Source organism: Phragmites australis, chromosome 1 (genome assembly GCF_958298935.1).
Source record: "Phragmites australis chromosome 1, lpPhrAust1.1, whole genome shotgun sequence".
In the NCBI taxonomy this organism is placed as follows: domain Eukaryota; kingdom Viridiplantae; phylum Streptophyta; class Magnoliopsida; order Poales; family Poaceae; genus Phragmites; species Phragmites australis.
Window position 1 is genome coordinate 48,390,835 of NC_084921.1, and position 72,089 is coordinate 48,462,923.

The 72,089-nt window shown below is 41.5% G+C and overlaps 3 protein-coding genes and 2 pseudogenes across 3 annotated transcripts; 4 read left to right on the plus strand and 1 right to left on the minus strand.

Moving 5' to 3' along the window:
- Positions 1-6,632: 6,632 nt before the first annotated feature.
- Positions 6,633-9,093, plus strand: LOC133924112 (small ribosomal subunit protein uS8z/uS8w). Its single transcript, XM_062369502.1, has 4 exons — positions 6,633-6,778; positions 8,296-8,439; positions 8,514-8,674; positions 8,791-9,093. Exons 2-4 carry the CDS (start codon positions 8,307-8,309, stop codon positions 8,887-8,889), a joined length of 393 nt encoding a protein of 130 aa, XP_062225486.1. The 5' UTR covers positions 6,633-6,778; positions 8,296-8,306; the 3' UTR covers positions 8,890-9,093.
- Positions 9,094-14,119: 5,026 nt separating this feature from the next.
- On the plus strand, positions 14,120-21,006 carry LOC133885628 (ras-related protein RABE1c-like; annotated as a pseudogene).
- Positions 21,007-22,989: 1,983 nt separating this feature from the next.
- On the minus strand, positions 22,990-23,988 carry LOC133890370 (zinc finger protein ZAT12-like). The gene has a single exon (XM_062330765.1). It carries the CDS (start codon positions 23,986-23,988, stop codon positions 23,290-23,292), a length of 699 nt encoding a protein of 232 aa, XP_062186749.1. The 3' UTR covers positions 22,990-23,289.
- Positions 23,989-58,404: 34,416 nt separating this feature from the next.
- LOC133885649 (uncharacterized) lies at positions 58,405-62,464 on the plus strand. Its single transcript, XM_062325386.1, has 3 exons — positions 58,405-58,416; positions 61,977-62,126; positions 62,210-62,464. Exons 1-3 carry the CDS (start codon positions 58,405-58,407, stop codon positions 62,462-62,464), a joined length of 417 nt encoding a protein of 138 aa, XP_062181370.1.
- A 4,238-nt stretch (positions 62,465-66,702) lies between these two features.
- On the plus strand, positions 66,703-70,296 carry LOC133924129 (large ribosomal subunit protein eL36y-like; annotated as a pseudogene).
- Positions 70,297-72,089: the final 1,793 nt, after the last annotated feature.

Below are 72,089 nucleotides of genomic sequence, written 5' to 3' on the forward strand. Positions count from 1 at the left end.
CTAGCAAATCAGCAGTTGGTTGATGCAATGTGTACATATTCCAAAAAACATTTTCCCATATTTTCACTCCATATACTCTCTTATCACAATGGAATCTTTTTCATATTGTTTGCTAGGTGATACAACCTGATGCGAGCTGGATGGATGCTCATGCAGCAGAGAGAGAAAGAAATGAAAGTGGGCAGTGTTTATAACTGTTAAAGAAAGCACCCGTGCATGTTAGTAGATTCCAAAATCCTTGCCCTCGTGTCCAGCCTCACATGGGCTGCTCACATGGCTCGATCGGCCGGGCCATGACAAGCCCACGCTTGTACAAATTATCGGTGCCCGTCCGCTCGTGTGCATCTCCATGGTATTGCCGCCAAGTCGGAAAACGAACGGAATTAGCATTTGAAATGACAAATACAGTAGTTCATACCAGCGTGTCTTTGATCTAGAGAGAGAATGCAATGTTCATCTCGAAGGTCATGTCCCAGAGAATAAGATAGCTCAATATCTGCTCCAGAGAAAGATATAACATTTGAAATGGCAACCGGATCTTCCCTCTTAATGAAATAACACGCCCAGGCGTGTTCTCGAAAAAAGAAATGGCAACTGGACCAGAACAGCTTATATTAGCTCGTCTTCGTCTTGGGATCGCGTTTTCGTGAAGCCGAGGGGCTGTTTGGTTGTTGACACGAGCATTTAAAATTTGGCTTAGAAAGTAAGCTAAACTAAGCTAATGTCACAGTGGTATTAAAAATGTGAGTATGACATGTGAGGTTCATATACCATTACTTATTTATTGCTAAAATATGATCAACACTGGTTTTAAATTGTAGATTTAATTATAAAGAATAAGATAGCGCAAACTGATTACAAATTAGACTCGTGGTTTAGAAAAATAGTCATTTGAAGGTTGATTATCAAAGGAACAAAGCAATTAATGCACCTAATCTCATGTTGCCACTTAAGCAGAGCATGGGCAATAGGCCAAGCCAAAACCTGGATGGCTGATTTGCCCGTGTTATGAATAGATATTTTTAGGTATAATTATATGATTAATTACTAAGAGTTATATCTATTGAGAAGAGATATCTTTCTAATAGATATGTTTTCTCATCATGTCTTTTCATTATGTATAAATATGTAAATATCATGATCAATGAATATAAGAGTTAATTTTCTACTCTATTGTCTATCTACAATTCATTTATAATACGTCATCAGCACTTCGCTCTACCGAGTACATCACAGAGAAGAAGCAGAGAGGCACGATAGCCTCAATCTTCCAGGCGCGAAGGAAAGAACAAAGACCAATCGGCAGACACGCGAAGGCGGCGCTTCATATCCAACACAGAAGTGATACTACAGTCTTGTGTTTCTCCGGCGACCGCACGAAGGCGGTGCCCATCAATGCACAAACGAGACAATGGAATAGAAGCATCGGCGTTCGTCTCTATCACTGTAGTCCTCGTTCTCCACTTCGTTGTACACAAGAACGGTAAGCACTTAACATTCCACTGTGACGTCCTCGACGCTGGCATCTTGAATCGATGCCAACGCACGGCACAATCTCCAGCGATGGCGCTCAACGTGGTGCAACGACGCGCCCGCTTCGGCGCTTCACACCCATGGACGCGACACGACCCAATGGCGCCTTCCCCCTCCCGCCTAGTGGCTTACTGGCCGGCTGAGCCAACGGCCTGCGTCCACCCTCTAGCGGGGCAAATCTACCTTCTGGCAGCAATCAACATGCCGCTCACCAGTGGCTGCATCTTCCAGGGCGGTGGCCTGCCCAGATCGGCGGTTTGGCACGTCGACAGCCTCATGCGGGGCCGACTGCGGCCTGCTCGCTCCCGAACGAGCCACATCCCACATCGGCGCCTCCCCATCCGGCGGTGGTAGCACCCAAAACGGTGCGGCTCAGCAAGCTCCCACCCTCAGCGACCTCCCAGCACCTCTGACCTCCGGAGGCTTTCTTGCGATCCGCACTCCAGCGCAACTCCATCCAGGCCGGATCAGCTCCGGCCCCTCTCCGATGGATTGGCCTCCACCTCGGTCGACTCGGCTCTGAGCCATCACCGGCGGCGCGCCTCCTTGCCCGGACCGGCTAGCCAGCTTCTCCGGCGGTGCGCCCTCCTTGCCCGGCTTGGCTCCGGCATCTCTAGCAGCATGCCCTCCTTCCCGACTCAGCTCTGGCTTTTCTCCGGCGACGCAACCTCCTCTCATCGGCAGCAGCAGCCCAGGCAGCGGCGGCGGCTGGCTCAAGGGCGGTTAGGGTTTAACCCTAATCGCCTGCCAATTTCATCCATTTTATATGGATTGGGGAAGTGGGAACCCGCATGGGTCTTGGGCCGAAAGGCCAAACAGGCCGAAGCACAGGTTATCTCGGTCCATAGGCTGAGATCCTCAGCACACTGGCTATTTTTCAAACCCCCCCGGGTTTTTCATAATTATAGCCACATCCAATATTCACTATTTTACAGTACTATCAATTTATATTTTAGCCCTTGGCTTTTACTATAATTGTGTTCAGTACTGTTTCATGTTGTAAATTGATGTTCCAGACCCTGTTTTCTCTGGAAATTTGTAGTGCCCCATGTGTTTGCCCTTGTGCATTCCCTATGGCATACAATTATGTTTACAAATTTGTTTTTGCAATTGAAATTCTATTTCTTGCAAAAATACTTATTAATGCGAATTAAGTGATTATCTCTTCCACTTGATATAACACAATATTTTAAACCTTTGTATATTGGCCATACACAAGGTAGTACCCTAGTACTACTACGGGATCTATACTATATCTAACACATAATGACTATCCTTAAAGTACGTACCCAATATCAAATTTGGAACAAAGATCTACACCATTTTGGTGATTACCTTCAAAGTGTTAACACAAAATTTGCATAACACAATGTAGTGAGATTCATGGCATCTACTGTATAGTTACAGATTATGCCCCCACTACTGAGAGATCTACACTATTTAGGTGATTACCTTCAATGTGTTGGCAGCATAATTTGAGGTCTACGCTATATAATTCAAGTCTCAACTTGACTTTACAAATTTTGCATAATTACAATATTACCATGATTATTAAATTTACACACAGTGTAAATTCATTCAATCATCGGTCAATTTGTAGGACAAAATGTCCAACATCGACTTCGACAGACTCGAGTTAGATGACAAAAATTATCTAACTTAGGCAATGGATATGAAGATAAGTCTATCGTCCGGCAGACCCATTACGGCGATTAATCCTCCTTAAGAGGAAGATCTGCAACTTCAAGATTATATCAAGTATGGGGTTTTATACTTTATAAGGCATCATCTACATTCAGATTTAAAAATCTGAATACTGGATGGATGAAAATCCACATAATCTATGGAACTCGCTCAAAGACCGATATGAACAGCAAAAGACAGTCATACTGTCTAAAGCACAATGCGAGTGGTCCAACACTCGCCTCCAGGACTTTAAGTTCATTGGAGAATATAACCATGATGTTCACAAAATCTGCTCTAGGTTGCTATTTTGTGACAAAGCTCCCACAGATGAGGAGAAAATTGAAAAAAAAAACTTTATCTACAATGCTTCCTGCCCATAGGGTATTGCAATAACAATACTGTGCTAGAAATTACCAGCACTATTCTGAATTAATTCACACTTTACTTCAGGCTGAAAAGTACGATGAACTTCTTTTGAAGAATCATCACCAATGCCCTACAGGCACTGCCCTTTACCTGAAATTAACTCTAATATTCAGAATACCAATAAGTTCGATGTTAATAACCACCGTCCAAAGAACAAGAAGCAAAAATTCCATAAACACAACAAGGGGAAATGCATTTTCAATAATAACAAAGACAAATCTGACATTTGTCATAAATGTGGTTGTTACAGCCACACAATTAAGAAATACCGCACCCCAAAATACTTGGATGATCTTTACCTTAAGTCCGTCAGACAAAGTCGACTAACTCAAGACGAAAGATATGAAGCTCATTTCAATCTTCAACCTGACACCACTAAGATGGCAAGTTGTTCCCAAAGCGTTCATTCAGAACCGAATAACGACATCACTCTGCAGCAGCAAGAGGACCTTGAGATCATGGACAACATGCTCGTGGCATTTGCTTCCAAAGACTTATTTGAAGACCTCAACTAGGCTCCCAATTAATTAGATATTGTTATATCTATGTCCTACATGGTATTGTAATAGTTTGTTGTCATCTCATACTATATTGTATATTACAACAATGTATCAGAATATTTATACTTAATAAAGTTTATATATATATTCTATATATCTCATAAAGAATTTCATATTAGATTCTTCAATTCTATATATAGATTTCTACAGAAATCAATCCGACGGTGGAAGATATATGCCTTGCGGACATATGCACCACAAATTCTATACTTAGTGAAATCAAAATATTTCCAAAGTCTTACTAAGAGACAATGAAATATTTTGACAATCGTTGAATGCGATGTAGTGATTTTTGGCTCTGATTGTGCCATAATTACTATCCCTATGGGTACTCAAGTCAAAATCGATGATGCTCAATATTATCTCGATTCAGGCCGTACCTTATAAGTTATAGAGATATCCGTCATAATGGTTTCCATATCAAAATCCATCATGACAACAAAGGAGGAATTTCTCCTCTTAATCAACGGATATGGCAAGCTTCCCTATATACCACATGGATTATACTATACATACATCAAATCTCGTACCATAAGCGTACAAAATAATTTTTCTATCTTGATCAAATCAAGACTTGGCATGATTGCCTTGGTCACTCTACATTAGAGAAGATGAGAAAAACTATTAGCAATTCTATTGTTCACAGTATTCCCAAATTCTTCAGATTTATGTGCACCGTATGTGTCACAGAAATTTAATTTTAAGACTCTCTTACCTTAAAATTCACAATACGCTACCCAATTTCTTGAACGCATTCAAGAACATATATGTGACTCTATTTCAGCAATTTTATGGATCATCTAGGTAATATACAATACTGATTGATGCATTTACAAAATAGTCCTATATGTGTCATTTATACATAAGGCACCACACTTATGCTAAACTAATTGCTCAAATTATAAAAATTAGAGCAAATAATCTTGGACACAGGATCAAATCCATTTACATGGATAATGCCGTTCCTTAACGTGTATTCAATTATTATTTGATTTTTGAGAACTGTTGTATTAAGTACCATGTGTGCACATTCATATGAGCTTACAATGAGGCAATAACCAATATATGTCATGTCATTTTCTCCTTATATTTTTCTATTAGATTTTAAAGGAGTTTTAATGGTATATTGATATATTATTTTCTCCTCATATTTTTTCAACAAATTTTTTGGAGGAGTTCTAACAAGAAGTTTAAATTCAAGATAATTGATCAATGGGGAGTGTTATGAATAGATACTTGTAGATATAACCATGTAATCAATTACCAAGAGTTATATCTATTGAGAAGAGATATCTTTTCAATAAACATGTCCTCTCACTTTTTACTATATATAAATATGTAAACACCATGATTAATAAATATAAGAGTTCATTTACTACTCTATTATCTATCTACAGTTCATTTATAATAGCCCGCATGTATGCAACCTAGCAATTGAACTAGCATACATTGGCCGGCTAATTGTTTTTATAAGTGCCAAAATTTAGGCTCAAACCAAATGACACCCAAAAATTACTGGGCATAGCCAAATTTTGGCTTGGCATTTGATGGCCTGAAATAAAACAGCCCTTGAATCTCAAATTCCCAATACATCAAATCACCGTCCCGAGAATGGAGCCAGCCATACTACAGGCAAGGGTTCATTGGACTTGTAAATGATCTATTTGGTTTATAGCTAATTTCACGCGCATTTTCGTAGCAACAGTGCGTCGTGACACACTTCTTATGTAATTTTCGAACGACTGCGGCAAGACATTTAGGAGAATAATAAGATTATGAGCTTTGATGAGGCGTTGAGCTCCTTGGCATGAATATTCTTTGTACCGACTGCCAAGTGCTCCATATTGAATTCCACCCTTATCGTCACTAGCCACCTTAAAAAAGTTGGACACCGGCAAACATTGCATCTCCAGATTCTCCAATTTCGACGGCGTACAGAACATATGTCATTTGATTGCCGACTTGCAGCAGCGCACCACGATCCCGAAAGGCCCTGATGCGTGCTTGGCCGCCAACTCGCCCATGGCAAGTCCTAGTCTGAGCACAGTGAATGTGTGCATGGAGGCTCCGGAGTAGGGAGAGTAGGAAGGTAAGTTTGTATTTTTTTTAAATTATTGAATTAAATCAAAACTAAAAAAATTAACTAATGATTCATTCCCATTTAATTAATTTTTTTAAAATAAACTAAGTAATAACTCAAAACTACTTAAGATGACGAAGAGCATGCGAGGGCAAGAGGATGGCGCAAATTTGAGCCGAGGTGGCCAGAAAGCCCAACAAGGCGGCACGGTAGAGAGCCCAGTTAAATGAAAGGCAAAATGGGCCTTGAAGTTTCGTGGTAAAAAACGTTCCTCCCCCTGATAGCCCACATACCGGCACCAGTGATCCCCATCAACGCAGAGCCAAATCCTCACCGTTGGATCAATATCCAACCGCGCTTCCGCAGTACACCTACCCGCTTATAAGAGCTCAAGGCCCTCGTGGAACCCTACTGCGCCGCCTCTTCCTCCTCGCGACCTCGCCTCTCGCTTCGCCGCTGCCGCCACGGCCAGAGCCCGAGTCGCTCCCAAGAGGTATGCGTCCTTCCTGTTGGATGCACACCGCGGTCTCTCATGCTGTTGTTGTGGTTGTTGTTTGCGTAGATCCATAAAACAGCTATCTTAGATCCCCGCGCTCCGCTTGCTCCACCATTGCTTCATCTAGCTGTCGGTGTATTTATCTCCGCTGCTGGAGGCGGGGGCAGCGGTATATGCGCTTGAGAAGAGGTAGCGCGGTGCAGGATGATGAGCAGATTTTGCGGAGGATCTCGCCCGCGATGGCGCTCTTACGGGCGAATGGATCGTTTGGGGTCTCGTACGGGCGGCGTTGGGGTTTGGGGGTTAACGGGAGGGGGCGCGGTGGATCGTTTCATGTGGGAGCCAGGAGAATGGGGATGAAGGACGGGTTAGTCGAGGGGAAGGGGAAATCAGACCTTTTGTTCTGTGATACCATAGTTGCCAGAATGACTGATTTGAGGAGAGAAATTATTTTAAAGTGGAAATGCCAGTCCCTGTATGAATATATGTGATGCTGGTCTGGCGAAAAAGCACTGTTGGATCACTACTCAATGCATGTTTGTCTAATATCTGTAGGTTCACAGTTCAGTTAAGACTGCAGAATACTCTGTGTCTTCAGACTGATGGTAACGTTGTTGGCTTGAAAGCTGATGTACTGTAGATTTCATATAGGTGGTCAGTGGTCTATGGTTTACCTGCTCTGTGTATTTTGCTTCTGAGATGTGATAGAATCCTTTTTTCCTATTGTACCATTATGCATCCAGAAAAATTGGTCTGTAGTTATTATGATTTGCCAAAGCTGCCCTTTTTACTGAATGTTGTTTTCTGCTTGCTTCTGAATGTCATTCATGAGCTTACTGTTTCAATGCTTCTGCTTCATTATGAAGTGAATATTTACACAGGAAACTTACTGTTTTAAAACGATGGAATACATTTTGCTGGTCACTTGTATCAACTGTGTACTCATCCATGGACGATCCTTTTGCTGCTATGCTGCTGTCTGTAGCGAATTAATCTTTTGTCTGTGTACTGTGATCAGAGAACCTACCCCAACTTGCTTGGGACAAAGGCTTTGTTGTTGTTGTTGTTCTGTGATCAGAGAATAATGGATTTGGGTACTTATACATTTACCGTGCTTCCGTTCTGTTCTTGGAGGATCCTTTATGCTTACCTCAATAATTATGAATACATACTCGCCTTGGCTGCTGTGACACTTGGGGTTCCATTCGTTTTCAAGATGTTGTTTTGGCACCTCTGTATTAGCAAAAGGTAGACAAGTCTTAGCACTTCCATGTAGTTGTTGTGTCACAGCTTCTCTGTTACTTATTTTGCCCAACATAAATGGGTTTGACCATCTCATGTCATCTTTCTTCAGTATCAGTTGTAGCTTATTATAGCATTCAGTTATAGAATAATTTTCGTTGGAACTTGAATTGTAGGTTATCTATTTTGACACTTTGGTTGGTTATGATTATTGTAAATGGTTTCAATCCGAGGCTGACTTTACAAGCTTTGTAATGTGTTGTTTTCTGCAGGTAAGAACATTATGGTGAGGGTCAGTGTGCTTAATGATGCTCTGAAGAGCATGTATAATGCTGAGAAGAGAGGGAAGCGTCAGGTCATGATCAGGCCGTCCTCGAAGGTCATTATCAAGTTTCTTCTGGTCATGCAGAAGCATGGTTAGTTATCAATTGCATATCCTATTTTTTGTGCTTGTGAAGGATGTGTTCGTAATTGTTTTTCTGTTATGTAGGCTACATCGGTGAGTTTGAGTATGTGGATGATCACAGGGCAGGAAAAATTGTGGTTGAACTGAATGGCAGGTTAAACAAGTGTGGTGTCATCAGTCCTCGCTTCGATGTCGGAGTGAAGGAAATTGAGGGATGGACGGCTAGGCTGCTTCCATCTCGGCAGGTCAGTTGCTTGACAATGTTACTGAATGCATTTACATGTCATGAACTGTATGGGTTCTGTACACTTTTGACCTTTTGAGTGATAAATTGATTAACTTTCTCCCACATAACTTGCAGTTTGGTTATATCGTCCTGACAACATCTGCTGGCATCATGGACCATGAGGAAGCCAGGCGGAAGAACGTCGGTGGCAAAGTTCTTGGCTTCTTCTACTAAGATGGAGTTTTTGCGAGGAGCATCAGTTTTTTTGTCTGAGTAGGTGGAGACGGGAACTTCTGAAGAATCAGCATGTTTGTTATTTCGTTTTGGATTTATGATGTGAGGCTCGGTTGACAGTTCACTTGTTAGCTTAACTGTGACAAAGTGACTGCACAACTTGCGTGGTTGGCAGCTGGATTTTTATGGAATTAAGCTTTGATACTTCTGCCGACCACAAAGTATGCTCCTTTTACTCTAGTTAATTCCTGTGTGTATGTTACCCAGGTACCAGGGACGTCCGAAGCCAGTGTTGCAGTGCTATGAAAAATCCTGGATAATCTAATACTCTATTCGTGGCCAACTTCTCGCGCGGACAGGCCGTCCACGACAGCCAATTTTCCTTTGCCGTCCGATCACTGCATCGTCCGGCTCTCGTTCGCTCTCCCGCGCGGTTAGGTGGCAGCTCCCGATTTTTACCACGGTCGGTCGGTGCAGGACGCGCGTCGGTCCTCTGTTCGTGTCTTTGTAGTGGGGACATGTGTTCCATCCCGATTCGAGGGCGAGCGAAATATCGGCCGCACAGCCGACGCGCTTCCTCCATCCCCGCTCGGTTTCCTCGCTTCCCCCTCCTTTCCTCAATGGCGTTAGTCTTGGTTATCAACTTAATCAGAATGGAGTTCCTCTAGTATATAGTTGCCATAATGGAGTTCCTCCAGTAGATAGTTGTCTTGGTTATCAACTTAATCATCTAAGACTTCTGTTTGCTATATTAATACTCGTTTCTGAAATCTCTGTGATATATGTTTGAAGATCGATCGACCATATACTATGACATGCCTTAATTTTAAACATTGGCCCTAATTTTTTTTTATGCTGTACTACTTATGAGGATGGAATGCTAATTTGGATGCGAACTTCACTTTTTGTTTCATGGACGTTGTATTTAGCAGTATCGTTTCTTAATGTATGGATTCTCAGCTTATTTAATGTGAAACAAAATCAAGTTTCTTTTATGAATGTTATTGATCCGACTGTAGGAATATGCTACTTAAGATTGACTGATTCTCTCATACCATATAAATTTGATTTATGATCATGTCATACATGCAAAACTATGTGGTAGTGTAGGAGGTAAACTCACATATTCATCATTTAGGGTCAACATACCACAAATTGGAACCAAACCAAACATCAGCCAAAAAAGTTACCAAAGGTTGGAAGGTGAATTGCGACTAAACCAAGGAGGCCAAACTATTTTGCCAAAGTTTCCGGAACTATGGTGGCTGCAATCCAAACACATCTCCTGTCAAAATTTAAGTCATGCCTCTAATTCGGTGACACCAAAATTTTGGTGGGGCTAGTTGGGGGCTCAAACCAAGCAACCCCTTATGCTTTCTGGTAGAAGGGCGTGGGGACATTATATGCACGGGTCCCATTCCGCGCTATCCGGTGCGCCTCGGGATAGCATCGCGAGGTCCGACGCGTTCCGTCTGCCGCGCTATTTTGCCAAAACTATTTTGCCAAAGTTTCCGGAACTATGGTGGCTGCAATCCAAACACATCTCCTGTCAAAATTTAAGTCATGCCTCTAATTCGGTGACACCAAAATTTTGGTGGGGCTAGTTGGGGGCTCAAACCAAGCAACCCCTTATGCTACTAGAGTTTGGTAAAGTATATACAGCAGATATACCAATTAAGAGGAACCTCACAAAGGCAACAAAAGGTCTACGGTAAATAGATCACTAAAAGTAACATATACAGTAGCTTCCACACCTAGAGAACTAATATTGATTATTGCTGTGGTAAAGATAACCGATACATGATCAATTTCTATAATGAGAGCCCCGGGGATACACGATCCATTACCATCTTCCCATGGAGGAGGAAGACCTGCCAAAGTTGTATAGTTGCCCTACATGGCCGAACACCAGCTGCCTGTCTCCACGGCACCACCGTCATCGTCGCATTTGTCGCCGCCGTAGGTGAAACAGAGGAGGAACGCTACATGGACTACATGGCAGCAGCATCAGGCCAATGTTAGGGGTAGAGACTAGAGAGGATCCTGGTGAAGGCTCCTCCATGGAAGCTGTCGGATCAGGAATCATTTATAGAGAGGGTGAGGCTTCTTTCAGTGAGTGGAAGCTTAGGTGGTGAGCTACCTACCTTTTAGCAGAACTGAATGTGGTATCTTCCTTAGCATATTCTTGAGCACACGGAAACTTCTCCATTTCCTGTTCCAAGCTTTGTTTCGTTTGGAGTATTCAAAGTATATTCCATGCCTTTTGTGTGCCTTTCTGTGGATGTAGAATTAAAGTGGCCTTGAGGAAGCATGGGCTGGAAAGCTGGTTTCCTGTGATCATGTAGAACAATCCTACCCTTACTAACTTATCTCTCATCAAGCAGTATAGGATGGTCTTCCAATGTCCCTGTTCTTACACTCGATGAACTCGCTCAGTTGTTCGTTTCCTTTTTTTTCCAGGAGAACAAATATCGCATGAACAAGAAGAATTAATCATATTTTCCTTCAAAATGGCTCATATCAGACTCTAAGAGGAAAATATAACCCTACATATTGCTGTCGTGTCGTGCTGATTGACAATGTGAGTTGGCTTGATGTCGACATGCACTATGTACGGTACTGCACCACTGCGCCTAAGGCTAGCTCGAGCAAAACTGCAAGTTGCAGATCGATCGAGATCTAAGTAGTACGGAGTATACGCAAGGTAAATATTGTAATAGATTTAGAAAGTAGACCATGAAAATCTTGTATTTATTGATAAGAAAATTTATATTATATAGGTAATAAACAGGTAGGGAGACATTCATTGAAGAAGACGGTTTGCACCATCGGTGCCTTTCCCCAACAAGTATCGGTTCATATGGACAACTGCTTAAGACAATTAATCATGTAATTATATGATAATTGAGTACTATTTATGTATTTACAACACTCCTTGATAAATTATCTCTAATTGTAAACTTCTTGTTGAAATTTCTTCAAAATCCTATGGAAAAAATATGAGAAGAAAATAATATATTAATATGTTGATATGCCATTAAAATTTCTTTAAAACCCAATAAAAAATATAAGGAGAAAATGATATGATATACATTGGTTATTGGCTCATCATAAATTCATATGAGAAACATAGATAAGATAAACTCATTGATAAGCTTAGAGAATAATGATCATGATCTATAGATCATATTAAAACCTCTAGAAAACCATTTGAAAAAAAAGAGGGAATAAGATTAGATATTGTCTTATTAAAAATCTTATATGAGAAATGTTAGTTATGCTACTTTTTTTTGACAAGTTTCTCGCTTGCTGAATATTATCAGAGTTTCTTGTAAGTGCTATGACATGCTTCGAAATGTTAGAACTCAAAAACTTAAGACTGCACTAGAGTCAGTGGCGGATCCAAGATTTTTTTATAGGGTAGGCATCTAAATTTTTAAGACCATAAATTTGGTAAAAGAGTATAAAATTGGACAAAATATAATACAAATTTGGTAATTCGGTATAATATCGTAAATTCAACAATAAATCCCAAATTTATAAAACCGTAATATAAATAGTTTCAACATGACATAAGGTCTTACATAAATGGAAGATTACATCATATTACGATACTATTCTAGATTCTTCACTTTGCGCTTTCGCATGGTCATGAAAGACTTGATTATGTCATCCTCATTTATCTTGGAGAAGATATCTCGCTCGATATATGTGACTAAACAATCATTCAATAACTCATCACCTATTCTATTTCTCAATTTATCCTTCACTAAACTCAATGCCGAAAATACTCTCTCAACACTTGCCGTCGCCACCAGTAGGATCAATACCAACTTAAGAAGCAAATACACTAAGTTATAAATAACATGTTTATTCATTTTAACAAGCCTAATAGAGAGCTCACCAAGATTGTTTAGGCCTTTAAATCTATCATCTTTCCTCATGTCATCAATGAAATAGACAGTGGGAGTGGATTAAATCAAGAGATGGTGATAACTAGGTCTGTGACACTCGGTGGGGTTCTTATTACAAAAATATTTTGCACATTATTAATATGTATTCTATAATTTGAGAAGTACTTATAACTCTTAGAAAGGATCCCAAACAAAGGGATGATTGGCTGAATATACATGCTATGGTTGATGTTATAGAGTCATTTGAGTTTGTTTTCAATGCACACTTGATACTTATCATTTTTAGATACACAAATGAGTTGTCTCAATCTTTGCAAAAAAGGGACCAAGAGATTGTTAATGCAATGTCACTTGTGACTTTAGCGAAGAGAAGACTGCAACAAATGAGGTCTCATGGGTGAGAAGAATTCTTTGAAGAATAGGTTAAATTATTTTGTATTAAACATGGCATTGATATTCATGCATTGGATAGTAGATATGTGCCTCATGTAAGATCCCCACGGTTTTATCCGGTTCAAACAATTAATGATCATTATAGAAGAGAAGTATATATTGGTGTCATTGATCAAATTCGACAAAAGCTTGACAATCGATTTGATGAGGTAAATATGGAGTTGCTTATTTGCATGTCAGCCTTGAATCCCTTCAATTCTTTTGATTCTTATGATGCACATAAAGTCCTTAGACTTGCTAAGTTTTATCCAAGGGCTTTTCAAGTGTGGAATTGATAAGACTTGAACTCCAACTTGATAACTTCATTGATGACATAAGGAAAGATGATAGATTCAAAGACCTAAACAATCTTGGTGAGCTCTCTGTTAGGCTTGTTAAAACGAATAAGCATATTATTTATAACTTAGTGTATTTGCTTCTTAAGTTGGTATTGATCATACCGGTGGCGACGGCAAGTGTTGAAAGGGTATTTTCGGCATTGAGTTTAGTGAAGGATAAATTGAGAAATAGAATGTGTAATGAGTTATTGAATGATTGTTTAGTCACATATATCGAGCGAGATATCTTCTACAAAGTAAGTGAGGATGATATAATCAAGTCTTTCATGACCATGTGAAAGTGCAAAGTGAAGAATTTAAAATAATATCGTAATATGATGTAATCTTCCATTTATGTAAGACCTTATGTCATGTTGAGACTATTTATATTACGGTTTCATAAATTTTGAGTTTATTGTTGAATTTACAATATTATACCAAATTACTGAATTTGCATCATATTTTGTTCAATTTTATACCCTTTTACTAAATTTATAGTTTAAAATTTTAGATGGCTACCAAAAAAATCCTGATCCACCACTGCTGATGCATGGATGTGTAAGGAGGTCACCAGCCAGTCTGCCCCCGCCGCCGTCGCCGTCGCCGCCCGCGTCCATCGATGAGTCCCGGGCCGGCGAACTCCGTGCGCGCAGCGGTGCTAGCTGAAGGATCGGATTAAGGACCGTTGAATTGTTAGAACATGATTAGCTTCTGGCTCTATACGAGTTTGGCACTTTTTGGTCATTACATTGTGGTAAAGTACAATATATACGCTACCTCCAATGGGTCTTGTTCTGCACTGTCGCTTTCTCAACTTTGTATTCGCCGTTAGCATCTTATTTGTACAATTCATCACTAGTCAATTCCCTGAACTGTTAAGAAACCTTTCCTTTGCTTTTTCCCCTGTACATAGGAGTTGCCTCCTACTGCGGTTCTCCGATGGCTCCTTCACAACTAGTTTTATTACTACAATTGGGTATGTTGTTTCTTGAAGATTGTTTCTATTTTCTCATGTTTTCCTGAATAATCATTTTGCATTCTTCTTCTACCGCTTCAAGTTTTCCTTATGACGTACAGTGTTCTTTGCCCCCTCGATCTTAGATCCTACTAACGTGCAGCATTGACTTTAAGATAAGAACGATTGAACTGGACGGCAAGCGAATTAAATTGTAGATTTGGGATACAGCCGGTCAAGAGCGATTTAGGACTATCACAACAGGTGCTATGCTCGTTTCTTTGAGTGCTAGTGACCAGTTCTATTAAACTATATGATATATTAAAAACCTTATTCTCAAGTGAGTTTCTTTTTTTTAATCTCAGATACTACAGAGGAGCTATGGGCATCTTGCTTGTTTATATATCCTTAAAAGCTTCACTTTGGATAATTTTGCCATTTTTTGTTTCTTGACATTCTTGTTCATTTGACATACAGATATACGGAACTGGATTCGCAACATTGAGCAGCATGCCTCTGATAATGTGAATGAAATTTTGGTAGGCAACAAGGCTGACATGGATGAGAGTAGAAGGGTACTGATCCAAGCGTCCCTACCCTTGCTTTTATCGGTTTTTTCCCCTCCTATATACTATCTGCTGTCAATTTCGACTTTAGTAGCTCACTGTTTCAATTCTCTTCTTGATTGTTACTCCAGGTTGTTCCTACTGCAAAAGGACAAGCACTAGCCGATGAATATGGCATCAAGTTTTTTGAGACTGTAAGTGTCAGGTGCGGTATTACATACCGAAGAAAGAAAGTAAAGAAGGACGTCAAGAAGCGCGGGAAGGCCAACGACTGATTGGAGATAAGTTGGTTTGGATATTTTTTTTAGAGATAAGTATGTTTGGAAGTTAAGATCAGTTCGGCATAAGTTAGGAATTGAGTCATTTTCGGTAGGAAAGAATAAAAAGAGTTGTAATCAGTTTTGAGTTAGAGTTAGAGATTGGATGAGTTAAAATAGATAAAATTGTTAGGGCTGTGCTCTAGGTAAAAAGAGCAGTCAGCACCCCCTTTGCGAGGCAAGTAGTACAAAAACTATTCCTTATCGCCTGCTACTATGTCTTAGCCCCTTGCTGCAACCGACACCCAGTGGTGTCAACTCCACCGCAATGGGTAGGAAACCGACTAAGGATCATGCGGAGACCTCCCACAGCTACCCTATTTGATCACTTCCCTGTGGACGTGACAATTTGGTATCAGAGATCATGTCTAAGGATGTTGAGATTGAGCAGTTTAAGACACTTCTCGCCGCGCAAGATGAGCTGCTACACAAGGACATCAATGAGCGCTTCACCTCATTCACCGAGACCCTTGGCGACATTGAGACCACACTGGCCAACGTCAGTGCCATGAAGACAACGCTCTCTAATGTTACGCGCGCGGTGGCGGGCCTCATGGACCGTATGACGACCATGGAGCAACTCAAGGGCGTGCACGGCGTTCCAATCACATGTGATTTCGTTCCATCGGCAGCTAACCACTCCACTCCAAGGACATCACAGGTTACCCCACCAGCCTTCCCTCTTTTGGACGGCATGAGTGGCTCCATCGCTAATCACTTCGACGTTGTCTCTCAGTGGCATTCAGTAGCAGACCGATAACAAACTCAAAATGAGCAGCAGCACAGGTGCAGTTCCACGGTTCTTCAAGCTGGACTTCCCATGCTACGACGGGAAGGAAGACCTCTACCATGGCTCACGAGGTGCGAGCAATTTTTCCATGGGTAGAAGACGGAGGAAGCAAACAAGGTCTGGCTAGCCTCGTACCACATGAATGACAATGTGCATCACTAGTATTTCCACCTGGAATGCAGCTGGGGCAAGCCACCTTGGGATGAGTACAAGGTCCTCTGTAACACTCGCTTCGGATAGCCCATCCATAGCAATCTGTTGGGTGAATTTTGTCATCTTCATCAATTAGGCACGATGCAGGATTACCAGAGTCGATTCTTGGCGCTGTTGAGCCAGGCCGATCCGATGATGGAGCGCCAAGAGTAGCAGCTTTTCACCTTCGACCTTGTCGAAGACCTCCAGGTGGATGTCGAGCTTCAAGACCCGTGCGATTTGGAGGAAGCCATGAGCCTTGCGCGCATGTATGAGAAAAAAGCGGTGCACCTCAACCGACCCAGTGGCCCTCGCTCGTTTTCCTCTCAGTGTACAATGACACCACCGGCTATAGCAACTATGTCATCGGGCCCCATTGCCACCACATCATCCATCACGGCTACCCTACGCCAAGTCTGTTGTTTGACGCCATCCGAGATGGCGGGATGCCGCCGTCGAGGCCTCTACTTTAACTACGACGAAAAGTTTGTTCGCTGTCATCTGTGTGCCCATATGTTCTTCATTGAGTACGATGACACGGTCGCTGAGAAAGATGACTGGGGCATTGCAGAAGATGCTCCAGCTGAGCCGCATATCTCCCTATACGCGGTGGCCGGGGTACAACAAGTGGTAACCGTGCACCTGTAAGTGCAGGTGGGCAGCATGGAACTCATGGTGCTAGTCGACTCTAGATCGTCACACAACTTCATCCAAGAAGACTTCGCTCTCCGCCTGGGCATCCCTCTACATCTAGTGCGCGCAGGTCTCCATGTGATGGTGGCCAATGGTGATCTGTTAACCAGTTCAGGTGTGTGCAGGGGACTAACGATCTCCATTGACCAAGAGCTCTTCACACTGGAATGCTATGCGGTGTCATTGAGCAGATACGACCTCATTCTCGGCATGCAATGGCTCCAGACTCTAGGACCCATCCTTTGGGACTTCGACCGCCTGACCATGTCGTGTCACCTCTAGAGTCGCGCCATAACATGGCACGATGTCCTTGGGTATGGTGGTGCTACACTCCATGCAGTCGATGGGCAAGATGACCTTCTCCAACGCCTTTGCAGGAGTTCGAGGGGCTGTTCAGTGAACCCTGCGGGCTTCCTCTGGTTCACATCCACAACACCATATTCACTTGGAGCATGGCGCACAGCTAGTGACGGCATGACCATACCGCTACCCCTAGCTACAAAAAGATGAATTGGAGCAGCAATGTACCGAGATGCTCACCCACGGCCTCATCCGACTGAACACCTCTGCGTTCTCCTCCCTAGTGCTGCTGGTCAAGAAGCATGACGGCTCGTGGTGATTCTGCATTGACCATCATGCCCTCAACGCCATCACTATCAAGGAAAAATTTCCAAAACCGGTGGTTGAAGAACTCCTCGATAAGTTGCACCGCACAAAATATTTTACAAAGCTCGATTTCCGCTCCAGCTATCATCAGGTCCGCACGAACATAGCAGATGTTGATAAGACGGTGTTCCGTACCATTAGGGCCACTACGAGTTCCTGGTCATGCCTTTTGGCCTGACCAATGCACCAGCCACCTTTCAAGCTCTCATGAACGACGTCCTTCGTCGATATTTGTGCCACTTTGTCCTTGTATTTTTTGACGATATCCTCATTTACAACTCATCATGGGTAGATCATCTGCGGCATGTCTGTACTATTCTGGATATACTACGTCATCACCAACTCTTCCTCAAGTGCTCAAAGTGCACCTTTGGGGCCTCATATGTATCTTGTATTGGGCACATAGTCTCAGCAGTCAGAGTCACCATGGATCGACAAAAGGTGCAAGCGGTGGCAGATTGGCTTAAGCCGCATTCAGTGCGGGCGGTCCACGACTTTCTTGGCCTTGCAGGCTATTATTAGTGCTTCATCAAGCGCTATGGGTCCCTCGTTGCGCCCTTGACGTGTCTCCTGAATAAAGAAGCCTTCGTGTGTACCGAGGAGGCAACCTAAGCTTTTACGGCCCTCAAGCAGGCCTTGTCATCTTCACCAGTGCTTCAATTGCCTAACTTTTGTAACATCTTCATCATCGAGTGCGACGCTTCCGGATCGAGCATGGGTGCCGTCCTCCATCAAGGCCTGGGGTTAGTGGCGTTCTTCAGTTGTATCATGGTACCTTGACATGCCAGCATTGCGGCCTACGAACAAGAACTCATCATCCTTTCTCAGGCTATAAAGCATTGGTAGCCATACTTATGGGGTCGCAAGTTCGTGGTCAAGGCAGACCACTACAACCTGAAATTCCTCCATGACCAGTGCTTGTCTACAGTTCCTCAGCATCGCTGGATAAGCAAGTTGATGGGTTTTGATTTCGAGGTGGAGTACAAACCGGGGCATGCCAATGTGGTGGCTGATGCCTTATCACAACGAAATGTAGAATTGGTCATGACTTTCATACTGTCAACTCTGGTGTTTGACGTGTTCAAAACATAATCAGGAAATTGATGTGGGACTCCAACAGTTCTGGGCCAACATCATCGCTGTCCGCGAAGGACCTACTTGGGCATGTCAAGATGGGTTGATCAAGGTCGAGTGCTGGGTATTTGTGCCAGCCTCCTCTCTGACAGTACCACAACTCCTTGCACAAGCGCATGACATGGGCCATGAAGGTGTTCAACGCACGATGCAGCGTCTGCTTGCTGATTTCCACATTCTTGGTGACAAGATCTTGGTCCAAGATTATGTTTGCTATTGTGCGGTTTGTCAACAGAACAAGACCAACAACTTGCACCCGGTCGTCCTGCTTCAACCTTTGCCGATTCTGGTCCAAATCTGGAGTGACATTTCCATGGATTTCATAGAAGGCCTTCCCGTCTCTCCAAGTTTGCTCATTTTATTCTGTTTGGTCATCCATGCATGGCTAGCTTTGTTACACGCGCATTCTTTGATGAGGTGGTTCGGCTCCATGGTCTGCCCGAGTCCATCATCAGTGATCACAATGCAGTTTTCACTAGCAACTTGTGGAGTGAGTTGTTTAAGCTGTCCGGAACAAGATTGCACATGAGTTCAGCATTTCATCCTCAAAGTGAAGGCCAATCAGAGGCAGCTAATAAGGACCTTGTGATGTATCTTCGTTGCATGACAGGGGACCGGCCCAAGCAGTGACTCTAGTGGCTTCCATGGGCCAAATATTGCTATAATACAGCCTATCACTCGTCCCTTCATGACACGGCATTCAGGGTGGTGTATGGTCGGCCCCATCCATCCATCCGTACTTATGAGAAAGGCGAGACTAGAGTGCCAGCCATGGAGCAGACCTTGTTGGAACGTGATGACTTCATTCGCAATGTGCGCGAACGACTCCTTCAAGCGCAAGAACATGCTAAGTTGTATTATGATGCCAAGCATACGAATTTGGCCTTTGGAGAAGGAGATTGGGTATAGCTGAAGCTTCTCAATAGACCAGCAACTTCCTTGTCGTCCCATGTTAAAGGCAAGCTCTCTCCACGGTTCTACGGGCCCTTTCAAGTGGCCCTTAGCATTGGGGATGTGGCATATCGTCTCCACCTTTCAGCCGATGCTAAAATTCATGATGTGTTCCATATTGGGGTTCTCAAGAAGTTTCATGGTCAACCATCGCAGGAGACGCCCCAGTTGCCTCCAATGCTTCATGGCCTCACTATTCCAACACTGGCTCAAGTGGTGCGTAGCCAATTTGCACGGGGAGAGTGGTAGATTCTTGTTTGATGGGTTGGCATGGCTGATAGTGATGCTACTTGGGAAGATGTTTCATCTTTTAAGCAACACTATCTTGCTTTTCAGCTCGAGGACGAGCTATTTCCGAAGGAGGGGAGAGATGCCATGTGCGGTATTATGTACCGAAGAAAGAAAGGAAAGAAGGGCGACAAGGAGCAAGAGAAGGCCAACAACTGATTAGAGATAAGTTGGTTTGGGTATTTTTTAGAAGGAGATAAGTATGTTTGGAAGTTAAGATCAGTTCGGCATAAGTTAGGAATTAAGTCAGTTTCGGTAGGAAAGAATAAAAAGAGTTGTAATCGGTTTTGAGTTAGAGATATATATTGAATGAGTTAAGATAGATGAAATTGTTAGGGTTAGGCTCTAGATAAAAAGAGCAGCCGGCACCCCTTTTGGAAGGCAAGCAATATAACAACTATTCTTCATCTTCTGCTACTATTTCTCACCCCTTTGCTGCAAATGACGCTCAACAGCGTCAACTCCGCCGCAACGGGTAGGAAACCGGCCAAGGATCGGCCGGAGACCTCCCACAGCTACCCTATTCGGTCACTTCCCCGTGGACGTGACAGTAGGTTCCTGTGCTGTATTGTTTGGTCGTTTCACTGACAAACTTATTCCTATTTTTACTTCATGCTGTATCTTTCAAAGTGCCAAGACTAACCTCAATGTGGAGCAAGTTTTCTTCTCCATTGGCCGAGACATTAAGCAAAGACTTTCTGAGACCGATTCCAAGCCTGAGGTATGGTCATACAGAGGCTTGTGTTTATGGGCATTTGAAATTTACTCTGTTCTGAGTTTGAAAACTATTTTATTGCTTATTCGACCGGGCGGTCAATATTGGGCCAAATCAAGGTGCGGGGACTCCAGCATCTAAAAAATCTGCCTGCTGCGGCTCATGAGGAATGCTTGGTTGTTAACTATTTTGACTTTGTTTTCTTACTTTTTGCTTGATATTATAGGAACAATGTCAAGGAGTTAATCATGATGTGCTTGCGCTTTGTCTTGTTTCCATTCTGTGCACCAACCACTCTTGTTTTTAATTTTGTATAGCAATTTCCAAGGGTTACTGCATGTTTTATTGCAATCAATTGACACGTCTTCTTAATGCAACATGTGTAATCGAATTAAAATAATTGCATTTTCCAATCTATCAATCGATTGGCGTAATTGTATGTTGTTTCACAATTAAGTGTTGCATTGAACACTAACACCGTCCTGGTGAACAAAAGTTTGAGCACCAAATTTCTACTGCTCTGCATTTATAAAACCTAAAATATTATGATATTAAAAAAAGTACCTTTTAAGACAAATCTATCTTTTTCATATGGTTGATCGGACTATTTATAAAAGAATACCATTTGACTGCACATGTTCTAAGACTACACTTATTTTAACTGGAGCGAGTAGATGACACAAATCCACATGAAAATTTCTGAACGAATTATTCATGTACTTCTCAATTTACTCTATGTTCATGAAAATTTTCTAGTTCAAATAATTATGTAAATAGTAACGAAAAATGAGAATTTTGACAAATGATACATCAAAAGGAAAGTGAAAAAATGTTAATATTCATTCGAGTTTGAAGTTGAAATTGTAAAAGGGTTAATCGTACGATTATGCCATGAATGTGGACTGCACCTGATACGTTTTCATCCTATTGCTTCTGTGTGAGGAAGTTAATACTTTTTTTACAGGAACAGGAGGGAATCCCCTACTGATAATTTTCATTAATTAAAAGGAATATGTACATGCGAATTGCGCACAAAAGGATGCTAGATCCAAAAGAAAAAAATAACTATCTAAAAGACTCTCGGAGAAGACCCTGCTTGCTATCATTTGCCTTAACAATAGTTAGAGCAGTGAACTGAACAATAGTTCAGTTGGTTAGTGTCTCTAAGTAGAGAGTACGATCACACATGAGTTACTTGAGAAACTAGTTTTAATAAGTTTCTTATCAGTCAGGATTCAATACTCTCGTACCTTAAATTTTAAAAATGTTCGAAAGAGTCTCTTCTCGTAACCAAGAAAAAAAATAGTCAGAGCAAATCCCTCTCTTTTTGGAAGTACTCTTCCATCTCCCCAAAGAGACACTGTTATTTGCCTTAACAGTGTGAGGAAGTTAGTTTGCGCTGCTCGTTTCACGAATCATCCAATTTGCTTGGAAGGCAAACGATTGGTTATGCTTCCATGTGCATGGGTCAATAAAAAACATTTAGCTCAGTTGAATTGATATTGTATGCACTTGAAACTGGTAGGATCCATCAAATACTGTTTAACTCGTTCTGCTTTGTTTTTTAAAATCTGCTTGCGTTTGTTTTGTGTATTAATCATTAGTGTTAGGATACTATCTTCCCTATCGTAGATACTGGGAAATCCTGACAGCCTTGCAATTGAATTTGCATGTTTGGTACTACGTACTCCGGTCAAGAAAATATTAAGCATTCGTTGAAAGAAAAGGAGAAAGTGTTAGTGAAAAGAAGGGTGATATCTATATGCAATCAAGAAAGTATTAAGCTCGACCAATAACATCTTTATAAACATCATGAGTACAAAATGGTCCAAAACAATTAGTATGGTGATTCGCTCTGCTTAGGGTCTGTTTGTTTCAGCTTAGGATTGTGGCTTTCAGCTTTTACAATTCGAAGCTGAAACAAACAGACAGCTTTTGGTTATAGCTTTTTAAAATTTGCTGATTGGATTGTGGAAATCTGAGAAACTGATTTTTCTCAGCTTTTGATAGATTGTGAAAGTCCATTTTACTAAACTGTCCATCAAAGTTTTTGAGAATCTACAATCTAAAAGCTTTTCACAATCCAGCCTTTTACAATCCAGCTTCTATAAGCTGCTTTTCAGAATCTTTAGCTGAAACAAACGGGCCCTTAATCAAAAGATGTGTACAATGATTTATTACTATTTACACAGAGTAAATGCAGGAGTTCATTTATGTTTCCTTCAAAACTACCCTGGACTATGAAGATACTTAACAAGACCATGAAAGAAACCCAGAATTACAGAAACCTACAAAAATCTAATATGTCTTTTTTTGGAAAGAAAATGGGTACACCCAAAAAATAACAATGGAACAGTATGCCAAGATGAGCAGTCTAACGGAATCAAGGCAGCGAGCAACGATAATCATGAAAGAAAATTAGGTGCAGTCTAACGGAATCAAGGCTCAACTACAGCGAGCAATCTAAAATGGCGAGCGCCTTGTGTACACCCTTCCCAGCGGCGCTTAGCCCCACCACGTTCTGGCATTTGGCGCAGTTCTCCGACGGCGTGAGGTTCAGGTCCAGGCAGATCCCACCGGCAACGTCGCAGGTCTTCTCAGGCGCCGGCAGCTTGTTCGCGGCCTCAGCGTCGGCCTCGGCCTCGCCGCGGTGCCGCCGCATGTGCCCGCCAAGCGCCTGCCCGACGGCGAACTCGAGCCCACAGACGGGGCACCCGTGCACCCTTGGCTTGGTCGGCTGTGCCTGCGGCGGTGGCAGCAGCGGCTGCCGCCCGAGGCAGAGCCCCGCGTAATCAGCTGGATTCTGCTGCTGCAGCAGCCTGGGCCGCTTGTGGCTGGCGCGGTGGCCCCCGAGCGCCTGGAACGTCGGGAACTGCCGGCTGCACGTCTTGCACTCGAACACGCGCCCCTGGGCCCCGCGCGTCACCAGCCCCGTGGGAAACGGCGCGCCGTGTCCGTGCTGCCGCAGCAGCTCCTGCTGCTGCGCCTGCGCGAGGAGCATGAGGACGCGGGCCGTGTCCGCGGCGCCCGTCTCCGCGTCCCACACCGCTCTGTCCCTCTTGCTCATGGCCAACAACGAGACCCTGCACCACCGTGAAAGGCATGGGGGCGCATACGCTCGTATATATATAGCGCACAGGCAGCGCATGATCGAGAGCAGGAAAATTTGGTGTCAGCCGTCCGGTTCGTTTCAGACAGCCTGCCCTGCACGACTAGACTAGTGGCTGCCTTGCGATGGTTCGCCTGAAACGACGGCATTTCTACTTTCTAGACGTGGATCCGTGTACTTTTCCGAGCGCTGTACTTTGACCACCGCGCACCGGATGAAGTTACTCCGATCCTCGTGTGCGTCGTTCAAGCTAGCTGGCCACCCAGCTCGTACTGTTCCTACTCTTCTAGAGAGGCTGCGCCTGCGCGCACGTTCGCTGTAGCCGGTGGGTGCCAGGCGACCTGCTGCGCGCGCTCGTACGCGGGTGGCGTCCGCGACTGGAGGCGTTCGCCATGTTCTATTTTTCTGCGGCGTACGTTCTCGAGCGGGCAGAGGTTTTCACACACACCTCCATCGATCGGTCGGTTGGTGACTCCTCACACGAGGTACTGTACGTTTCTTCATTCATTGGGTCGACTGGGCCGGGCGGAATTGGCAGGGCTCAGTTCAATCCGGTAGAACGTACGGGTGGCGTCACTGTGTGACTATCTGCAATTCTGTGATACTCTAAAAGAAAGAAGAAAAAAGCAATTTTGTGAAGGCCAAGTGGATTATTTGATCGAGAAATTTCCTGCAACGTGAGGTAGAGTTACTGCTGTTCCTTTCCTGGCCTGGGATCGATTCGGGTAAATTGGAGGCATCTGACGACAGGAACAAGAATGGTCGACATTGAACAAGTCTTATACTAGTTCATCAACCGATGTGCTGCCAACTACTAGTTACTTCGTTTCACGGAGGTAGTAACTTCGTTTCACAGGGAATGTTCCGTGATCACGCTTTAATGAACTAATAAGTTCGCCCAGCATGGATTTGTTTGAAAAATAATGAGCGTGGTCATATTTTGCGAACGAACAACTAAGCAGCCTTGCAGGTTGCAGCAACCAGCTTCCCCGAATGATCAAGCTTTCGCAGCATCTGAGTCTAATGCCAACGCGTTAGCCGTCGTTCTTAGCATTAGCAGCCACCAGGTGCCCAAAACAATCATAAACTCTTCTCCTTCGGACCTTTGAAGATCAGTAATAGCTGATGGACCTAATTCCAACGCGAATACACTGTTAAGTTTCAGCACATGCATGTTTTAGTTGTTTCGTTTCGAAGGCAAAAAAAAGTAAAGAAAAACTACTTTTCTAGGTCATACTAAGCATGATTCACGCATACCGATATGTTTTAAATCAGTTAGTCAGCACAAACTACCACACGAAGGTCTTGAATCTGGAACCCAAAAGCTAAACTCTGTACGTATAGAACGACTCGTCGCCTGCAAGACTCATGCGTGCACCAGTCCTAGCTGCACCAACGTGCAACCACTATTCCTGCATATTTTTTCACACAAACATCACGAATGACGCGTGTGATGGTCTAATCGAAATCAAAATCTTGGACTCGGACTCACTGACTCAGCAACGCAACAATAAGCACGGCACGATTCACCTTGATCTCTTTGAAATTAGCTTATGATGCACGACTCGACAGAGTGATCTGGCTGGGTCATGCTTGCATCAGTTCTTATCGCTGCTAGTAGCAGGCCAGCACGATCGATCAGTGCAAAAGTCAGCTTGGTATATTTAATCGTACGACTTCTGCAATAATCAGAGTACTTCTGGAATTGTTACTGGTTCGGTTGCTTGTACAGCTAAACGATGGAATTATGCGGCACAAAATTTCTAAGAAAATTAGGTCGTCCAAGTACATACTCCCTTTGGTTACAAATATAAGTCGTTTTAGTCTCCTCAACTATTCTCTAAATATAAATCATTCTCGAATTTCTATGTATTTTTTTTCTCTTTTATTTTTATCTTATTCTTATTTAATAAATACTATCACTCTCACAAATGAATGAATTATCTTTTTCAATGCAGAATAAATGAAGGGTAACAAGATCATTTGATCTATGATCTATTTTCTTAATCCTTGTGCACAAGTCTAAAACGACTTATATTTGTAATCGGAGGGAGTATTTAATTTGCCCTAGAAACATACGACTTCATGTTAATTCACAACCAGCATGATGGATGATGTACTGCGAATATTTGTTGGACCTGTTGCAGATGGCGATTTGTCCCTAGAAGGTGGTCCAGTATAACACGAGAGCCTAGTCCCTGGAAGTCAAGAACGCACATGGAAATAAGCACATCACACGACAATCGATAAGGACCTCGTGCAGCTTGGATCAGAGAAACGCTTTCATATGGGCCAGTCATGGCTCAGCTCGATGAGTAAGCGAGTATTCAGTTCTCTTTGCCTTTTACACTGGTTATCATTCTAGTGACAGCAAATTACAAGACAGTCAAGAGCATGTGTCTATCATAGATGCTATACTCCTAAATGTGGAAAGGTGGAAAAAAGAGACCTGCAAGTTTCCAGGACTCACTGAGTCAAATCAAACGAAGGCACGCGCCTCTGTCACAAGTCACAACCCTGCACTTAGTACTTGTCGATAGAAGATTTATCTGCTGGAATGCCGTCAGAGGTGACACAGCAAGTAGCAACCTCAGGTCGTCAGAGTTTAGCTTCACTCGTTTTCAAACTCAGGTCGTTCTGAGCACAATGCTTCCAACTCATTTCACCTTGCTTCACGTTGCTACTAAGTTAACGGAGAAGAACACTTGGTACTAATATAGGTGTACTAATATAGGTGTATATATATATATATATGAAAATTAGTTGGTACTCTCGTGAGTACATACTCCCGGTAGCATCTACAACGATACTCCTCTGCACACAAGTCGTTGTGGGACAGCCGTGCTAACAGGTTCCCCAATCCATTAAAACCCATTTAAATAAAAAATTAATTTAATTAAAGCCAAAATATAGGTGGAGACTGGTGACCTATTTTCTCAAACCGAATCCAGTCTCGGCAATTATGCCAGGCGTCTCCGGCGCATTCCCTCGTGCGACGGCGGCTCGTATGGCGCATCCTCTAGCGATTGGCTGATCTGGCGGCTCGAGCGTCAACCAGTGACGTCGCACAACTCACTCTGCCCCATGTACAACACCAATGGCAGCACTAGCGGACACATGTACATCCATCGGTGGAATTTCAGGTAGGATAACGAGGAACTCCACCCAATTTCATTTGATCTTGCGAGTCATTTTTTCCAGCCCCTATTTTTCCCTGTTGCTTGCAGATTGGGAACTTTTTGGTGAGGAGGGTTTGATTCCAATTTGGTACCTTTTGAGGTTGATGGACCCGCCACGGGGTCACTGCTGCCGAACCAGGAGTGGCAGCAACTCCTCCATGAGAGCAGCGCCCGTGGGGAAGGATTATATCTATGCATTTTAGGTTCCACAAATTCACTGCTGGCCTTTGCCACATCTGTAAATTTGCATTTTCGCTCTTCGTACAGTTCGATTCCTTTTTAGTCTGGCGTGTAAATCTGGAGAGATGAGAAGCACACTTTGTAAAATAAGAGAGATGGGTTTTGGCTATGGCTTGTGCGCCCAACAATGGCTGCACGCCTCCTCCTTATATAGAATGATGTACAACAGATTACAGTGACAATCCTATATCGAAGGGATGGTTCTTTGATGATTGTTACCATGTATATAAGATATTCTATCTATACAATGGATCCTATACATGGAGAAGATATTCTATTACCAGCTCCCCTCAATCACAACTCTTGGAGATTGAGCTTGCACTTGAATTCCTCTTGTTGCCGCACTTGCAATGGTTTGGTGAAACCATCAACCACTTGATCTCATGAAGGGATGAATCTTATATCAAGAACCTTACTTGCAACTTGATCTCAAACAAAGTGAAAGTCTACCTCAATATGCTTAGTCCTGGAATGGAACATTTGTTGATAGGTACTTAGCACCGAGGTTATCACACCATAAGCATGCTGTCCGAGACTGAAAAATGCCAAACTCGCCAAGTATCGATTGCACCTAAACAATTTTCTGTTGTAGCATTAGCGATGGCCTTATATTCTGCCTCAGTACTTGAGCGAGAGACTATCACCTGCTTGTGAGCACTCCACGAGATCAAATTGGATCTAAAAAATACTTCAAAGCCACCTATAGACTTTCGATCATCCGAGCATCCTGCCCAATCAGCATTACAGAAGGCACTCACCAAGTTGGAAGATGACTTGCGAATTTTCATACTAGTTGTTGCAGTGTGATGAAGATAGCAAAGTATCCGTTTCACCGTCGTCCAGTGCACGCTGGTAGGAGCATACAAGAATTGGCACACCTTGTTAATAGAGTAAGCAATATAGGGCCGAGTAAGCACAAGATACTGAAGAGCACCAACCGTGCTTCTATACTTAGTCGCCTCATCTGGAGTCAACGATGTGCCAACCGAGATGGAGAGCTTCTTAGCGGTAGACATTGGAGTAGAGGTCCCTTTACAAGATGTCATGCCCACACGATGAAGGAGATCAGCCACAAATTTGGACTAATAAAGTGTTATACTATCATCTTGTTTTTGTACTTCTATGCCGAGAAAATAATAAAGGTCTCCGAGGTACTTGATAACAAAATCTTGCTGCAAAACTCGAATAAGGGTCTGCACTGCCGAGGATGAGGAGGCAGTGACTATCATGTCATCGACATAGATGAGGACATACAATGTAGTGGCTCCTTGGATGTAGATAAAAAGTGATGTATCATCCCGTGATGGTCAAACACCCAGATGCTCAAACTTCTCTAGGCATTCTCTTATCTTGAAAATGAAACACTTACACCCGAACACTCGGAAGTAGAAGATATTGGGTTTCCTCCAAATGAGAAGCTCATATGATGTCTTCTTTAAGATTCGGTGGAGGTACATTCGGTTGGATGCATGATATACCGTATTGATTGCTTCCGCCCAAAACTTTTTCAGCGTACCATACTCATCCAACATTGCTATTGCTAGAGTGATCAATGAGTTATTCTTTCTCTCCACCACACCATTTTGTTGAGGGGTGTAGACTGATAAAAACTCATATTTGATGCCTCTATCATCACAATATTCTTCAACTTAAGTGTTTTTGAACTATGTCCCGTTGTCACTCCGGATCTTCACAATTGTGGCATCAAACTTATTTTAAGCCCTCATCGTGAACTTCTTGAAGATTCCAACGATCTTGCCTTTATCATCTAAAAAGAACGTCCAAGTGTATCTCAAATAATCATTAACAATGACAAGACAATAAAGATTACCACCAAGACTTTTCTAGATGGTTGGTCCGAAGAGATCCATATGTAGAAGCTCTATGGGTCTTAATATTGACATCATGGACTTGTATGAATGAGAGTTTGCAACTTACTTCCCTGCTTGGCAAGCACAACATAATTTGTTTTTCTCAAATATTATGTCCTTCAAACCAACCAGCATTTCATTCTTGAACACCTTCTTGAGTTGGCTTATACCAATGTGTGCAAGTCGACGATACTAAAGCCAACTCATTGAAGTCTTGGTGAAGAGGTATGTTGTCAAGCTAGCTTTATGAGAGAGAAATCCACAAGATAGATATGTCCATGTCTAAAATATTTAAAGATCATATCATTATGCTTCTTGCTATTTATAATAACATCAACATCACTAAACAAACATCTGAAGCCTAGATCATATAGTTGAGCTACGGAAAGCAAATTAAAACTAAGTGACTCTACTAAAAATACATTAGAGATAGAAAGATCATTGTAGATTGCAACCTTACTCAAACCTATTACATTTCCTTTTGAGTTATCACCAAAGGTGAATTTTTCATAATCGTCCACTTTATTTTCTAGTGAGGTGAACATCTTTATATTTCCGGTCATATATTGTGTGTATCCAGTGTTAAACACCTAATGCTTACCACCGACTTTATAATTCACTAATTCCCTTATGTGTAGGTGAAAAGCTAGAATACATCATCCACAATGGCTGCACGCCTTTAAAATAAGAGAGAGATGGGTTTTGATTATGGCTTATACGCCCTACAATGGCTGCACGTCTCCTTCTTATATAGAATGATGTACAACATATTATAAGTGGCAATCCCTATATCAAAGGGATGATTGTTACCATGTATATAAGATATTCTATCTATACAATGGGTCCTATATATGAAGAAGATATTCTATTAACACACTTTCCCAAAGGGCACACAGATTGTGAGTAAGAAGATTAATCAAGGTATGCACCAACAGATTGTCAGCTCCTTGTTGATATGTCCTTCATAGTGCCATGGTATATTAATTTGATTGACAATTGTCTTATGAGCCAAGCAAATTGATTACCAATCGTTTCGTTCATGAATCTGCAGCTAGAAGCATGGCACCGGCTTGCTCACTTCTATTGAACATACTTCCTTTTCATATTCCCCTGTCGATATACAACTCGGTTGTATGTTCTTCTCGCTGTCAAAGCATGAAACAGTTACCATGCCTACTAGGGATGAAAACGGACGGGAACGGTCGGGAAAACCCTCTAACCATTTTCGTTTTCACATTTTCTCAGCCGAACGAAAACGAAAACGGGATAGACGGGAACGAAAACGGTCGGGACATAATCGGATGGTCGAAAACGAACTAATCCGATAGGAAAAATGGTGGTATCGGTCGGGATTCGAAAAACACAACGAAAACAAAAACCCACAAAACCATCAAGATGTGTCAACATGTATAAGTTTAACATGACTACAATAAATACATCATCCATGCTTAGTGAGATAACATGTGATATAACATAACGATGACATGTATATATTTAACCACACAAACAATAAGTCTCAAATAGATATATAAGTGAACGATAGTACAAATATCCATACAACCATATAAAGTCTTAACATAATAACATCGAACCACTAGTCCACCACAACGTCAACATATGACAATAATAGGACAATAAAACATGAACATAAACATTCTTCAATCACTCTCGGCCTACAGCTGCTCATAATCATTCATCACATCTGGATCACTTGCTATTTCTTCTTCTTTCTCCTGTAATTTTACAATGCATGAAAAAAGGACATGTTAGTCAGGCTGTACATGAAGAACAAAAAAAAAAGAGCATAGCTAGAGAGCGAGTGTGTGATCAGCTTCGGACATCTATGTATCAATATGCACCTCCAGCCTTGTACCATGAGAGGATAGCATAAGTATGGTAAGTACCTCATGCATCAGTTTATTAGAAATGGTCTCTAGAACCTCGAGATCATCCACAATGGAAGAAAATTTCTTGGAATCTAAAAAATCAAACAAAGACACATACATCATATGCAATGACAAAGAAAATAACTAATTAATGCATAATTATAAATGGCAAACTATTTAAATTATCACCTTTTCTTCCTGCAGCTACCCAATCTTTGGTGTAAATTAATGCTTGTACCATCTCAGGATCAAGACGGCTGCGATAAGGATCAATGACACGGCCACCAGCACTAAAGGCAGACTCTGAAGCAACCGTTGACACTTGTATGGCCATCATATCACGGGCAATTTGTGAAAGAATAGGATAATCTTCTGTATGGTTCTTCCAATATGCTAAAATGTCAAATTGGCTCTGCTTCAAAAGTGGCTCTGCCATGTATTTGTCCAACTCACTTAGGCCATCTCTATCAGGGCCACAATCATCATATAAGAAGCTTTCTAGTTCATCATTTCTATTTCCCATGAGCTCATCTACTGGGTTTGTAGGTTCATTCACATTACTCTTTCCTTTTGATGATATAGGTGCAGAACTAGCGTAAAATTGATACACCTTCTTTACAACACTAACAAACTCTTCAAGGTGAACTTGATACAAACCACCATAGAACTTTCTCATGTAAAATTCTACAAGCTTTTTTTTGTACCTAGGATCAAGGAAGCATGCCACTGCAAGAGCAGTACTAGACTTGTTCCAATATTTCTCAAACTTTGTATCCATAGCAGTTGCCATTTCACTTAAGCCTCACAAAAGCAGGCTTGTAGTACAAGGCATCACTCAGCATCAGATAGGTTGAATTCCACCTAGTTGAAACATCAAGTGAGAGACCCTTCGTTGTATCCAACCCACACTCAGTGGCACACTTTATGAGTTCCTCCCACTGCAACGGAGAGCCCTTTACAGCTAGTACAAGTGCTTTAATCTTCTCAATTATTTTTGCAATTACACTTAGACCATCTCTAGCAACCAAATTGAGTATGTGGCAGGCACATCTCACATGAAAAAATATACCATCACAAACTAAAGAAGCATGAACATCCTTGAGATCAGTAATTATGTCGTTAACTGCCACTTCATTTGCACTAGCATTGTCCAAAGTTAATGCAAACAATTTCTTCTCAATGTACCACTTGACCATAAGTTCAGAGAAGGTCTGTGCCAACTTCTTACCAGTATGTCGTCCTTCTACATGAAAGAAACCCGCAATTCTCTTCTGAATATGCCAATCATCATCTATCCAATGAATGGTGACACACATGTATGATTTGTTTTGACATGATGTCCACATGTCCATGGTTGCACTAAAGCGGCAATGAACATTTTTAAATTGTGCATACAATTTATCCTTTTCTTCCAAATATATGTCCATGATTTTCTTTCTAGCAGTAACACGAGACTTGATTGGAAAGTTAGGGCGCAATGATTTAATAAACTCAACAAAGTAATCATGCTCAACTATATTGAAAGGATACTCATGCATGATTATTGCCAAATACAATTTCTTGAGACTAGCTTCCTGATCATACCTGTAAGGCTCAACAAAAGTAATGTCTTTTCCATGATCCTTTTCCACTTTGAGTTGTTGCTGCCCTTTTACTATACTATGAGCTGACTTCAAATGGTTCTGAAATCCGGATGTTCCATGATAGCTCTCAGCCCTATATTTGGACTTGCAATTTGGAAAGTTGCAATATCCCCAGCACTGCTCATACTTCTTCCCATTCACCTCTACTATATCTGTTTTCTTGGTAAAGTACTGCCAGACATCAGATGTGCACTTCTTCTGCCGCTTTGTAGTTGTCTGAGATTCTGCTCTATCATCAACAATAACGACATCAGGATTTGGAGCTACATCATCACCCTGCTCTTGTGTATGTGTGCCACTGCCATCGGTCCCAATAGAAACCCTCTCAACTGCAGGTGTTGTAGATGATGCTGACACACCAAGATGTACACTCGAGCTAACACTTTGAACTTCGTTTGCCTTTCTCTTTGGTCCTGACAAGAATCAATAATACAAGAACCAATAATGAGTAATGTCTTATTCCCGTGCTAGATATTACAACAGATTCCTGAATAAAAACACAAATAAATGAACACATGACATTATATCATTGTCATGGGAAATTCGAATGAACACTTTCTAAAATCATCATTTTATTTTCATCACAGTGACTAGCACACTTCCTAATATTTATTTTCTTCACAATGACAGTCAATATCGCAACATTTCATTTTCATCACAATAAAGAGATATATTGCTATGATTGATAGTCATCACAGATTTACCTGCAGTAGAGCTGTCGGTCTTAGCATTGACTGTAGGCGGCGGCGGCGCCTCTAAGAGCAAGCGACCTAAACCAAGATACTTCTCTGGTGGCCTCGAGCTAGAAGGGGTTTCTCCAGTTGGTAGCATCGCGCTGCCACTCACTTCACAAAGCTCACTTGCTACTAGCTCTGGACAAACAAAATGCAAGTGCAAATGTAAGATTACATGGCTAACAAAATCCTGTCTGACATAGAAATACCATTGCAATTTTCTCAAAATCCCCGCTGTCTCAACTTGATTCAATGGAGTGCAAGCATCATTTCACGCTGGAGCGGGCAGCAATTGCTTCTGTCGGGCGCTGCTACCCTGCAGTGGAGGCCGGAGGCGTGCGCAGCAGCGCAGGTGCGCTGGAGCGGGCGGCGTGGCAGGCACTGGCGGCGTGGCAGGCACCGGCGTGGCAGGCACCGGCGTGGCAGCCACCGGTTGGGTACTGGCGGCCTGGCGATTGGAGCGGAAGGAGCACGCACAGCAGCAGACGCGCAGACGCAGTGGAGGCGTGCCGACTGCCGCGTGCGCAGCCGCGCAGGTGGAGCCGTGGAGGCGTGCCGCGTGCGCTGTGCCGCTGTGCGCAGGTGCGCTGAGCCGCTGAATGCTGGAGCGTGGAGCCGTGGAGCGGGCGAGCGGCCGAGCGGGCGGCGTGGCTGGCGTCTGGCGGGCGGCGGCTGGCGGCTGGGAGCCTGGGATTGGGAGCTGGCCGCTGGCGCTGTGGCGCTGGAAACCCGAACCCTGGATGAGTGGATGACAGCATGGGCCTTCGTGGGCTACGATGGATAATAAAAGTAGATGGGCCTTCATGTATTCAGGCCTTATCCCGCGAAGAAAAAACGGGACAAAAACGGTAATATCCCGAATAAAAACGGGAAAATAACAAAACGGACGAAAATATATCAAACCGTTTTCGGTACCGTTTTCGCACGACCTATACCGTTTTCATCCCGTTTCCGAATAAATCCCGAAAAAACGAAAACGAGAGGGAATAATCGGGATACGGCACCGGGACGGGACGGGATTTTTCCGTTCCGTTTTCATCCCTAATGCCTACTCCTTTTTTTTAATTACTTTTCCTATTCTGTAAATAGTACAATATCATAGTTCATTTTTTTAATCTAAGCAAGTAAGTTCAGATCAGATTGCATACCATTTTACAGTAAACATTATGCAGTTTGTTTAACTGCCAATTGTCTTCTGAACCAAGCAATCGATTACCATTCGCTTTGTTCCATCAGAATGCAGACACTTGACATGAATCTGCAACTAGAAGAGAAGCATGGGAACCTGTTTGATCTGTTTGAACATACTTCCTTTTCATACTCCCCTGTTGGTATACAACGTTTCAGGATTAGACCTCATTTTCCAGTTACTTTTTACCAGTGCATGCATATACATGATTTTAGTCATCTTAGCATAAATGTGGTTCCTTTCTGTTTAGTACTCACTTCACTTGTAAAAAGGGTAAAAAAAAAACCCAGAGCAATGGATGATGCTGTCCATTAAGAATTCAGAGCAATGCATCAGTCTAATTCACAATGGTTGCATGTTCATAAAATCAGCCACTACCTTTTAGTTAACCCCTATATTAAAAAAGCGTGTCATCAATTTCTTAAAAAAGAGGCACCTGCCAATTAGCCAATTATTAGTTTTTTTCTCGAAATGCTCCATATATAATTTTCCGGCCTTTTCAATGGATGGAAAATAAATGATTTTGAGAGAAATCATGTGAGCTGTCTTGTAACATACTTTCCATAAATAGTTTATATTTTTCGTGGTCAGTTTTGTACTTAATCAATCAATTAGTATTTAATAATGGTTATGCTTGCAGAGAGTCCACTGCCAATCTGTGTTTCCTCTTCCTAAGAATCTATTATAAATGCACTTCTGATCCGATGCAAGAACGCAGCGGTCAAACTGCTGCAACACGGCGCTCGCGACCAGGGTTTGAGCCCCGGCGTGAGCAAGGGTGAAAAACAGCCATTTCCCAAAAAAAATATTATAAAGGTGCTTCTAATGTATGCACTTGAATACGATTTTGATTGTGTCATTGAGTAGAGCATGCCTCTTTTGTATTTTTTATGTATTAGTTAAATCTAGGAGTCCTGGCTATTTGGTTTGAAGTTCAACATTTTTGTGGTTAGTAACTATGTACTGCATTTTCCTTATTTATACTCCCTTGTGAGAAGTATAAAATACTGTTCTAAGTGTAATACTGCTTTGTGTGAAATATATACTACTATTGTAGAAAAAGAAGTATAGTACTCCTTCATGAGAACTATGTACTGGTATTCTAAAAACAGAAGTGCACACTACGATCGATCATTGCAAAAGTCAACTCGGTATATATATTTCATTCGCAAGAAAAATAGATATGCAGTTCCTTTTTTATCGTATGTGCGACTTCTGTAATCATCAGAGTATCTCTGGAATCGTTAGTGGCCGGCTCTGGTGTCCGCTTGATTGCATTGCTTCTACTGCTAGTTGATGGAATTCCGCAGCATAAATTTCTAAGAAAATTAGCTCACCCAAGTACTTATTTTCTCTGGAATTCACAATTAGTCAGCATGGTATGATGCACCGCTAGTAATTGTTAAAAAAATTGCAAAGGTTTTTAGATCATCTTCAACAGAAACTCTAAAAATTCATCCTCTATAACACTATTACAACATTACTTATCACTATTACAGTATCATCTATTTTTTCCATCTTCAACAGACACCCTATTTACTATCTTCTGTTACTCTTCTACTCCTTCCAAACCCACACGGCAGTCACCAGCAACAGGAATGCGGTGCTAGATTTGGGCGGCAAATTTGCCAGCCGAAGCTACCTCCTCCATCATTGTAGCAAGTGACAATAGTATTTTGCTATTTCTGTTGGAGTGATGAACAAGAGGCTGAAGCGGTAAAATCGCGTCTACATTATTTTGCGGGAGCAAATATCGTCTCCGTTGGAATCCATGTGGAAAGTATGTGGAAAGTACTACTAGTTCTGGTAGTTCAGAAATAGCACTGGCTACACATGGCGTGATCCAGTAGAACACGAGAGCTCTGTGCATGGAAGTCAAGAACGCAGATGGAAAGCACATCACATGTCATATACTATACGTACGATGACCTCGACTACAGTGGAATCCATGTGGAAATATAGTTCGTGCAACTTGGATCAGAGAAACGCTTTCATATGGGTCAATCGATGGCTCAACTTGTTCTCTTTGCCTTGTACACTGGTTATCATTGTAGCGACAGCAAACTACAAGACAGTCAAGAGAAAGTGCAGCAATGTAGGTAGAGGATGACACCTAAATGCGGCAAACGTAGAAAGAAGATTTGCAAGTCTAATTCTGCTTGTTTTCTTTCGCTAGTACTCGCTGAGTCAATGTGTCCCTGTCACAGCCGTGCAGTTAGGACTTATCAAACGAGATTTACGTGTGGGAATTACATGAATGAGACAATAACATAGTTTCTATGCATGCAATTTCCCCCAACCTACTCTTTCATGAGCATTCACATTATCATTTGTGGACAAGCACTACTACAGAACCACTATCACTGCTGACTCTAAAACACTTTTCTCTGTCGATTTTAGAGCCATCAGTAGGTAACAGACAGTGATAATCGGGGACTATCACTGTTAGCACAGAGGATCGACAGTGAAAGATGTTTTCACTGCAGACTGGTGCCTTCAGTCGATAGTATTTTGACTCTCCAACCTCCCTCATCTCCCCTCCCTGTCCTCCCTCTTTCTGCCCTCTTTGTCCTCCCTCTCTCTCTTCGATCTCTCCCTCTCAATACATGCATACAATGAGACATATTTAATGTGAATCAATAATAAAGACATCTTTATTAAGACATAGTAATTCATGTCATATAATGAAGGTGCTAGGCATCGACAAACACACATATATACATAATAATTCTCACAGGTCACCTCCGAAAAGTCAGTCAAGTTGAGCCAATCCAGTATCCATCTACCTCTCCCGCGATGAGGACGGCGACTCCACATGGACGACTGATGGCGTGTGTACATTCGAGGACGCCAGGGGGCCGATGGTGGTGGAGCAGAGGACCTGACCACACCTGATCGACCATAGCGTCGCCTATGCTCCAGGCTCTCCTGCGTGTCAAAGACAATGAAGCCGGACATCTAAACGCCACTATGGTTTGAGCCTTCGGCTTTCTCCGCAGCGTACTGATGGACCACCCTCTCGTGCTCATCCACAGCACACTGACGAGCCAGCCCCTCGTCCTCCTCCTCCTAGGCACGTTTACGGGACGCTGCTTCTTGCTCCTTCACAGTGCACAGCTGACGGGCCAGCTTCTCATCCTCCTTCTCCTGGGCACGCTTATGGCCACTGCTTCTTGCTCCTCCTTCACATCATTGTTGGAAGGCCATTCTATCGAAGAGTCATCCGATGGTACCAACTCCGAAAGTTGGTCGAAGGCCACAACAGGATTCTTCGGACCAGTTGCACCGACAGCGGGTGCACTTCTACCATAGCTTCTTCGAGGCGATGGCTGGGGAGGTGGACTTCTTCTAGGAGATGGCTGAGGAGAGGGAGATCTTTGAGGCGACAGCGGTCCGAGGTGTCATGGAGAGTAAAGGTTCTCGTTATCTATCCCTGGTGGAAATACTATGTAGGTCTTCTTCCACGTGATGAATTTGTGCTCATTCTCTCCTATAGTGTTCGGCCCCTCCTGCGGGGTAGTCCACCTCAACATGACGACACTGGTCAACTGCCTCATCTACTTCGACCACGGCGTAGTCCTCTGGTATCGGATGTCTGTGAAAATGTTAATGGGAGCCGCGGGGATAAGTCACGCCAGAAGCCGCCTTGATGGTAATATTTCTAACACCAATGTGTAGTTCACACGGTGTCTATGTTGTGATGAGGTTCACAGGATAAGTGACGGGGTCAGCTCCCGGTGTAGACGCACAGCTACTCTGACGACCACCGGGGCTGGAGCACGCAACATTAGGAGACGCTACCGGTCGTTTCTTTTCGTTCACAATGGCGCCCTGTTGACGCATGTGGGCTTGTTGTACTGTTTGTGCCATCTTTTTCTCTGTATGTTCTCTCTCCTTTTGTAGCGCTTGTTCAAACATTTTCATCATCCTAACTTGTTATGCCTCTCGTTCTGCATCTTACTTTGCTTGGGATCTCTTTAGACTCTTGTAACTATCAACATCGCCTCGGAATCCATATTTCCAACCCATCACCCCAACACCTCGTGTGCCACCATCGTGCTCCTTGTTTCCCAGTGCCAAGGTGAGCTCGTCCCTATACCTGTTTGGCTTGAAAGAGCCTTGTGCAGATTTCTTGTGGGCTTCCATAAGTTTTTTTTACAGGAGTTTAATTTGCGTCACTTCCTGGTCTTTGAAGGTCATAAAGCATAAAGTTTCCATCAGACGAGTAAGAAACACCTCTCCCAAGAAGTAAGCACGTCGATCGTTCGCTCCAGCCCTCTGTCACAGGTGTGACACCTCTCTCTCGTAGTTTATCTAGTTGTTGTTGCCACTGCCATTCTTTCTCCACGTACCCACGACTGCTGACTTTGTGGGGGTAGAGGTTCTTCTTCGAGTTTGCTTTGTTCACCTCACTCAATCTCTGTGCTTCTTCCGATAACTTATACTCCGCAAAGGCTTGCTAATGATCTTCCAGTTGCGGCTATTTGCTGAAATCTGGCGTTGTACCTTTTTGCACATAAGTTCTATTCAGTGTGCCCTTTCAATTCTTAAATGAAAGGCCTATAATCATTAGCGTCTTACGCTTAACTACATACATATCTGTCTCTGTAGGGAACTCAAACCTCTCTAATATCTTGGGCCACAAGATGTCATTCTTGATTGAATCAGGAACCACGCGGATCACCTCATTCACCAGTCCACAATCTAGCTAATGGGCATGCGATCCTTAATAGCTATCCCACAGGCTGACTTGTATAGCCCCAGAACTCTCTCAGGTGCAGTTGGCTCCCCAGCTGGTGAGATCTACATGATCACAAATGATCCCGTAGGCATCTTTGAGGGACCTCGGGCACGATGCTGATCATGGGATTGCTCATTGTCGTGACCCTTAGGAGCATCGGGCATATGCGCATAAGCGAAAAAATATTAAGAACTTATATGATAATATGTCGAACAGATGCATTATGATCATATTTAACAAAAAGAAATCACATCTTACGTAGCAAAATAGGAACAAATATGCACAAAGGTATTGATAAGTGACACATTGATCTTACAAGTCACATCTTTTACATAGAAAAATAATGATTACAATAAGAACTAGGATTACAACATCTTTACACGTTAATTCAAATTTCTCCATATTTCCAAAGATAGCCAATTTTAGCTCGGCATGGATGTCTTGACTGTTGTATGCCACAACAGCTTCCTGTTTGTACTTGTGTAATAACCATCCCAGTTGAACTTTGTATTCATATGTATGGTGTCCAATTTCATCATTTGCAGAAAGAAAAACAAGTATAAAGACAGTGCAATTTTTAATACAACACACAACAGGAGTAAAAAAGAAATATGGCCTTAGTGTACATCAAGAACTAGATAGTAGGTATATAAAAGTGCTCTTAGAAAATGAATAACAATTAGCCCCAGGACAATAAAGGTCTTGCCCCCTAATTTTTCTATTGAATACATCAATGACTGAACAATTTACTAAGTTCTCATCTAGTTATTAGAACCTAGACAGAATTATCAAAAATCACACAATATCATCATGGACAGTGCTGTTGTACCAAATCAGAGAGTACAGATTCTGAAAAGGACAAGCAATTTCCTGTTGAGACAGAAATAGAGACTGAACAACAGAATTCAAACAAGTAATGACAGAACAAAAAGGATGAATCAACTTCCTTGTCCAGAATCTGATATGCTAATCAATCTCTGAACTTATAGCACCACACCATCCAGGGACCAAATTATAATAGGTAGAACACTATAGAGACAACACAAGAAATATGTCTCAGAATACAAGTACAGATCAGCAAGAACCATCGACAAGTCTCACCCAGGGCTATAAAAAATATCAGACAACTAGAGAATCACATGTCTAAACTAATGTACATAGTAAATTACCCAATCTAAGTGTATCAATTCATCATTGAGCAAAGGGAATATGTACCGGTACTGTCTAGAACAGAAGAGGGGAAATACTCATAAGCATCATTTGAACACACAAAAGGACCGGGCCAGCATATATGTTCTTAACATTTGAACACACAAAAGGACCACAAGAAGCATCTATTCTTATCATTTGAACATACGAAAGGACCATAAGCAGCATCTGTTCTTATCATTTAAACACACAAAAAGACCGATGTAACATATATGTTCTTATCATTTGAACACACAAAAGAACCACAAGCAGCATCTGTTCTTATCATTTTAACACACAAAAGGACTAGCACACAAGCATATGTTCTTATCATTTGAACACACAAGCAGCCGACCATGAATCAGTATGAACTTGCGCTGAAACTCTAGGAATCGGAGTGAAGAAGGAGACAGAGGGGGAGCTGGGAGGCCTACCTCGACGTCAGTGTGGTTGCCCATGGTGAAGACGATGGTGGACGAGGGCACATGGCACGACAGCGTAGCTCCTTGACATTAGGGTGCTCATCGAGGTGGAGGCGGCGGGCTCCTCGGCATCGAGGTGGTGGTCCTTGGTGATGGTGGCAGTGGACGAGGGCGCAATGCATGGCAGCAAGTGCTCCTTGGTGTCAGCGAGGAGGTGGCGAGCTCCTCGGTGTCATGGTGGTGGTCCTCGGTGATGGCAGTGGTGGACAACAGCGCAGGGCACGACATCGCAGGCTCCTCAGTGTCAAGAGGCGATTCAGCGAAGGGCACGGGCTAGGAAGGGAAAAAATTTCTAAGTATCAGAGTGTGCAGACATCAAGCACTTTTATAGGGGAGGACTTTCACTGCTGGCAAAAGATGAAGACCAGCAGTGAAATGGGATCTTCACTGGCGGCTCAATAGGACAACCAACAGTGAAACATATTTCACTACTGGCCCAAAAAATTTACAGGCAGTGAAACAACTTTTACTGTCGGTTGAATATGTTCACCGGTAGTAAAATCCCTTTCACTGTAGGTTTAAGGTGCAAAAAATTATTTTTAGCTACTCGTGCGCCCGTCGAGACTCAAACCCATGACATGTCTTAAGACCGAACAACTAAACCGCTGTGCTACTCAAGTGTTTTCGAATTAGTTTGTACTATCTATGTTTATTAACATTTTGTTGATCTAAAATCCTAATACAAAAAATTTATTCAATTTTCTAATTCAATAAAAAAATTAAAATAAATATGTTCATGCCTAAGTTTCTATATTGGGGCTTGCTATATATATCTTAATTTCATCAATAAATATTTTAAATCATTAAAAATTGAAAATAAATATGCTCATAACTATAACTAATATAAATCATGTAATATGATAATAGCAATATGCTAGTGCTATTGCTAATTCATTAAAAATAAAAATAATAATACATAGCAATAGTGCTTGTGCTATTGCTAATTCATTAAAAATAAAAAATCAATATGCTCAATAATAAAGACATCTTCCACCATAAACTATAAATTGAAGCTTCTATAACATAAGTGAGGTATAATTGCATATAAAATAAATGCATACATAGTAATTATAACAATTTAGCTACTTTGAATGATTCATCCTTCATTATGATCACGACGTACATATGGAGGTTCGTTGGTGTCTTCCATGAGACCTAGGTCGACGTCCTCTTCGAAAGAAGGTAGCGCGTCGAATTGATTGCAGTCTTCCTCATCAACGACATTCTCTACTCTGATAATTCTTCTTTTTCATTGAAGAACTACGTGACACTCCTCCTTATTAGCCGGGTCTGATGAGTTTTTGTTGGTGCCATCCCTAGAAATTTTCTTTGTTATTGAACCCTTACATGCATTATATACATATAGCGATAACTTATCAAAATTAAACAACACACTCACCCTCGGGATCAACCTCATGACACTCTGCGACATCATTCTCTAAAGAGCGATAAAGTGCATCAAAATGAGAATGAATGAAATGTCATGAGATATGATCCAAACTACATGAAATGTGGTAGAGATGTAGTGCATGAGGTTATGAATGCAATAGAGGAAGAATGACATGAATTGGAGTTCATTTGCCCACTTAATTAACCAAATTACATGCTTGCTATTTTTAAATCCAAAATTATATGAGATAGTTCAAAAAAAAAAAACTCACATGAGGGAAGTACTCAACATGTCAAAAGATATTTTTACTGTGTAAGGTATACATAGAGAAGACCTAAAAAAATTAGTTTCACATTTTATGTTATCAATTTCTATAGAAATTAATCAAGTTGAAAAGGCTTAATCAAGATTAACAAAAAATTAGTGCTAAACAAGAATTTCATGCTTGAAATATATTTTTCCTATACAGAGCATGGCAAATAAGATTAACAAAGTTGTATTGACCAATTTTGGATATTTCAAGATTTAATTGTGGATTAACAAGTTACAACATATTTAATGAAATAGTGGTATTTCATTAGACATTTCATGCATGCATGAATTTTTATCATGTAGATCATGACAAAATAAAACTAACAAACTTGGTTTTGTATTTTTTTGAGCTCTAGATATTTTTCTAAAAATTATAGATTATTTTAGATGATTTATCAATACAACTAATATTCCTTTCGATATTTTCTATATTTTTTGACTTTGACCGGTTGCTAACACCGAATGGTGGCGGAGCTTGGCTAGGGAGGGGTACCAAAATGCTCAATGCACTGTGGCAAACTCGTTTGAGGGGTTGGAGGCGGCATGTACAGTGGCACGCATGGCCGATGACGACCATGGTAGGTGGCAGAGCTAGGCCGATGGTGGTGGCACGCTGCAGAGGGAGAGAGTGGAAGAGAAGGGAACAGTGAGGTTCCCTGGTTCGCGGCAAACCTCACCGTGCGTTTGGCTTGGGCAGAGGCGGCTCATGGCCTGAAGTTCGTTGGCGAGGTGGGCGAGCTTGCGGTGGCGACCGATGGAGCACTGGGCCGACAATGGGCTACAATCAAACTAGCACGCGCAAAAGATTGGGTATGTCACTATGAAGCTCACCGAATAATGGAGTTGGACGAAGAGGGCTCAGAAGCGGTGATGTGTCCGTGAGGGCGACGGAGGTTGCCGGGAACGGTGCTGTGCTCGGGCTTGGGGAGGGCCACTATTTTATACTGTACACATCACTACCGACTCATCCCACTAGCCAACAATGATGTCTAGCTATCACTACCGGCCGATGGCTTGAGCCGGCAGTGATGCCTAGCCACCTCATCACTGCCGGCTTAAGCCACCGATCATTGCCAGCTTAAGCCACCGATCACTGCCGGTTCATAAGCCACGATGACTGGTTCTTTTCACACAGCCTACGAACCGACAATGATGCCCCATCAATGCCGACTCGTAAGGAACCAACAGTGATGGGTCGGTATATAAGCCTGGTTCTGTAGTAGTGAAGGCGTGGCTTAAATAAAAATAGTCATAACTATCACAATGTTTTAATTTAATGAACATAGTATGCAACATATTAATCAAGTTCTATGTTTGACATTTAATTATATAAAACATAGATTCAACATGATCAAGGAGTTAAAACTTGGCTTTACGAAGGTCGTCTTTCGGTCATTCCTTTTCATCCAAGTTCTTGGGTTCCTCTTCAAATGGATCTTGCCCTTCAGTTCCTTATTCGTATTCTTGCTCAAACTCTTGTACTTCTAACCTACATGGTTTAACATCGATAAGCACTCAATAGAATAAACCTAAATTTGAACTCAAGAGCAAAACAAAATGAACTCCAAGGCAAGGGAAGAACACCGAGGAAAATGGTTCTAGTTATTCTAGAGGGGTGGCCTCTCATAGTACTACTATGTGAATCTGAAGTATGAAGGCTAAGTGTGGTTATCTAGCGAAAACTAGCTCAAGTTATTATTATACTTATTATGTGACGTGGGAGAAAACCTGATCAAATTATATATATATATATATCTGATTCTATTAGTTAATTGGTTGTGAGAAAGGCTACCAGGGTTCCTTATCTGGTTATATAATACTATGCAAATTTGAAGTATGATGACTAGGTGTTGTTATCTGATGAAAACTAGATTAACTTATTATTCAACATTATTATATGAAGTTATAAGAGAAAGCCTAATTAAATCATTACAATTATCTTAATGTGATTCTACAGGTTAACGAGTTGTGAAATGACCACAACAATTTTCTATGTGTACGTGTGTACATATGTGTTATTTGCGCGCGTGTGTGAATATGTGTACATACATGCACAATTATACATCTATGTGGGTATTCTACATGTTCCATAGTTAGGGGATGTTTGGATTGAAGCCTCAACATACCACATTTCAGGTTAGACGTGACACACTAGTTTATCTTACCGTTTGTTTTACTTCTGAATTTTAGGATGCCCCAAGAAGTTAGGCACCAGCCATTAGCTTTGCCAAAGAAATTATTGCCGCAATCATGGCATTGAAATCTGGCGCCACTGCTTGGCCACACACGCGCGCGAAGGGAAGAAACGCGCTAGCGTCACCGTCCCAGAAATATATTGGCGTGAAGCGGATCAGTAGAGTAATGGGAAAACTCCAACATGGCCCTTTTCTTTGCCTCTCTCTGAGCAGATTATGGGAGTCTAAGGAACGTGTCTCCAACATAGCTTGCCTCATCTTTTTAGATCTAGCATCCACTCTCTCACTCTCCCCTTCCACAAAATCCACTCTCATACTCTCCCCCTCCCCTAAATCCAGGTCCCCTCTCCCCCAAATCCCTCTCCTCCAAATCTGATTGACAGATCGACTGGGGCAAGACTCACCGCTTGCTGCTGCTCTAGAACAACTTGCTACTCCTTGAGTGAATCTGGGAGTTCGGCTGGCAAGGAGATCGAGTGACGTAGGACACATGATAGGGCTTTGGATCTGCTCCAAATCCAAATCCAAATCCAAATCCAGCTCTGGATCTGCAACTCTCCCTCTCCAAATCCAGCTCTGGATCTGCAACTCTCCCTCTCCAAATTCAGCTCTGGATCTGCTCCTCCATCAGCATCGTGCTTGGATAGCGCTCGTAGTGCACAACCAATCAACCCCCCTGCCCTCCCCCAACCAAGTAATGTGCATACATCCTGTCAGGCGATTCTTTCTCCATTTCCCCTTCTAATCACCATGGCCATGTGGACAGGGGTTTTTCCATGTGATTGTCATCATCGTTGCATCTAATTTCTATCTCGTGCTCTCCAAATCTGTGTGGCTCTAAGGTAAAATCTATTATGTTACTTAGATGGACCAAAGGAGACAGTTACACTTACAATATTTCTTCAATTACTATTACCACTACTACATGTCGAGGAAAAGGTTGCTTGATGCTATTGTTTTATGTCTGGCCAGTTACTCGTATTTGATTAATATACGAAAGAGAAAGCGAAAAGGTTTAGCATATGGTCCCTTGCTGGATAGAGATGTGTCACGAGAGATACGGCTAAATCGTCTGTATAATGTTACTGAAGCCCATTGTATTTCTGAGCTGCGCATGCGGAAAGCCATTTTTCACAGGCTTTGTGGTCATCTCAGATCATGGGTTCTTTTGAGTGACACCTTTCCACTCATGTATGTAGTGGGATAAAAATGGTCTAATAGAGCTGTTGGTTTTGAGTTTATTCGATCAGGTGAGACCATTAGTAGATATATCAATGATGTTCTAGATGCACTTGGTATACTGGCTAAAGAACTCATATACATCAGAACCACCGAAACACATCTAAAGATCATAAGCAACCCTAGAAGATTCCACACTTACTTTGAGGTAAACTCACCACATTCCTTGTGCCAGGCTTTCAAGCATATGCGTGGATGCATGTTCATCTAATTGAAACAATATTTATGTTCTCTTAGGGATGCATAGGAGCCTTGGATGGTACTCATTACCAGCATCTATCCCTGTACATATGCAAGACAGGCTTAGGGGTAGAAAGTCCATTCCAACTCAAAATGTTCTTGCAACTGTTGATTTTGCTTTCAAGCATATGTGTGGATGCATGTTCATCTAATTGAAACAACATTTATGTTCTCTTAGGGATGCATAGGAGCCTTGGATGGTACTCATTACCAGCATTTGTCCCTGTACATATGCAAGACAGGCTTAGGGGTAGAAAGTCCATTCCAACTCAAAATGTTCTTGCAACTGTTGATTTTGACTTGTGATTCATATATGTCCTTGCTGGGTGGGAGGGATCATCCCATGATTCACATGTGCTTCAAGACGCCTTAAGTCGTCCCAATGGCCTAAAAATACCAGGTATGACCTCAAATTGTGATAACATTAAAAATCACATTAGTTGACCACTAATATTAGGGGGCATGTTCATATTGTAGGAAATTTTTTCCTAGCTCATGCTGGATATGCAGCAAGACCTGGGATACTACCACCATACCATGGTGTTCGTTATCACCTTAAAGAATATAAAGATGCTAGAGAACCAGAAGATTACAAGGAGTTGTTCAATCACGACACTCCTCACTTAGGACAACAGTTGAACGAGCATTTGGCACTCTGAATAATAGGTTTAATATCCTAACAAGTCAACCAAATTTCCCTTTGAAAAACAAGTGAATATTGTGGTTGCATGCTGTGCGCTTCACAATTGGATACTAGAGAATGTTAATGATGAGTACGTCTATGATGATACATTTTGGTATAGAGCCCTGCTAAGGAGTAATAGGATCTATCATGACATACCGCATGAGAACCAGGACAATGTACTTAAAAGAGATCAGCTAGCACAAACTATGTGGGAAGATAAAGTTAGAGCATCTACGTCAAAGACTAATCAAGAAATGTGGAATACCAACATTGATAGTTAGTTAGCACATTTTTCTTATGTACTTATGTGGCAAAATTGGGTCTTGCCCTTGTGACATTATGGGATTGATCTATGTACAACATTTTATTTACATGCTCTAACTTAAAAGTTTAAACCTCCAGAGTTACTAAATCTTACATTTCAGCTATTTTACTTCATGTTAGATATATACTCAATATGATTTAGCTACTGAATTCTCTTTAATTGAACTAGTAATGCGAAAGGTAAAAGAGAAGGTGGAAGGTGAGGGGTATACCTGTGAGAGATCCATTAGTTGGAAGGATGAACAAACTAAGTTCATGCTTGACTGGTATATTGAGTACAAGAAAGATCAGCATGCATGTTTTGTTTGGAAAAAGCAACACCATATGAAGTGTGCTGATGCCTTAAACAAAGAGTTTGCTATGGGGGTAACACTTATCCAAGTTTTCCGTCACTACAGGCACTACAAAGAGAACTAGAAGATAGTTGAGACAGCTTTAAACAAGAGTGACAATGGTTTTGATGCCATTAAATGCAAGCTGACTATATCTGAGTCTGAAAAAGCCCAATTCAAAGTATGTATATACCATTTCTGTTTATAAAGCAATAAGTACATATGGGGACCTAGCTCATTGGTATATTTGCTTGTAGGATAGGGATAAGCACTTGCTTTGTAAGCCCATAAAATTTTTCCATGAGATGTCAGAGCTTTTCTTAGGTAGCAATGCTGATGATTTCCTTGCCATGGACCAAAATACATGCTTGGATGATGGCAGTAAATCTAAAGATAGTGACTTAAAAGATATGAATGATATGTCTGGCTATACACTAGCTATCAACCTCTGTGGTAATGACTCTGACACATTAGTATCACCTATAGCTCCTAAAACAACACCCAATACTACAGAAAGTGCAGATAATGGTTCTTGTAGCATACCTCGATCTAGCATGAAGCGTCCGAGAGGTAAAAAGTCTCCAACTAAGAAGCAACCAAAGACTAAGAGCCGTTTCACTGATGCCACTGAAGAAATCTGCACCACAATAAAGGAAATCGTGAAGGCCCTTGTTACCCCCTCCTATCCCCCAAATGTTGCAACCTACTGATACTTATGCACCATTCTGGAAGAGGATAGAGGCACTGAACATTACTACCAATGAAAAGATCAATATTGGTCAGTATTTAGCGCTTCCTGTGAATGAAGGTTCGTGTGGTTTCTTAGCTGCAGCCAGTGACATAATTTTGGAGACCTAGGTGTACCAGTTCTTATGTGGCCAGGATGACAACCATTGATTAGTTATGTTGCATGCTCTTAGGTATTTTGCTAACCTCTTTTGCTATTTCATAGAGTGGATATACTAATCAGGTGACGTTAGAACCTTATAAATTTATGATCTCGATAGCAAACAACCACTGCATGCTTTTGGGTAGTAGTAGTACTAATATGTCCATCCACTTTTATGATCAATGTAAGAGCAGTTACATCATGCTCCTGCTATGTGTGTGTGTGTGTGTGTGTTGTTTTATTGAGTTAACCTTATTGGTTGCAGTTGTATATGCACACATGTTGATTATTATTTTGTAAAGAGAAATCATTGTTACAGACTGAACTGATACATGTTGATATGTTTGAGGGGCAACGTATCCTGTGAAACCGACTGCGCTGCTGCATCCATGCATCCTCTCGCCGTGGCCTCTTTGATCAAAATCCAATGATACAACAACGCTATGTTGTTTCTCCGTTGTTTCTCCTGTACGACAGCTTGATTCTTCTCATAGAGATCATATTGATCTCGCAAAATTAAAGTAGATTGTGTAATAGATATAGTGCAAATATTATAACCACCATCTTCTAAAGTTCTAATATGTAAGATCTGACTGGTATTGGAACGATACCATGGTGCAAATCCTATAGATTTCTACATGTCGTAAATACTTTTACCATAGCGTGCGGGTGTTGTAATTCCGTTTACTCTAGTTACGCTGCCCATGCCCAAGTTGTAACTATTGTTACCATAACTTGAATGGTAACTGCAGTCACAGTGCACCTCCCAGTGTCGTAATTAGAGTTACGCTGCCCATGCTCGAGTTATAACTATTGTTACCATGACTTGAATGGTAACTACGATCACAGTGCACCTACCAGTGTCGTAAAGAGAGTTACCCCGCCTATGCCCGAGTTGTAACTATTGTTACCATGACTTGAATGGTAACTGCGGTCACAGTGCACCTGCCGGTGTCGTAAATAGAGTTACATTACCCATGACCGAGTTGTAACTATTGTTACCATGACTTGAATGGTAACTGCAGTTGGTATTTATATGTTTAAAAATAGTTGTTGAAAATATCGCGGTTTGAATTATAACCATTTAGATATTGTGACACAATTAAGTGATATGGTCATTTAGACACGAGGAAGAAAAAGAAGGGGTAAACAACCTTGTTTTGATTACTGAAAGAATTTTCATCCATGACATTGCTAGATGTGAGCACAATGACGGTCGATCCCAGCACGTTAAAACTAGCTTGAAGTCCATGTGTGGAGGTTGTGAGGCAGTTTAGCCTCACCACTTCATACCTAAGGGTGATTGTATCAAAGTTTGGTCACAAACTAAACAATGACTATAAACTTTTGCCAAACATGTGGCAAGTCTTGTGGTAATAATCCAAACATTAGTCTTATTCAATTTGCCACAAGTTAGGTAATTCTTGATAACCAACCAAACAACCTAAATTTTCCAGCAAATTAGGCATGCCATAATTGTGGCTCATATCTAACCTTAGTTGTGGCATGCTTAGTTACCAACCAAACATGCCCTTACTCTTCCTATATATACTATTATCTAGCATGTAAACCTAATCACCAGACATTTATTTTTTAACTATACTATTCATTCCTACTAAAGTTTACACTTAAGCCTAAAACATGATTATTCACATTTGTATACCTTTAAAACTATTTAAGGTATATGATAGAAGATTATTTCTAACTTTACGACAAAATCAACTCAAAATCAAATAATTTGAAATGAAAATTCAAATAATCTAAAAAAAAATATGAAACTGGTATAGATGGACAGATCTTGATTTTAGATGATTTTTTATGGAAGAATTGTCAAAATTAGGTTGAAATGGATGAGAAATGGCTCTCGAAAGATCTTCTACAAGATTAATTCTAGAAAAAAAAGGGAGAATAGGAATATTATCTGGAAAAGGTTTTTTTGGATTTATCAAACATTTTTAGAAAATTGGGTAAGGACGATCGATTTCGAATGTATTATCAAAAATTGATCAACTTTGAACATATAATCAATTTTCCCAACTATTTAAGAGTTGTTAAACGGTTAAACACATAAGGCCTGCACGCTGCGGCTGCGCAGGTTTATGCGTGTGTTCCCCGTTGCTTCCTAGCATCAAGATGAACTGACAACAACCTGCATGGGAAGAAATACTAGGAGAGGCCAACAGTCCAATCGGCAAGTCTGGCCGCCCAGACCGCAGAAATGTGGAGCTGGAGTGCTCGGCCACCCACGTGTGGAACGGACCGAACGGCTCGCGCGAAGCCGGCGGTGACGCGAGATTTGCTGACGGTTCCGGTCGAAATCAGTGACTTCACAGTCCCACCCGTCTTGTTCCTCTTCCCGTGCGCCGGCCGGACTAGAGGCAGACGGGCACGACCATCTTTCGTCCCTCCATCAGATGGCAAATTGGCAACATGATTACTTGTTCCAACCTTTTATACGTGACTACCTTCAGGTCACTTGTTAGTAGGGGTGGAAATGGATGGCAGGAAATCCGAATTATCCGATTCCGTATCCGTTAAAATACGAATATGGATATCCGTATCCGTATTCGTTTCTGAAATGGATACTAAAATGGATATATTCGAATTCGTTTTCGAGATTCGGATTCAAATGTGGATATCCGAATTCGAGATATATCCGATTCGTATCCGTATCCGCCAACCAGGGAACTAAATTTTGCTAAAGTTTTAGAAATTTCAGATATGAACGAAATTCCAACCCAATCAAATTGGAACAATTTCAGTCAAATTTCATCAAATTTTAGTTAAATTTGATCAAAAATTTAAATTTCCAACATGAATTTTGAACAAAATTTGTAAAATTCCGGCCCAATCAAAGTAAAACAAATTTCATTCGAATTTTATCAAATTTCAGTCAAATTTTTTCAAAAATTTAAATTTCCAACCTGAATTTTGAAGATCGAGTAGATATCCGAATGCGGATTCGTATTCGAACTATCCGATTCGTATTCGTATTCGAAGATATCCGGATCCGTATTCGTATTCGGATTAAAATGTGGTAAATCGTACTATCCGAATTCGATTCTATGCGTATCCGATCCGTTTCCATCCCTACTTGTTAGCATCCCAGAAGCAGAGCACATCTGATCAATCTGACATAGAAATCAATAATCGAACTTGCCTTCTGACTTGGGAACCCTGGCGACGTCGCCAAGTCGTATTCCACCAGTTTGCTCCAGTTATGGGGTTGGGCCTGGAGGCAAGATCCAGTTCGATGTACAAAGGGCAAATGAATTGACTTGTATGTATACGGCCCGTGACTACTGACTAACATGGAGGGATGTAAATTTTATATATTTTTTTTTATCATTGAATTGATCCAAAACTAAAAAATAAACTAAATATTTACTCTTATCTAACTAATTTATATAAAAAAACTAAGTAGTTTAGCTAGAACTACCAATTTAGCACACACTTGTATCCCTGCTAACACGTCTTCCTCCGGTCGGCCTATTCCGTCCATCTGAATAATGATCCGAAACCAACCAAACCTCATTTCACCCATTTAGAACGTTGAATCTATTGATGACCACGCGATGGTGCTGTCAAAGCAGGATTTGAGAACCGTTAACTCGTAACATGCGAAGAAACAGAAACTCGGTGGAATTTCCGGTCGCAACCGTTGTGCACTTGTGCTTTTCCACTCATCTAGGGTCATAAAAAAACTCGAGACTCGCGATCTCAAATTCTGACTCGCTATAAGTTTAATTTAAATTCGGTTTAAGACCCTAACAAGCAAAACTCAAACTTAGCCATAAGCTATAAAAAAGCTCGAGGCTTATGATCTACTCGAACTCGACTCACTCTAAGTTCGATTCGAGCTCGGCTCGAGACTCTAATAAGCCAAGCTCAAATCTGGTTATAGGCTCGAACAGATCTTTGATTCGGATCGAGTTTGGCTCAAACTTCTTTCAAGCCCAAGCTTAAGACGACAAGCTCGCTCGAGCTCAAATTGTTGACAGCCCTACTCTCATCCTATACCTTGTTTCTGTCTTTTGGAACACGCAAAGATCATACATATAAAAAGAACCCTTGGAAACTTAAAAATCAAAATGCTAGGTTTGTCTTTTCCTTCTTGATTATTAATTTTTTAATAATATTCAGTTGTCTTGTGTCATCTGTTTCAGTAAGTGTTTGATGTTTGTTCTTGTGTTGTGAACCTTGTTATAAGTTGGATTTTTGTATGAGTGTTGATGTAATGTGGGAGTTAGATTCTCCCAACTAATATATATTATTATAGAAAAACTGATGCAATGTGGAACAAATGATGGCCATGCAGACGCAGATCCTACAGGGTTTAGCTCAGACAATGGCTAATCTGCAACAGGCCCCCGCACCCGTGCAAGCTCCGGCCCCACCGCAACCAAACAGATTAGAAGAGTTTATGAGGACCAAACCTCCAGTTTTCTACCAAACTATTGATCCAATGGATGCAGATGACTGGCTGAAAAACATTTAAAAAAAGCTTCGTATTGCCTAGTGCAACGATGGTGAAAAGGTGTTGTTTGCCTCCCATCAGCTTCCAGGCCCAGTAAATGACTGGTGGGATGCCTACACCAATATTCATGAGGATGTCCAAGCGATCACGTGGACTGAATTTTCTTCTAGTTTTCGTACTCACCATGTGCCAGCTGAAGCTATTAGAATCAAGAAGGAGTTTCAGAATTTGAAGCAAGGACCCATGACCGTGAGCGAGTATGTGGCAAAGTTCACTCAATTATGTAGGTATGCCCTAGGAGAAGTGGATACTGCTGAAAAGAAGCAAGAATATTTTCTGAAAGGCCTCAATGATATGTTGCAATATGCCTTACTCATCCAGAACTTTGCTAACTTTCAAGCTTTGGTGAACAAGGCTCTATTGGTAGAGAACAAGTGCCGCTAGATGGATAACAAATGGAAGATGGCTACTCAGAGATAGAGTTTCCCATATCTTCTCCAATCTTCCCTAATCTCGAGGGTGAGATTCATCCTAAGGGGGTAGGTTTGTAACATTCTAACTTTCAAATTTTCTTAATAGTTAAAATTTTGCTAGAACTAAATAGGAGTTTGAGATTTTTGCTTAAATATAGAAGAAATTAATTTCGAAATTTAATTTGCCATAGGTTGTATTCATGCTTGATGCATTCATACCGCAATAGTTGCATTAGGTTTTATGTGTGAAAAATATTTGCAAAAGTCTGCTAGAAGGCGTTCGTTTAAAAGCTCTTTGCAAAAATGGTTCAAAATTAAAAAGAAAAGCATTCCCAATTTCTTAAATCCTAACTAGACCATTTTCCCTCTCAAATCTGGCCCAAACCCCTCCCTCCCTTCCTCTCTCAGGCCGGTTTTCCCTCCCCTCTCCCCGCTGAGCCTTGGCCCGGCTGTCTCCCGTGCTTCCATTGGGTTGGCCCATTCGGCCGAGCCGGCCCTCTCCCGCGCCGAGCCACCCTCTCTCTCTCTCTCTCTCTCTCTCTCTCTCTCTCTCTCTCTCTCTCTCTCTCTCTCTCTCTCTCTCTCTCTCTCTCACACACACACACACACACACACACACACACACACACACACGGGCCCGAACTGAGCCGCCTTCACCTCCCACCACTGTCTCTGTCGTGTGGGCCCGCATCAAGCCGAGCCACCGGACCGAGCCGACTCGCCTTCTTCCTTCTCTCACCAGTCTTGATCCCCTTCGCTGGTCGCTGTTCAAATCCCTCTCCATGCCCGTTCTCCTCCCCGAAACATTCGAATTTGAGCCATTAAGCGCCATCAAGGCACCCTCGCCTGTTTCCATTTATTTATTCCTTCTCTTATGCCAAATCAATGCAAAAATTGTCGGCCTTTAAGGCCATGGCCGCCATCCCTGCACCTCCTAATTCTGGCCGCTCCGCTCACCCTCTCCTTAATTTAAGCCGCCCTCTATCTCCACGGCGATGTTCCACAACTCCTCCACTATCTCATGCCCCCTTTCCCCCGCTTGAATTGCTATCAGTGCCGTCATCTTCATCATCTCTGGTGAGGAAGCTCCGTTGCCACCAATTTCGCACCTCCATGCTATCTCCGGCCGAGCTAACTCCCTCTTTGGCACTATAGGACCCTCCAGAGTTGATCCCGTGGGTTTTCATCGATGTTCGGCCGTCGGAACCCCTTTACCACCACCGCACCGACCGCCGTCATCGCCATCTCTGTCGCCCGGTTGCCTTGACCCTGCTTCGGCCTCGTTCTCGCTTGGGGTGAGCTCGCCAGCACCTCCTCTCCTTTTTTCGCTGCTCATCGAAGCTGCTCGACCGCCGTTAATCTCATGCGACTCTTGTTTGCTACTAACCAACTAGGATTGAAACTGTTCTTTTGTCCACCTAGCGTTCGTTTCTATTAATGGATGAAAAAATTGTAATAACTTGAAAACTTGTAATATAATTTCATTACTCGCTCTTTATTATACCTTGAGTTGATGAGACATGTTGTAAGGGCTCGTGTTCCGATCTTGGGTATAAAACACTTACCGGGACTATTGGGATTGGATTCTAGTTAATCATTGTGTAAATGATCGACCTAATGATTAATTAGAATACAATTTGGACGGTGCTAACCCATCGATGCATACTCTATTCCACCAGATAATTATAAATTATTTAAATTCACCAGTGGCTTGTCTAACTCTATGCACTTCAAGAACTAAATGAGCATTAAACTTCTGTTCATCCGTCATCTCCCAATCTAAATATTTTTCAGAATCATAAGCACCAACAAAAGATGGTATAGTAAACTTAATCTTAGCAAATGGATCATTATTAACATGCAGGTTATGTTGCTGAAAATTATTACCTATCATACCTTGATGGTTGAAGTTTAATCAACCATGTTGTCATGCATCAAATGTGTCTTTTTCTTGCCTCAAAATTTCATCATTGGCGACGGACTCTTCATGTTCATGGGTTGCACCATGAGGGTCCATACAGCCGTTGTTCAGGGGTTGAGTGACCAACCGATCAAAGCGTGTATTGAGCATTGCAATGCTATCATTGAGTCGCTGCAAAGTGGTATTTGTTCCCGCAAGTTTCTTATCAATGTCATCATTAATAGATAGTCGATGACCATTCAACAACATTATGAGTTCTTCCCTCAAAACATATTATTTCGCATCTGATGCTTCGTCTGCCATGGTTAGTAGCAAACAAGAGACAACAAAATATATTATCTCTATCGACTACTAGGTGGTGGAGATTGAAGTGGAATCATAAACTCTCAAGCATCTTGCCACGTTCTTGCAAGTGTTCTTACCAATCACAACAGGTGGCACAACCGGTGGCTAGTTTATGATACCTTATTGGGTCTGAGTGAGACGGTTGCAAAAGGAAGAACTGTTCTGATCGTAAGAAGGTGGAGCTTGGACAGACAATATTAAGTAGCAAGGAATAGCAATAATTGAAATCAGATTAGCAAAGCTAAAGTCTATGGTACTCGTCACAGCTGCTGGCCTGAACACGTTCTTAGAACTGGCTCAAGCAAGCTAAAGACTACAAAAGACATAAGCGCAATGGAACAAAATTTGCAATGCCGATTGAATTCTCTTTCTTTCTTTCTTCTTCTTTTTTTTGGACTCTTTGCTTTCTTTTTTTGGCACTCTTTGCTTCTTGCTTTTTTTTTTTGTGAATGTGACACAAATTCAAAACTCCTCTACTACCTTTTCTAGGACCAGTGAGGTATATGGGTCACAAACTTTTTGCAGAGAGCAGGGGTATAAAGGTACTACAAACTTTTCTACTTTCTCTCTCTCCCTCTAAACTTTGGCTTGCTTTGTTTTGGCTAAGGAGTTGCTACTCAAACTTTGTCAAACAATGCTCGATATGAAGGATGAGTAGAGGTGTCCGAGAGCAGCCAGAAATAGATAGACTCCAACTAGGTTATGGAGGTGAAATCCAGTGGATAGTCGAATCCGACTAGGTGATCAAACCCGAAAGGATGGTCGAATTCGACTAGGTGGTCGAATCTGAAAGGATGATCGAATTCAACTAGGTGGTCGAATTCGAGGAGGTGGTCGAAACGACTAGTAATCAAACCCGAATAGATGGTTGATACAACTAGTAGTTGAACCCGAGTCGATGGTTAACTCGGCTAGTGGTCGAACTCGAGTAGATGGTTGAAGCCACTAGTGGTCGAACACGAGTTGATGGTCGACTCGACTAGAGACACAATCTCAGCTATAGCAAACAAGGCCAGGCCGTGATACTTGATGACTGAATCAGCAAAGACTCGACACTAAAAACTAGAACACAATAACTTGACTAGCAACAAAGACACCAACGACGAACTCAGACTCAACAATGCGAAAACTAAGAACATCATGGATGTGGGTTTGCCTGATCTTTCAAAGGTAATATGATAAGTCGATTTGGTGGAGTTTCAACGTTGATGATCCAAAGGCTCTGACCTGAACGGATCGAGAACCCTCGCAACTACTACACCACTACTATATGGTTATGAATCGAGCCAAGACACGGTTGACCTCGCCAAGAAGGCTTTTCCTGCAAGCGAATCGAGAACACAAGCAAGAATATGTAGATGCAATCTGAATATTGTTGATTACAAATGAAGTGCTCGTGTTTGGGATTCTACAAACTGATATACAGTGAAACTGTTTAAAACAGAATAATCTAAGCAAAACTCGAGCCTAAACTACGATGGCTATTGTATATTTATAGGGGGACATGAGGAAGTTGATTTAGGGTTGTGCAGCCGTGGAAAGAGGCGTACACAACATGGACTCCGACAACGACACAATTACATGACCCGAAAAGGTCCAAAACGGTGATGTAGCACATTATTTCTTCAACTTTGACTAAACTATAAGGAATATTTGGTCTAGTTTAGATCCATTAGAAAGGGTTCATCATAAGCTTTCCCGCAAGTCCAAGAATGCCTCAATTGGACTTCGTACGCGAGAGTTATGTCCGTTTTACTGATGTGTTGTTCTGAGACTCCGACTTGAGCTTGACTTGTTGTTCGAGTCGATTTGCACTTGAGTGATTATGTACAGGTGAGCTTCTGATGCCTCTCCCATGTTTCTAAGCAATAAAACATCAAAAGAATTTAGTAGTAATCCATCTAAGAAGGCATGAATAGCAAGGACTGAGTTCACCTGGCGGTTTAATTATCGTGCACATATTCTTGTAACTGGCCCTTATATGATTTGAGAATTATTAGCAGTGTTGCTCGTCTCCGAAGGAGCCATGTCCTCATCAAGAGATACATGCAAAGTTTTAGGCTGACTATTTATGCTAGCAGGAGCAGCAGATGGTGCTTATACAATCGATCAAGTAGCAGCAGCAAGCTATGTTATCATCTCTTCAGTCGGACAGAGAGAATAATGCTCGGATGTTCTCGTTCCTTTTTTAGCATACAAGTCAATAGTTGTCTGCTGCACCTTGAGCTCCTGCTCCACCTCTGAGTCCTTTCCCAGATAGTGTCAACGATCGTTTGGATACTCCGATGTCAGGCTTTCTAATGTCAGCACTCTTCTCCACTAGAGTCTTCTCACAGCATGCCAGGATTTTGTAGAGGTCACTGTTTACTCCATTGATGTCACATTTGACTACTGGAGCTCTAAGTTTCGAGGACTCTCCATAGCCGACATTCCCAGCTCAGCAGCAATCAGTCGAGCTGCCTCCTCCAGTTGCTCAGCCCATGCTTGACGAGGTAGATTCTCCCCTTCGTGCTGTGCAGAGCTAGATCGTTCAGGAGATGGTAGCTCAGGATGTCATTACCTCTAGCTCCAACCCATGTCCGAATGCAGTGCCGTTAGAGGTTCCTGCTCTTCTAGCCTCTGATCAGCCATCACCGTACTATAAAGGAGGGCTAAGAGTTGTAGCTTGACCTAGTTGAGTCTAGATAAGGTTGGATGCCCACTTGTGAATTTATAGCACTAGGTAGCTCAAAGATGGCAGCTTAGAGTAGTTTAGGTCTCTTTTCTTAGTCTTTTTACCGTATTATAAAGGGGGCTAAGGGTTGTAGCTTGACCTAGTTGAGTTTAGATAAGGTTGGATGCACACTTGTGAATTTATAGAACTAGGTAGCTCAAATAAGCCTATGGTTAATATGTCAAAAAGTTAGAGCTCAAGAGTGCTTAAATTGGACGAGCTCAGAAACTTTTCAGTACATCGAATGGTTCGGCATTACAGGAGATGAAAATGTCGAAGTATTTTTTGGATCAAGGCAAAAAGATCTTAAGTACACTGGATGGTCCAACGATATAAGACTTATGAACACTGGAGTATTTTTGTATGGTGACATAGCACAAAAAACTTCAAGTCCACATCGGATGTTCCTGCATTCATAAGACGCTATGCTGGAGCATTTCTTGCAGAACAGATTTCAGCAGGGTATTTGATGAATATGCACACCGGATGGTCCAGCGTGTACAGCGGAGTATACGTTGGAGTGTTTATTGCAGAGAAGAATTTTGAAGTCTAGATTTCATGGTTCTACAACCGGATGATCCAGCGTGTGCCCGGAGGCTTCGCTGGAGTATTTAACAGGCTTAACGGCTAACTGATAGCTAGCAGTTGGGAGTGGCTGGATGTTCCGACGTGTGTGAGTTAGTGCACGCTATACCATCCGGCATTCACAGAAAAATGGGGCAGTTGGGCAATGATTAGATTTGGACCTCTAGCCTATAAATACCTCCCCACTTGATTTCATTTTGCTCTCTTGCGACTCAGAGGAGTTCATACACCGTGTGGATCATCAAGAAGCAAGAGAGAGTACTTAAGTTGATTTTCAAGTGCCTAATTGAATATTAAAGACATCATTAGTGCTTCAAGAGTAGCAAGTGTGTATCTACCTGTAGTTTAGGTTGATCTTGGTCAAGTGAAGCTATTAGCTTGTTACTCTTGGTGGTAGGCAATACCTAGCCAGTCTTTAGTGATTGGATGTGTCTCGATGAGCTCTTAGATTTCTTATGAGAGCTTCAGGAAGAGCGATGTGCTTGGTTTGATGTCCGTCAATCTAGAGATAGAGAACTGACAATCATGAGGGAGTACTTGAGTCTTGGTGACTCAAGGAGGAGCTATATCCTTAGTGGATGCTCCAACAAGGACTAGGGGGAGTGCCAACTCATCGATACATTAGAAAATAATTTGGTGTTCTCTTGTCCATCTATTTTCCTTTCCCATATTTACTTTGAGCATTTATCTTCACGCAAGCTTTTAAATTCCGTAATTTATTAGTGTCTTTGCTTACTTGTGTAGTTGCTTTGCTCTAGCTTGTTAGCTTAGTTGCTTTATATTTCTTCTAAGATAAGGTTGCTACTTGTTCTAATACCTACTTGTAGTGTTTTAGTTAGTGCCCAATCAACCCATCATCTTGGGTCATTCGATCCTTTCACCAAGCTTCATGTCCTTATAGCCATCATGCTCGAAGGTTTCATGATCATATACTAAGCTATTATATCTAATAGCTAGAAATGAATTACATGATAATATCAAGCATCACATATCGATACGCAGACCATTATACAATAACATGGCAATCTTATACTATAATTAACCATGACACGTATGCCACAAAATTACATACATACATCACATACATAATAAGATCATACCAGTCACATCATTCTCTTCAAAAAATAAGTTAAACGTAGAATCAAATTCTATTATCGTGATGTGAATATGTTATTATAACAATCTATACGTGCACGCTACACAGAGTGGACGGGAGCTACCCCCACGGGTTTTAGGTTAGTGCCCAGATAACCTCTCGGAAATATATAAATCGTGTCTATGAAATTGTTATAAAAAATCTCATCGGATTGATAATATCAAGCCGATTCCGAGTCATTCACAATGCCTCAATTTTCACTAGATCATTCATGTTAATCATGCATGAGGTTTTCTGAGAACTACGATAACATACACAACCTCGATATGTTGCTCTTCCAACCATGTAGCAGTGCGCGTTGTTAACCCTGATTGTGATTCCAAACGGTAGGGGCAAATTGCATGTGTGGCTAGGTGGAAGAGCAAACTAATCTTTTAGTCATATGGTTCTATCGATTCACACCTCATCCGATCCATATTATATCAAACCGCGCATCACCCGATTCATCACATGAACCGATCATAAGAACACCAATAGATCCAATCTATTACTATAATATATCAACTATATGTGACTAATCCAGATAAAAAATTACGCATATAGGCTATGATATCACTATTGGGAAACGGATAGGTACGATAACACAATTTAAAATTTATCTACCATGTTCAACCAAGAAATCATGTGAGTAGAGAATCATGGATTGCTACTAATAGACACGTAGTGCAGCGGAAGAAGAGTCGTGCATGTCCACGAGGAGAAAGTAGTCGATCTCGTCACGAACCAAGCATCTCCTCCTAGCATCCTTGTCGTCGATCAGTACCACATCAACGATAGCAGAGCCTCCACAATATCCACAAGTATAGGGATGGAACGTCGTACTCTGGTGTGCTGACACCGTGCCTAGCTAGGGTCTCATAGTGAGGTTGAAAGGAGGTGTCGACCAGGGTTTTAAGGTGGCGAAATCTATGCACTCACGGTTCTTACCTCCTCTTATATAGAGTATGCTAATGGGTCTTTAATCACATTAAAGTTTATCATAACTCTAAACTCTAATAGATTTTTAATCATATTAAATCTTACTTACAGCTCCAATCTACATATGCGATAGTTTGAAACATATCAGTCTCATTGTGTTACGCCCCTGCTCTTATGTAGTTCATATCACACATCGGCGACATAGTCGCCAACATTAACACTGGCATGTAATGGCGTGAGATTAGGCATGTCAACAAGCTCATGTGCTCACATCCATGTTGCTATAGGTTGATGCAGAGACCGGAAATTGTACTTTCATTATTAAAAAATGGTGGCATGTCTTTCTTTATCTCCCTACACTTTTAAGCCTCGAACAGAAGCAAAGGCGTCAAAATATTTAACCGAGCAATCTGTAGCCTTTTCACGTGATATCCCTTTACCCTTCTCCATATAAGCCATCCTCCACCCATATCCAGTCCTCAACTCATCACTTCGTCAGTTGCCCCTCGCTCTGTCTTGGACTCTTGTGGTTCTGCAAGCTGTAGAACAGAGCCCAGTCATGGCTCATGAGGTGCACTTATCTAAGCTTTTTTCCGATCACAATTTATCTGTTTTACGTTAACCTATCTCTGTCTGGGTTACAAATCGATCACAAGTTTTGTTGTTGGGAGAGATGACAGGAAGGCTGGCCTCTCGGACTGGGCGCCCTGAATGTACGAGCCCTAGTGCTCAGAGGTGTCGATCTGTCTGGCTCAGCGTCGTCCTTCAGCACGGCCTTCACCTCCTCTAACTGCGGTTCGTCCTTGCCTTCGACTGAATTCGACACAGAGGTCTGGCTCAAATCAAAGGCAGAGTTTATAGTAACACATCTCAACATGTAACGATCTTACGCTAATCATAACGTCTGTCGCAGTCGGCCTGGTCCTTGGCGCCCGGCGGCGGCAGCGGCAGCATGACGCTGGCGAGTCTGATCGGCCTCGTGGACGCCATGGAGAGCCGGCGCCGCCCGAGCGCGAGGGCGAGCAGGAGCGGGAAGCTCAAGGCGCTGCTGCTCTCGCTCTGCCTCCAGAGCCACCTGGAGAATGGCAGCGCGGCGCCGTCGCTCGGCCACTTCCTCGAGATGGAGAGGAGAGACAGTGGTGGTAACAGACAAGTCCACGGGCTCTGAAGCTAATCTCTTCACTCCTACCATGCTTTGTGAATCGCAGTAGCAGGCTAGCAGGGGCGCGGGAATAAAGTTTTCCCTTAACATTTCCTTTTTTCCCTGATGAGAGTGGATTGATCTTCATCTTTAGCTGAAACCTCGGGGTGCTGCGGCATAAGTGAACTAGCGTTTCTTTATGCATTGAACGAACAGGTTACATTTGTAACAACTATACTATATCCGGTCTGTTTCGTTCGGAAATGAACACTATCTCACACACACTTTGACCGTTCCAAGGTACTCCGTATGTACTTAGTAACTATTCACGAAACACGTGAAATAGGACTGACAACAGGTTAAGGCCCCACAGGTTTTAAACTTGACAGGGGCGAATGCGAGTTCAAAATTAGCCCTGCAGGGGTTGCAGGTGAGAGATCCAATTAGTGTTTGGGTCGGGTGTGTAGGTAGCTTTTCACCCATGGACGTAGACGGGTGCCCGATAACGACGATCAAACCAGCCTAGTCACCCCACCTAACCCTAGCCTCGACGCCCCATGCCCCCATAGCCTACATCACCGCTCCCGCCCTCCTGTCGCATCGCCGCTCCCGCAACGCCGTCGTGTTGCCACCCACCACTCCGCTTGACAGAAGGGTCATAATATGATCATGTAATTTCAGGAGGGAGGAGAATGGCGAGTACCTACACAGAAAGGTAGAGGGGATCGTATGGTCTAGAGTTGACAATATGTAGCAACGTTGTGAGGAAGATCATGATAATGACCGCTTTGTGAGTTAATGAAAATAATTCTGGTATAGTACTTTGGTGTAAAGATAGCGCGACGGATATGACCTCAGTGGTAGATGACAATGGAGGTGATGTGCGGGTGGCAGTACACCCTCTCTAGAAAGCCAGCGCTGTAGACGAAGTGCGGGAGATGACACACCGTTTAGAGAAACCCGACGCTGTAGACAAAATACAGGAGACGGCACACCTTCTTGAGAAACCTGATAGTGAATGCATGGAAGACAAATATTGGACATTTATATATGAAAGACAAATAATTGGATATTGAATGTATTTTTGGAATGTATAGAAGACAAATAATGTGATATTAAATGTATCTTTGGAACGAGGAATGCGTCTAACTTTGCACGATGACTGTTTGATCAACTCGGATGGACGGTGAAGATCGATAAGGTTTGCCACAACTCATGTATTTATAGAGTATATATATAGATATAGATTAACAAAAGCTAATGAAATTGTAATGATATAAAAGTACCTTTGTTCGTGAACCAAATGCAGTAATCTTCCTGTGAAATTTTCTCAGAAGGTAATCTTTATATGGTATTTTCTCAAAAAAAATAATCTTCAAGTGACTGATCTGAATAATTTATTTCTTAGTGATGATCGCTGTTCTAAAATTTGGTTGCACCCGTTATAGATTGTCATCCGTTTTAGATCAGTGGTGTTATTGATTTATTGAAAATCAAATATTTAGGATCTTATCTCAGGAAGAAGGCAAAAATCTAAAATTAGGCAACATACGCGATCGTATTTGCTAAAATAGACAGCATGTCAGCGTATTTACAATTTTAGTATCCGTATTCGGCACACCGTGTACCGAATATGGCACTATAGCCCATATTCGGCACACGGTGTGCCGAAAATGGCACTATAGCACCGTATTCGGTACACAGTGTGCCGAAAATGGGACACAGTGCCATTTTGCACACCGTACCCCCTATGAACAGTACCGTGCATAAATAGTAACACAGTGCGTTTGAATTTCATTTTCACTCTTTTTCAAAACGGTGGTCTTTTGTTACTCCAAAAATATTAAATCTTTTTTTATATACTCCATAATCCATGTGCAACCCATTTTAATTGGATTCACTGAAAAATCCTTTGTATATTTAAAACTAAAATTCTCCAAAAAAGACTACTTTTATAACTTGTAATAATTATTAGTGTCTCAAATAAATTCCAAAAAATCTAGGAAAATTCACTAATATTCTTATTATGTGATGGACTAATTTCTAAAATTATTTTCAGCCCTAGTTTATATGATGAAAAAAATGAGTTCCTTTGTAATGCTTCATTTACATGAAATCATACAAATGCATATAAATGAAGCATTACAAAGGAACTCACTTTTTCATCATATAAACTAGGGCTCAAAATAATTTTAGAAATCAGACCATAACATAAGAAGAATATTAGTGAATTGTTCTAGATTTTTGGAAATTTATTTGAGACACTAAAAATTATTACAAGTTATAAAAGTAGTCTTTTTTTGGAGAATTTTAGTTTTAAATATACAAAGGATTTTTCGATGAATCTAATTAAAATGGGTTGCACATGAATTATGGAACACGTAAATTTTTTTTAACAGTTTTGGAGTAACAGAAGATCACCGTTTTGAAAAAGGGGGAAAACGAAATTCAAACCCATTGCTGTTACTTTTCATGCGTGGTACTGTTCATTTCCTGTTACTGTTTCATGCGCGATACTATTCATTTTCGGAGTATGGTGTGCCGAAAATGGCACTGTAGCCCATTTTCGGCACACCATGTGCCGAATACGGTGCTACAATGCTATTTTCGGCATATCGTGTGTCGAATATGGTGCTACAGTGCCATTTTCGCACACCGTGTGTCGAATATGGTGCTACAGTGCCATATTCGGCACACGGTGTGCCGAATACAGATGCTAAAATTATAAATACACTGACATGTTGTCTATTTCAGCAAATACGATCGCGTATATTATCTAATTTTGAATTTTTGTCCAAGAAGAATACTATATTCTTTTAAGTATTCTATTGTCAAATACTGATTTAAAGACATCACTTTATACTAAGTCTCTACTGTATAAAACATGAGTTGATTTCCGTATCACCTTTTCCTTTGCTCTCCGCTCGTTTAATAAATTTTTCTAAAATTCAAATAATTTACTTACTTTTACCATCCACCTTCGTCCTCCAGCCTCACTACCTTATTACAGGCTATGGATATAAGACTCATTTTATTAATGAAAATAAATAAAAAAATTACGAGAGAAATTAGTAGATAATCTTCTCTTTATTTTTTTAATCTTATTTGAAACCAAACTATAGCATCGCTCCTGACGTATTTGTTCAGTAATACTCTCATACCGCATCCACATCTTCACACCTAGGTTATGACGATCCATGTTACTATGTCTAATATTTATATTTTTATTGTAACGTATAGATACTTAGCTATACATATATACTTTCCACTGCCCATGACTATTGGTTCGACCCCAAATCTTAATCCACCACCATCACCATCGTGTAAACCTATAGTTTTCTCTTCAATGTTCTTCTCCTCCTCAACCATTGTGCTTGTTTGTCAGAGCTCAGGGTATTTGGTTGACATGTTGAATCATCTTGTTTCTAATTTAGGTAAAAAACAAATGCTTAAATTATTTTATTTTGGTCTATAACATTAAGTTGTGTAAGATTCTAGGAGCTAGAGCTCTTCGGAATAGATCAATTAGGCACTGTTTGGAGAACTTAACCTTCGGGTTTCATGTAGGATTTAAATATTGTACGATAAAATAAAGTGGTTGAAATTTTTGTTTTTTAAGTCCTAAACGAGAATAAGATGTTCCAAATAAATACCTTTAATTTGTCCCTCACTACATGAATTTCTAGAGTTGGAGTTCTGACAAACAAACTTGAATTCTTCCCCATAACGTATGCTTGATGCACACATGAGAATGTCCACCAATGAAAAGGCAGAAGCCATGTTTCTTTAGTTGAAAATCTTTAGTCCTAGAAAGTTAAATCATCAATTTTTATTCCATCGATATTTTTGATAGTAGTTGATTTTTATAGAAGTAAATAAAATTCTCCAACTGAAAATTTTAAATTTTAAATGAAAAAGTTTCAATCCTATTTAAAAGTATTAAATATGGTTTATAATTTTCAGGTCAACTTCTACTTGAGAGTTCTCCAACTGAATCGAAAGTCTATGGATTCCTAACTGGATGTTGATTTTCCCGAATGCCGTTAAAATTCAAAATCTCGCAGAGGAAAATAGAGCAGTAGAGACTAGAAACCCAAAAACATTTCGAAAAAGAAAAGATTCCACAAATAAAAGAAAAGAGAAAAATGACGTGCGAAACGAGCCTAGCAAGCCCAAGCCGGGCCTCCCCTGGCCCATTAGCGCCCTACGAAGAAATCTCACCATGACGGCGCGCCTATAAATGCCACCCCTTCGCTCTCTAGGGTTTCTCCTCGGACTCCGCCGGCGGCGTAGGGTTTTGCTCGCACCCATTACAGTAACCTCAAGCGCCGCGGCCCATCCCAAGCCCCAACTCGAACATCCTTTGATTCGATTGCGTTGGTCGCAACTCAGCGGATCGAGCGCGAGACCGGCCATGGCGCCGCCCCAGGCCAAGTCTGGTCTCTTCGTCGGTTTGAACCAGGGACACATCGTCACCAAGCGCGAGCTGCCGCCTCGCCCGTCTGACCGCAAGGGGGGTAAGAATCTCCGATCCTAAGCCTCCGATCTCGCACTACTCTGCTCTGTGATCTCAAGTGTGGGTTTGATCCCACCTACGGAGTCGAACTTACCTAGAATCATGCTGCGCCGTGTCTCTTGAATCTATCGTTGTGTTTTGGTGAATTAGATACAGGGGTCCGCCAGCTGTTTAGTTCAAGTATGTTTCGTGTTTGACTTGGTAGGAGATTAGCATTTTAATTTGGTGGATTCTGCTTGGTTTAAGTATTCTAGTGGTGAGTTGTTTTGCTCATTTAAACTGACCTGCTACTGTAGGTCTAACATTAAGGTGGTGTTCGGTTGGCAAACGCAAATGCAAACTTAAATGCTATTAGAAGCCGCTGGGAGTGGTAACGATGTAACGGACTACAGAGTTTGTTTGGTTCACGTCGATGAATTGCAGCCCCTCATCTCTCTCCTCGTAAAGAAACTCCAGCGCCTCCATGGATTGCCGCCGGATCTGGCATCCTCGCTCGCTGCCAACCATCAAAACGAGCTCCTCTCATGTCCCTCTTCTAGTTTTCTGTGACCCTGACCTTCCTTTCGCCGGCCTTCACCCAAATTTGCTGCTGCTACCCAAATCCCGTCTGCTCTTCCTGATCTCCCAAATCCACCACCGCAACCTGAGCTCCACTCATGTCCCTCTAGAGGTCGATGCTAGATTCCAAGCTTGCCGATCATGCTTGCCACCAGCCTTTCGACATTTGTGTGTTTTTCGGCACTTGCTGCCCGCCACGAGTTCGTGCTGCCATTCCGGACCATGCTGTCTCCGCTGCATGATTGCCGGGCAGCGCCATGTCGATGGCTTGCCGGAGATGGGACCGGAGGGTGTCGTATGCAGAGGAAAGACATAGGAGAGAGGATAAGAAGAGGCAAGCTCCGCGCTGCCGTGTGCGGAGAGGAGAGAATCGTGCACAGTCATGGAGGTGGGGAAGAGTTGTAACGGGATCTGACACAACTCGATATCGGGAGTAATGTGATTTGTATTGGGCTGTAATCTGTTACCAGGGTACCTGATTACACCTCATCCAAACCAAACAACATCTGATGGAAACAGGTCCCGGTGTAATCGGATCGCACCTGTTTTCTACTGAACCAAACACCAAGTGTTAGGGAACTGAGACATATCATGAATTTATTATTGAATGATCCAAATTGTTAGGTCAAATAGGTGTATTGCTTTTGGCTTGAGGCAGCTATGGGTGGTAAAAACATTTGTGGAGCAATGGAAAAGATATCAGAATTTCCTTACAATCACAAGCAAACCCACCATTTTGAAATCAGATTGGTTTTGTATTATTTTAATCATCATGCCTCATCTCACCTTTGGCAATATGGAGATTTCAGTACTCCAAGTTGCTAGTCCTGGAGGCAGATATTAATTGGTGAGACATAATGTGGAAGCTTAATCACATTTTGATTTTGTTTCTAAAACATCTCACTAAATTCACTTTCCTGCACCACTTGATGTACTTTACACATGAAATTAAGCAGAACTGTCACCGTTGATGTAACAATAAGGGTTAGAGAATTGAACCACGATTGGATTGTACTATTGAATGATCCACATTGTAAGGTCAAGTAGGTGTGTTGCACTGTTGCTTTTTGCGCGAGAAAGATATGGGTGGTAAAAAAACAGTTGTTGACCTGTAGATATCAGGATTTCCGTACAATCACAAGCAAACACACCATTTTGGAAACAGCTTATTTGTGTATTTATTTATGCTGATCATCATGCCTCATCTCACCTTTGGCAATCTGGAGATTTCAGTACTCCAAATTGCTAGTCCTGGAGGCAGATATTAATTGGTGAGACATAACGTGGAAGCCTAATCACATTTTGATTTTGTTTACATCTCACTAAATTCACTTTCCTGCACTTGATGTACTTCACACATGAAATTAAGCAGAACTGTTACCCTTGATGTAACAATAAGGGTTAGAGAATTGAACCATGATTTGATTGTACTATTGAATGATCCACATTGTAAGGTCAAGTAAGTGCGTTGCACTGTTGCTTTTGGCGCGAGAAAGATAAGGGTGGTAAAAAACAGTTTTGGACCAGTGGAAAAGATACCAATATTACCGTAAAATCACATGCGAAATCACCATTTTGAAAACAGCTTATTTGTGTATTTATTTATGTTGATCATCATGCCTCATCTCACCTTTGGCAATCTGGAGATTTCAGTACTCCAAGTTGCTAGTCTTGGAGGCATATATCAATTGGTGAGACATAACGTGGAAGCTTAATCACATTTTGATTTTGTTTCTAAAACATCTCGCTAAATGCACTTTGCTGCATCAGTTGATGGACTTTATACATGATGCCATCTTAGTCTTTTCAGCACCTGTATGCGTTAATTTAATGACTTCTTTCTGTTTTCATTCGTTTTGCATCCTGTTCTTATATCTCTCTCGCCCCAATTTTTGCAGAAAACTACCAAGTGACTTTAGTCAGAAACTTGATTAGGGAGGTTGCTGGGTTTGCTCCGTATGAGAAATGAATCACTGAGCTTCTCAAGGTTGGGAAGGACAAGCGTGCACTCAAGGTGGCCAAAAGAAAGCTTGGTACTCACAAGAGAGCAAAGAAGAAGAGAGGAGATGGCAAATGTCCTCAGGAAGATTAGGTGTGTGATCTTTTCTGTGCCATTTTATACTGTGATTGATATTACACTTTGTTTCATCACAGTGTGGTTCTACCTTTTTAGTTTTGGATGTGTTTTTGCAATGTGTCGTGGATCTGTTATGAATTATTTTGGCATGTTTTGGATAATGGACCTGTTAAATTTATAGGTGAAGGAATGATAAATGATCTGTAGGCAATAACTCAATAGAATGTTTTATATTAGCAGAATTTTAGCATGGATAAATGATATATGATCTGTAGGCAATAACTCAATAGAATTTCATCTGCAGTGGTGCAATGATTTCTCTGTTAAGCTTTTTAGATCATTTAACAATTGTGTAAAGTTAAGTGATAAGTTTATTACATTGTTTGTATTGTATATTGAAAACACACTGCTTTGAATGCAGTGCATACCACTACTAGAAATATGATGCAGTAGTGCTGGCTGGTGTTTACGTCTGTAGCCTTTTTTTTTTGCCTATGCGACTCTTCAATGCTGCTGAATTATGCTATTGGGAATATGAAGCTTCTGTGAATTCTCCCTTCTCTCTCAAACATAAACAAACTGAACCTTCTCTCATGGTTTGCAGGTCTGCTGGTGTTAGGGATGGAAACGGATCGAATACGTATGGAATCGAATTCGGATAGTATGATTTACTATATTTTAATCCGAATGCGAATACGGATCCGGATATCCTCGAATACGAATACGAATCGGATAGTTCGAATACGAATCCGTATTCAGATATTTACTCAATTCAACTCAGAAGCACATATCCTAAAATTCAACCTAGATGAATAAAATTTAAGTGCAAGTTCATAGATAGTTAAAAAAAAAAAACTACAACTAAAGTAGACTCCTAATAATCTCTCAGATCGAAGTCAACTAAAATCATAAGGGATAATATTTCATACAGTGCCATATCAAAGTGAAATAAAGTCAAACAACAATGGTGTGACCATTGATGTGCAGTCCTAGATCAAAGTACATGACATTCAATTCAAATTCAAAGGAACTAAAATTGAACAAAACACTTCTAGAAAGTAGGCAGTAGCATTCCTAACACTAGGCAGGAGAATAGCAAGCAGCCAAGCACCAAGTAGTCAAGCAGCATATGCTCGCCTACCACCTACTTCCTCCTTGGTGTGGTCTGCACAACCAGATCAAATATCGGTAAAAAATTTGTATAGTTTCCTAACAGAATAAACATGATATTTTTTTCTACTTTTATTTCTAGTTGTGAAACAAATTGGTCACCAAACTTTACAAGTTATGAGAACAAAATCAACAGACTCTTTGTCCAAAACATATATAGGACAAGAACATATGTTCTAAAAACCAGGAGGAAGTATTGATATAGAGATGATGAATTAAATCTTGATATAAATTTGTGTCATTGTACTCCATATAGCCATCATGAGAGTGGAAATTTTGATAATGAAAAATTCAAAAGAATAGAAAGTCACCTAAAGAAAGAGCCATCCTAATTTTCTTCCAGTTCCAGATTCACAATGGTGTCATCAGCATTAGCAAGAGCACCTACAACACATGATGATCAAACGATATGTATAAACAAATAAATCTTAGAATCTAAAACTAACAGCATGAAGTCTAGCTAAATAGTTCATATACCTTCATCTTGTTGGACTTCATTTATACTAAGACCAGCTAAATCGTCAAGAATTGAAGGTACGCCACTTTAATCTGAAATAAATAGACAAAAAGATACCAGGAAAATTAGTAGTGACTAATGTCAAGTGGAAATACAAATATACAGTGCCACTTTGATCTGAAATAAATAGACAAAAAGATACAAGGAAAATTAGTAGTGACTAATGTCAAGTGGAAATACAAATATACAGTTCTGAGAAGTACATAAGTGGCAATTACCTATCCTTGATGCTCTTTGTTGAGAGTGATTTGAGAGAGTTTTAGAGTAATGAATGTTGATCTATTGATTGCTGTGTCACACATATATATACATGTTCAAAGGGCATGAACATGTCCATTCAGTAGTGAATGGTTGCCTTTTGGTTCAATAACTGAAAGCAGTTAGTGTGCTAATTGATCACATGCTAAATATCTACTTGTAACACTCCCTCTGGATCAATTATCTTGTGTGTAAATTTCTTGTTAAAAACTCGTCTAAAAACCCTGTGGGAAAAATATGAGGAGAAATAATATGTTATGTGTTGATATACCATTAAAAACTCCTTTAAATCCAATGGGAAAATATAAGGAGAAAATGATATGGTATATTTCAGTTATTGCTTCATTGTAAGTTCAAATGAGAAAACTCATTGATGAATTTAGAGAGCAATGATTATGATCTTTAGACCATATTTAAAACCTCCGAAAACATTTTGGAAAAATAGGAGGAACAAAGTAGATATTGCCTCATTAAAAACCTTATTATGAGAAATCGTAAAGGGAAAAACTCATAAAGGAAAAGAGTGCAATAGAACAGGTTATTTATTCAGGGATCA

Bases quoted from the DNA above. Each gene is read 5' to 3' on its own strand.
- LOC133924112 (XM_062369502.1), top strand. From the start codon at position 8,307: ATGGTGAGGGTCAGTGTGCTTAATGATGCTCTGAAGAGCATGTATAAT. The intron at 8,440-8,513 runs GTTAGTTATCAA...TCTGTTATGTAG, and splicing joins TCTGGTCATGCAGAAGCATG to GCTACATCGGTGAGTTTGAG. The intron at 8,675-8,790 runs GTCAGTTGCTTG...CATAACTTGCAG, and splicing joins GGCTGCTTCCATCTCGGCAG to TTTGGTTATATCGTCCTGAC.
- LOC133885649 (XM_062325386.1), top strand. The intron at 62,127-62,209 runs GTCTGGCTCAAA...CGTCTGTCGCAG, and splicing joins CGACTGAATTCGACACAGAG to TCGGCCTGGTCCTTGGCGCC.
- LOC133890370 (XM_062330765.1), bottom strand. From the start codon at position 23,988: ATGCGCTGCCTGTGCGCTATATATATACGAGCGTATGCGCCCCCATGC.